Source organism: Myotis yumanensis, unplaced genomic scaffold, assembly GCF_028538775.1.
Source record: "Myotis yumanensis isolate MYYU_CA2020_CCGP unplaced genomic scaffold, mMyoYum1.0.hap1 SCAF_15, whole genome shotgun sequence".
NCBI classification, from domain to species: domain Eukaryota; kingdom Metazoa; phylum Chordata; class Mammalia; order Chiroptera; family Vespertilionidae; genus Myotis; species Myotis yumanensis.
This window is the reverse complement of record NW_027223766.1, coordinates 7,165,504-7,237,592: the sequence shown is the minus strand read 5'-3', so window position 1 is coordinate 7,237,592 and position 72,089 is coordinate 7,165,504. Positions and strand designations below refer to the sequence as shown.

The 72,089-nt window shown below is 41.6% G+C and overlaps 1 long non-coding RNA gene and 1 pseudogene across 2 annotated transcripts; both read left to right on the top strand.

Annotated features, from left to right (window-relative positions):
- The first annotated feature begins 29,120 nt into the window (after positions 1-29,120).
- LOC138992949 (uncharacterized) lies at positions 29,121-32,059 on the top strand. Of its 2 annotated transcripts, XR_011468206.1 has the most exons (3): positions 29,160-30,592; positions 30,713-30,884; positions 31,474-32,059. It is a non-coding gene; the product is annotated as an uncharacterized lncRNA (long non-coding RNA). The 2 variants fall into 2 exon arrangements; XR_011468205.1 differs by having other exon boundaries at positions 29,121-30,884.
- A 12,882-nt stretch (positions 32,060-44,941) lies between these two features.
- On the top strand, positions 44,942-45,684 carry LOC138992929 (tropomyosin alpha-3 chain pseudogene; annotated as a pseudogene).
- The last annotated feature ends 26,405 nt before the right edge of the window (positions 45,685-72,089 follow it).

Genomic DNA, 72,089 nt, shown 5'->3' with positions numbered 1-72,089 from the left:
GTTTTATATTAAACCTAGGCTAAGGTTGGACCTACAGGCGACGGCCTTGCTGTGCAATGTAATTAACAGGATTTCACTCACATTGTACAGTGGCTGCATTTGTGAGTGTCATATCCTCCCCAGAGGCAGATGGCATAGAAAACCAGAGTGCCACCGAGCAAACACCAACGCGGGTCCATAAGTATGGCATGGATATACACCATCTGCTTTCATGCCAAAGGGTTTTTGTTCTGGTGGAGCCGAGGTTAAGAGGCACACACCTCTTATGGACAGCAAACGCCAGATTCGGAAGCAGTGAATTTGGAAGGAGGGGAAACAATGATTTTTGTTACCTAGATCAAGAGGTGAGTAATGGGGACAAAGTAAACTTGTAGCCTGTAGGGCCATGGCACTTGAATTGCTTTTCTCTTTTTTTGAACATAGTTTTGGGCTCCACCAATAGAATTAGAGGCCGCAGCGTTTGCTCTTGGATGCACGGTTCAAACAGAAGGTCGACAGCCCCTGACAGATGAGCCAGGGCTGCAGTGCCTTCTCTCTAGGCTGGGCAGCTAGGCGGGTGGCAGGCCGTGTCCTGGAGGCTGGCTTCTTCTGTAGGAGACAACAGGGAGGAATTGGTGGGGAAGCAGAGGCCCGACAAGGCTCTCATAGCCTCACTGTTTCCCCAAGGACAAGTGCATCTCGACCTGGTGTATCTTCTTCAACGATCAATGGTAAAACACCATCAGGACACAGAACGTGTCCCTCCATTGTGCAATGCCTGGAGGGAAAATGGAGAAAGAGTTTTCTCAGGGAAAATGTTGCCACCGAAAACCCCTGTGCTCAGCCAGATGACTGGTCATGTGCTTTGCCCATACAGAAAGTTCCTTTCTCATATGCAAATTCTTAGGAAATACACTGCCCACACCACTCACTTCTGAAAAAAAGAAAAAAGTTTCACCAGTCGAACAAGAAATTAATTAAAATAGAGATCACAGAAGTGAGGAAGCTATGGTACAAAATGACAGCAGTAAACACTGAGACTATTTGAGCATTGTTTAATTCAAAACCATTTCTTAAAGAGAATATCTAGAGCGTGTATTAGTACCCTGTTTGAGCTAAGAATCTGAATTATCTTTGATTAGAACAAGGCGGTGGGGTGTTTGGTGGCAGGAAGAGAGGAAGTGAAGCAAGCTAAGTTCTCATCTCTCATAGGAGGAAGTCAATGGTAACACTTGGGCACTGATATAGAAAAATTTAAATGCACATATTACAGTATGTTTTTAAATGTTTACTTTCAAGTAATCAGTAAAAGCTAAATCACTACAAAAACGAAGCAAATAAAATGTCTATATAGAGAAAGACAAGTAAAAGGAAGCAGCACAATAAGCCAGTCAGAGAAAGACAAGTATCACATGACCTCACTCATATGTGGAGTCTAATGAACAAAATAAACTGATGAACAAAATAGATCCAGAGACATAGAAGCATGGAACAGACTGACAAATCTCAAAGGGAAGGGGGGAAGGGGGCAGGAATAGATTAACTAAAGAACTTATATGCATATATGCATAACCAATGAACACAGACAATAATGCCATGAAGACCTGGGGGGGGGGAGAGGGGGGGCAAGTGCAGGGTGGAGGGGTCAATGGGGAAAAAAGGGGACATATGTAATACTTTCAACAATAAAGGTAAATTTTAAGAAAGGGAACAACATAAAATAAACCGAGCATAAAACCCAGAGCATATGACTATTTCATATATAACCATACATTTTTAAAAAGGTTAAACTCACTGTTGGACCTTTTTATCTTCAACAAAGATATCTAGAGGCTAAACATTTCAGATTAAAATGTGGCCACTCCAAAATATCTAAGTAAACATCATACACAAAAGATAACCCAAAATAATATGGCAAAAATAATCAATAAAAGGAAGGATGGGCAAGCAACAACTAAAGGAGCAGGACCATGACTATCTACTGAAACATAATTCCAAAACAAAATAGAAGAAAAATAAAAATTCACTATTCATGCTGAATTGATAATAGAATCAAAAGTATGGTATTGACATATACAGAGCAGAAACTGCTAGGGAAAGGGGAAGTCAAGCAGTGCAACAGTTTTGGGACTGTTATTTCCACTTTCAATTTTTGACAAATGATTAGATATAAAACACGTGGGGCCATAGAATACTCTAAATAATAGATATAATTATTAGAACGATAACTGACATTTCTTCTTTTAAAAATATTTCATCTTTTTTGTTTCCCTTAAAACATTTATCAAATTGATGATATACTAGAACATACTAGAAATCCCAGTAAATTCCCCAATCAGGGAAACTTACAGTCATATTTTAGAATATCCCTTCAATAAATCTCAAAATTATGTAGACATAAATAAAATCAACAGCAGATTTCTTAACAATGGAAGCCAGAAGAAAGTGGAAGGGTACTTTCAAAATGCTCAGAAAAAAAAATCTTGCAATTTTTTTCTCTTTCTAGAATGAGAGTGAAATAACTGAGAACAAATAAAAACTGAACTTATGTCCAACAGATACTCACTAAAGGAACTTTAGAAAGAAGGAACGTTATCCTAGAAAGAGTATGAGATGCAATATTAAATGATGAACAAGATATCCATAGGCTAAACCTTTCAGTCAACATAAAAATATTAAATGTATAAAATAACAATGTCTACATTTTCAAACAAATAAACCAGACAGATACAAAATGCAGCACAATGACAGTATTAAAGATTGGATGGAGTTGGCCAGACTCAGTGTTATAACGTGATTTGTTGTTTGAAAAAAAGATTACATAGAGAAAATTTCAACTTTTAAGTTCAGTATCAAAAAGTTTGAAATAGCCATTGGAAAAAATAGGCAGTATACATTCTCAAGAATAAAGAAGAGAAATAAAATAAATTTAAAAAATAACCTGAAAGAAGCATAACAGGAAAGAAAAAGAGATCATAAAAGCAGAACACATAGCAACCAAAGGTAGGATGGTAGAAGGAGTTCGAAATAAGGTAATGATTACAGTAAATAGAAATGAATTGTTCCCACCAGTGAAAAAAAATATGTAGACTATATTTTTAAAAATCAGCTATATGCAATTTAGACCCAACAACTTGAGGATACATAAGGATAGCCAAAAGAAAAGCTACTCAGAAGATGTTAACCAAAAGAAACTGTTATTATTATATTAATATCAGCAAATTATATTTCAAGACAAAAGAGTTACAGTTACAAAGAACCACACCTGAGGATTCAGTACTCCGTCAGGTGACCATGCATCACCGGCCAGCTCCCTGTACCGTTGGCCGTTCATATGCCTTTACCAACTTTATCTTCTGTTCTCAGTTTTTCTCTTACTACTTGTAGAATGTTTCATATTTCAGTTATGAACCATTTGTAGTTCTGTGCCTTGCACATATATTGTCCCAGCATGTGCTTGTCTTTTCAGAGGTTTGTGCTGTTTATAGGGATTGGTTCATTTTTCTCTTTGAGCTAACCTTGAATGCGTTGCTGAGACTCTTGCCAAAAGGAACCCCAAATCATGGGATCTAACTTAGCCAGGGCAATTGGCAACATTGAGATGAACAGCCTCATCGCCCACAGTTGGTGGTGCTGTGTTTGGAAAACTCAAGGGGCTGCTGGGTCTCCCTGTTGTGACTCCAACGGTGACTACAAACCCCGAGTGCGAGGGTGGGTCCTGGTGCAATGAAGCCCTTTCAGAAAGATGATACCTCAGATCTTTAAACTCTCAAGCCACGACCCCGTTCACATTCGGAAAACCAGAGAACTTCTGTGGTGAATCTAAACGTCATCTCTCATTTCCCGAGTTCTATGGTAATCTTTCTGAACAATCAGATACAAAATTTAATTGTAGGGGTCACTGAAGGTAAATTCACAGCCTCATCAGGTCTCTTATATGAAAGTCAGGCATTGGTTAGAAAGGAGTGGGCCCTGATACCTGGAATCCTTTCTGAAGACGACCCTGTTACAATCTGTGAGTAACCAGACCAGAGAGAAGGAAATCTCTGCACAGGTGGGATAAATAACATGCACCAGGTCTTACAGGTAGGTCCTCTGTCTGTTCTGTTAACGTGGTCATCTTTATCATAATGCCAGCGTCACCGATCAATGAGAAGAGATGGGCTTAAACACAGCAAGAAAAATGAATATGCTTTTTCATTTGGATCAGAGGGAGGATTACCAATGAGGGCGATGATTGTGTGTCTCTATGGATAAAGAATGGCTGACTAGTGAGGAGTGAACATTCTGGCAGGAAACAGAACAAGACAGAATGCAGACACATAACTCACAAACCAGACAGCGAGAGAGAAGCTTCAGAATAAAAAGAAGCATTGACATTTGTGCGGGTGGCAAAGTGCAATCTGGGTGGCCACGGCTCTTGTCGGAAGGGCAGCGGCTGTCAGGCTCTGAGCGCATTTCATCTGTGGGCGCTAAAGAGCAACACGAAATGAGAGAGCCTATTTGGCTTCAGAAAAGTGATGGAATTGTTTCCAGGAAGAATGATTAAGAGTGGAATTTTAAAATAGGGAAACAGCTTCAGGTTCTTTGAGTTTATACTTAATAAAATCTGGACAGAGGAGGGTGAGGGGTGGTAGGAGAGGATGAAGGGGGATACATGGTGAAGGATGGAGGTTTGATTTGGGGTGGTGAACACACAATACAGGGTACAGATGATGTGGTGTAGAATTGTACCCCTGAAACCTATATAATTGTATTAACTAATGTCACCTCAATAAATTCAATGGAAAAATCTGGACAGAGCTTGCATTCAACATGAATAAACTGTAGAGAGCTCATCCAATCCACATGTAGATGTTTGACATTGTATTTATAAGGAAACTGAGGCCCAGGCGGCGAAGTGGCTTCCCAAGGTTCTCAAACTTGGAGGTAAAGCTGAGGCTAATGCCAACAATTTACAGATGTCAGATTATGTGCAAGTGATTGTACTCTGGATACTAGCGTTCACTCTTTTTTTAAAAAAATATATTTTTATTGATTTCAGAGAGGAAGGGAGAGGGAGAGTGAGATAGAAACATAAATAATGAGAGGGAATCATTGATTGGCTGCTCCTGCACACCCCCTCTTGGGATCGAGCCCACAACCTGGGCATGTGCTCTTGACTGGAATCGAACCTGGGACCCTCAGTCCACAGGCCCATGCTCTATCCACTGAGCAAAACTGGCTAGGGCCTAACGTTCTCTCTTTAATACAAATGGGAAATGCTTCAATTAGGAGACGGGTTTATGATCATTACTCTACTTTTCTGTTATTTAATTCAGCTCAATTCAAAACATGTATTGCATTAGGAAATACAAAATTGAAAGAGATACTGTCCCTGTGTCGAAGAACTTGTAAGTTATCAAGACAAACTGATATAGAAGAACATCCAATATGGCAATAATTTGTGTCCAATCTTTCCTGAGGAGGAACTATACCTGTGACACTTTAAAAATACAGGTCCCTGTGTCTCGGCCTTGAAGATTCAGGTTCTTAGGTGTAAAGCAGTGGTTCTCAACCTTGGCTGCACATTAGAATCACCTGGGAATCTTTTTAAAATCCTGATTTCTGGGCCTCATCCTCCGGAAATTCTGTTTCTTTGTTACTAATGTTGTGGCCCCACCCCATAATAAAGAAACAGAATTTCCGGAGGATGAGGCCCAGAAATCAGGATTTTAAAAAGAGTCCCAGGTGATTCTAATGTGCAGCCAAGGTTGAGAACCACTGGTGTAGAGGCTCCTTTAATTACTTAGTAAATATTCCAGGTGATTCTTATGATCAGGAATATTGGGGAGACACTAGCGCCCTATTTATAGATTTGTCTTCGGAGTGGAATCACTGAGGAAACTTCAAAAATTAGCAACTCTTCTGTCCCACCCAAGACTGTGATTTGATTGATTGTGCTGCTCTGTGCCCTAGGGATTGGATATTTAAAGATTCTCCCGGTGATTCCAATGGACAAATGAGTTGGGGAAATATTTCACTTTGTTATCGGGATGTGGCACACAAGGAAGGCGTCACAAAGCCAATGCCATCCAAGGACTCCCCTGCTCGGATCCATCAAAAACCTACCAGGTGATCACCCTTTGTGTCAAGTACCTCTTAGTCATTAAAATAAACCTACTAGGTTAATACCATTATTATCTGTGTTTCATAGACTAAAAAGTGGTTAACGTTTAGAGAACTTGCTCAAGCTCATAGAGTTTGACAGTGACTGAGCAGGTATTTAAAACTAGTTGTCTGAATCTGGAGCCTAAGCCTTTGTCACTTTGCCAGACTGACTTTCAGATGCAGCTTGATGGATGGAGGGGTTTGCAACTGACAGAAACAGGGACAGAAAGTATCCAAGGACAAGGAAGGCCCAATGTCCACACAAGGAAGAAGTACGATAAGTCAGGTTGGAAAGTTTGGCTCCAAGGAATGGAGGGCCTTGAAGTCATTGATGCTTGACTAAGCATCAGATGGTTGATGGGTTCATTTGTTCATTCATTCATTCACTCATTCATTCAACATATTGTTATTTTATGGGGAATGTCAACTCACCTGTTTATAGAAGGGAACATGAAGGGCTAACATTTTAGCATTTTCTAGCACAGTAGTCCTGAAAAGCTATGAGTATAAGCAGAACCATGATAAACAACTGCTTTGTCAAGTCTGTCAGTATCTCTGTTAGATATTTGGTTCAATTATCCAGCAGAGAAGAATAATGAGAAAATATATGAGCTATTTTTATAATGTTGGATATAAATTATTTTTAAATGGCACTAGTGAACTTAGTCAATACTATATTGACTTATTATTTACAAAGAATTGAGAAAAGTTAGGTTATTTTAAGGATGTATGTTAAATCCATAGTTTGTTTTTCAGTTAATTAAAAAATTAAATTGAACTTATCACTTCAACCTGAAAAGCGCAGTGAATGTAGTAATAGAAACGTCCTCAGCCCAGGCCACATGTGTCCATTACTTGGAATCCGTAATGGACTTCAATGCATGGACCAGTGAAACTGCATTTTATCCACCTGAGGCTTTGCAAACTCACAGTATAAGCCACCTTCCAAGATCAAGTCTCACTATTAATTTCAAGGGAGTTTCCACAAAGCAACAAAAATCTCTCAAGCAACTTCCATGCTGTCAAGGGTAACAGACCCAGTAATTGCATCTCTATGCAGCACAGAGATGAGACGGCTTCTGATCTAGTATTACACCAGTAAAAGCACTGCACGGGTCAGGAGGAGCAGTTAAATCAGATCAAGTACAGGACCTGCAAGAGCGCGTGTATGTACACGTACTTGCCTAATGAGGCTGAAATCTAATCCGTGGCGTCCACAGAGTCACTGTAAGAGGCTCCGGGCTAAAGTTAATGTGGAATGACATTTCTATATAAAAATGTTTATATATACATATGTATTTATATATTTTGTTAATTCTCACCTGAGGATATTTTTTCCTATTGAATTTTAGAGAGAGTGGAAGGGAGGAAGGGTGAGAGAGAGAGAGAGAGAGAGAGAGAGAAACGTAGATGTGAGAGATACACATCAATTGGTTGCCTCCACATTTGCCCCTACAGAGGCTAGGGATCTAACCTGAAACCCAGACACATGCATGCCCTTGACTGGGAATAGAACCCGTGACCCTTCGTTGCTCGATCTGATACTCTAACCACTGAGCACACCGGCCAGGGCAAAAGTGTTTTTAGTATATTTTGATACAAAGTAATGTAATAGGATCCTTCCAAGTTTCTTAAATGATAAAAAGATTCTCATTAATCTTTTTAATTTTCTTAATCAGATTATTCAACTCTTGGTAAAATGGAAAAGTTTTAAGAAATATGGGGAAAAAGCAATCATAACAGAGCTGAGGAAAATCATCAAACTTTAAAGAATATGGTACTATAAACTTAAGTTGAATTGAAGATGTCCTGTTTTCCTCCACCTTTTTAATGTGAATGTAATAATGCTTAAAATGGCTCTATTATACATTTTTCATTATCTAATTTAGTTGTATTAGGCTGCTAGAAGTAAAATAGATGCAATGTTGTCTACTTTTTCATAACAGAAAAAGGTATTTCAGTCAGATAGCTTGGAATTCTTCAGAGAACTCTCTAATACAAGGTCTTGACTTATCCTGGAAACATCACAACCAAACTGGAGATAGCTGAGGCAGTGGGGCTGTGCTGAAGATGAAGGAACTGGCTTGCAGAAAGTTTAAGCGGCTTTTCTGAAAGCACACAGTCATCTAAGTGGCCTGATGCCACTTTTTTTCCGGGGAGTGGAGGAATGATGAATTTATGTAACCTACAGAAAGAGACAATCTCTTAAGATAACTATATTCCTCTGTAAGGGCTGCCATAACAGTGCCACTAACTGGGTGGCTTAAGCAACAGAAATGAATTGCCTCACGGAAGGCCAAAGTCCAAAACCAGGTTGTGGCAGGCTGGTGCCTCCCGAGCCCTGGGAAAGAAGGATCTGTTTCAGGTCCCGCTCCTTGCCTTGCAGACGGCCATGTGCACGCTCACTCGGCGTTCTCCATGTCTTTGTGTCTTCTTCCCTCTGAGCATGTCTGTGCCCAAATTTCCCCTTTTAATAAAAACAGCAGTCATATTGGATCAGGGCCCACACGAATGACCTCACTATAACTTGACCTCTGTAAAAACCCTATCTCCACATAAGATCATATTCTGAGGTCCTTGGAGCTAAAACTGCAGCGTACAACTGTTGGTGGGACACAGTTCAACCCATGACAATGACCTTGACCTCATATCCAAGAACGTGACATGGCTGGTCTCCTAACTGCTAGGAAGACAAGTGCTGGGATTGAGAGTCAAGTATCTGCCAAGCCCACCTTTCTTTTAAGAGACCTGCTCCGCTACAGAAGTCAGTCCTCAGCAGTCACTTTAGAGCCTCATGAACCTTGACCTTTGTTAATTGTTCCACAGTGGGCACGTTACTCAGCGAAGGTACTCAGATTCACCTGGGAATTTCAAATTGGTGGACCAAGGGCAGCTGCTCTGTCTGGTTGGGTTGCTGGACTGGATGCACATGAACTCAGCAGCCCTGGGCAGCTCCTCCGTGTCTGGCCTTCGCCCGACCCAATCCATGTTGTTGTAGGTTCTCCTTAGGGTTCTAGGAGAACCTACTACACTTTCAATAAATTCTCCTCTCTCTTTCTCGTTACTTGTGTGTATGTCTTCTGAAAAAGTTTAACATCTATTTCTCTTCCTGGCAGCAACAACAAAAAACTTAGGTAAGAGAAGCACAGCTTGATAGATAACAATGTTATCAAACATTGTTTTTAACACACTTTTCTCTTTGAATCCGAACATATAGAAAAAATAGGCAGAGCTCATTCTCATGAACTCTGATCCACCAGAGTCCCCCCGGGATCCACCCCACAGCCATCCTGCCACCGAGGGATCTCTCTGCAACCGAGTCTTTTTATAAATTGTGGCTTAAAAACCATGGCAGCTCGGTGCCCCCTCATTCCTAAGTGTTTCTATTTTATTTTGGGTATGCTAAAAATATATTGATTTCATTCAAAAGTAACTGAGTTTAAGAAAATTAGTTTCTATCCCTAAAAAGAAGCCCGGGAGAGCCAATACGTTTTCAAATAGATGAGAACACGACCTGAGGTGAGCTGAGCAAAATTTCCCGCAAGGTCCTTAGGAGACAAGGGGCTTCATATTTCTGACTGTATCTCTTGTTTATTCAAATTTCCAGGGCCTATTTGTCATTTTCAGTAACACAGAGTTTGATAACTAAAGGAAAGTAGAGTCTAATTGCAAATAATTGGTCACTATTATAAAAGTGGCAGCTTTTAAAAATATGTGAATGCTGTTATTAATTCAGCAAGATGTGTTAATAATTATTAGTATCTTTCTTTTATTTTTGTGATGATCCTGAATTGCTCCATGGTCCTTCTTTTCAACAGGTGTCTTGATGGTTCATCTTTAATTGGTTATTCTTTTTGGACTTAAAAAAAAAAATCATGGGTAGAAACCAGAAGGCCTAAACTGCCTTTAAATTTCTTTTTAGTTTATTGGAGTGACATTGGTTAATAAAATTATATAGGTTTCAGATGTACAATTCTATATACATCATCTGTATATTGTATTATATGTTTACCACCCCAAGCAAGTCTCCTTCTTTCACCATTTATTACCCCCTTTTATCTTCCCCCAAGCCCCTTCTCTCTGATCTAAATAAACCTCCTGGTCCTTAGACTCTTTGTCTGTAAAATAAAAGGTCTAAGCTATAATATTTTATATTTCTACTGACTTTGCAAAGCAGACGCTGTAAGTCACCTTCTGGTTAGTGAAGCCACACTGCGCAACTCCAGGGCTGCTCACCACGCAGAGGACAGGGCAGCCCAGACCTGATGAGTCAATATTTTAATCAATTCTATCTTGTTCTCATTGCAATTAATTAGTAATATGGCCAGATCTCAGGCACATAAATCACGCACAAATTCCTTTGACACTTCAATATAAGATATGAAGCTTTCTCAATGGATCTTCAGATAGCATTTCCATTTTGAAAAACGACTTAGGAAGGAATCAAATTTTTATAAAGCATAACACATGAAGAAGAAAATCCTATATAATAAAGAGGTAATATACAAATTGACCGTCACACCCCCACAAGATGGCTGCCTATGACCAGGCCAGCAGGGGGGTTAGTGATGGATGATCAAATGACTGAACAGCAGGCTGGGTGGGGTGACCAGGCTGGTGGGGGGTCCATGAGGAGTGACCAGGATGGCAGGGGGGGCAATTGGGAGTGACCAGGATGGCGGAGGTGGGGGGCAGTGTGAGGTCACCAGGCTGGTAATGGGGGGCAGTTAGGGGCGACCAGGCTGGTGGGGGGGGGGGGTGCAGTTGGAGGCGACCAGGTCAGCGGGGGCAGGCATTTGGGGGCAATTAGGCTGGCAGGGGTGGCAGTGAGGAGCAACTAGGCTGGCAGAGGGGGGCAGTTGGGGGTGACCAGGCCGGCAGCAGGGGCAGTTGGGGGAAACCTAGCTGTCAGTGGGGGGCAGTTAGGGGCAACCAGGCAGGCAGGCAGGTGAGCAATTAGGAGCCAGCGGTCCAGGATTGTGATAGAGATGTCCAACTGGTGGATCAGGCCTAAACTGGCAGTCGGACATCCCCCAAGGGGTCCCGGATTGAAGAGGGTGCAGGCTGGGCTGAATCTCGTGCACCAGGCCTCTAGTGTTATAATAATACTCCATTTTTGAGGCTAGGAAATATTTGCTTCCCTCCCCCCGATGGTGAACAACAAAGAACAGAACTAAGTGAAACATGCTTTCTTCAGACCATTTTTGAGTGGTGTCTTCTTAGTTAAATCTTATATTAATGACCATCTTTCCTTGGTCAGTCTATAGCAGCCACCAGGTACTTTTAATCTTATGACTCTAGTTTAATTCTTCTTAGAGAATGTATCACAATCCTATGCTGTTATGCTATTCATGCGTTTATTATCTAAAAGAAGGTTCATGATTATGGGGACATTCCTACCTTGTTCATCATTGTATCCTCAATGTTTAGAATCCTGCCTGCTACGTAAAGTGTAGTTGATATTTGTTAAATACGTAAAAATCATCTCCTGTCTGTCTCAAGAGAGTAGTAGAGTGTAGTGATTAATGACGAGTTCAGGAGCCAACACTTCCAAATCTGAGGAGGATCAGCTACAGTGTTCGCAGGGGCCAATACAAAATTAAAATGCAGGAAACTCTGTTCAAAATTGATTAAGAATTTTGAGACAGGGAGAGTAGAGCATCAAATCTTCTACATATGATGTCCTTCAGAGCACTGCACAGGTTGCGTGCCCAGGAAGCTGACCCGAGTGACCTGGGGCAAGCTGCTTCGCCTTCCTGTGCCTTTTACTCAGATCTCTTCTATTTCCTCAGAAGGTTGTTGTGACAATTAAATGAACATAATGTATGTAAAACTCTTAGGACAGTGTTTGGGCATAATAAGTACTATCTGTTAGTTCTTGCTATAATAAATATATTACCAAATATTATATAATATTGTTATCTTTATTATTTTTCATTGTATTCCAAGAATATCTACTAAATAGCAAGGACTTAAATTATGTTGAATGAGAAGAGGAAAAATGGAAAATCTATGTTGTCAAATTGAGACCATGTACATGGATAAAAGGCAAACATGAAGCTTCAAAGACTTTTTTTCTAAAAAAAAAAAGTTACTTATCTTGACTGAATTGTTAGTAGATATCAATGTAATCTATATAATTTTTATAAAAACAGGAAAGGAATTTATTAAGGATGATTAAGTCCCTAATTTTGGAATAAAATTATATTTACTTTATACAATTAATTTCAGCATGCAAACATATATGAGCACATTGTTTACAATTGCCAGAATTATGATAAGGTTACGGTATTAATTTCTAATCACTTATTAGTAAAGAATTGATTATTATTGTGTCAGGTGAAATTAAGGAAAAGATCTGTCTTTATCTGGTCTCTTCTCATCATTTCTTTTATTATCTGGCCCTTCCCATGACCCAAACCTATGTTTTAGAGTAAGTATTTTATTGAATAAGAGGCCTTTATTTTTAAATTATAAACTACAGCAACATTCCATGATGAGAATTGTCACACAATTATCAAATATAAAATTTTGTCATATTTGTTTTAGATTTAAAAAAATATAGATTCAATAAATTTAGCTACAATAATCACTTCATTTTGAGTTTATACTATGTGCCAGGTGCTGTTCTAGTTACAAAAACTGCAACAGAACAAGTCCCTGCTCCCAGGAACTTGCACTGCAATTATCCACACCTTTATCAACGTGCCTTTAATTTGTCAGACTCTTGTTCTTTGCCAGCTGATGAGCTGGAAATTACACTCATCATTCACTCCACATTTCTCTGATTTTTGCTGGGTTAGACATTCTTCATATGTTCATGAATATTCTGTTATCCTGTTCTGTAAATTCCCTGTTCATATCCTTTGCTAATTTTTGTTTTACTTTTAATTTATAAGAGCTCTAGCTCTTTCTCCCTCACCCTCCTTTTCTTTTCTTCTGGATGTTCATTCTTAATCGGTTAGGTGTATTGCAATTAACGTACCTGAGTAGTTTGCTTCTCTTATTTGTTAAGTAGCTTAAACAATAAAGGAAGTTAATTTCCTTGTGCTGCATTATTTCCAGGGTGGTTTTCTAAGCAATGGTCCATTCAGTGGCTCAAATGATCAGAATCCAGGTGCTGTCCATACACCGCTGGTTTTCCTAAACCCATCATAAGCGAAGAGAATGGTCAACATTAACAACTGACTCTGGCCTTTTAGAATTGACTCCTGAGCTTGGAATGGCGACCCCTTCCTTGAAGTCAAGAGTCTGACAGCATCAGAGTTGTATCAGCACAGAAGATGGGAGTGGATGTCTGCTTTGCAGGCAATGCAAAGTGCATGCTACGCCTATGTCATTAGTTTACAGCGATTGTAAATGGGCTCTCTGGTCAACTGCACCTTTAAGCATTTATCACTGATTTATACTGATACCAGTGACTATTTTATTAAACAACCTTGCTGAATCCCCTCACTGGCTCAAATAGCATAACAGTAATTTGCTTGGAATTTTTTGAACACTGGCATGTTTTAAGGACAATTTTATATTTTCCTTTTAATTCTTCCATCACTTATTTCTTTTCCTTCTTTTATTGTATAGGCTAAGATACCTTCTACAATGTCTAATACCAGCAGAGATAGAATCTTTGTCTTATTTCTAATTTTAATAGTAATCACATTTTTTCCTAAATAGACTCATGTACTAGAACCAATCTCAAAGTGTGTGGACATTTCTAAGGGGCATACATAAGCTTAGTATATATCAGATGTTTAACAGCTGTGCAGAGGAGAAATCGGCTATATGGAGGGGCCTTGAGATCCTCATTGGAAGAAGTTTCCAAGTTGCTTGCCAGCTTCTTGGTAAGTATATGGTAACAACAACAATTCAATTTTATCTCAGAAATAGGATGCAGGGTTACACTCAAAGCTTTAGATATTCCCTTGATCCCTCGATAACAGTAAACAGGGATACATTTCTCAACAAGTTCATTTGTTTATTTTCTTCATTCAACTAACTTTTTTTTTAATTACTAACTCTGGGCCAAATTTTGGAAGCACATAATATAAAGCAATTTAGACCTTGTCCCTTTCTTTCAGTTTCCGTATTCTATGTCAGAGATAAATATGTACAAATATTAATAGTAAGTGCTACAGGGTGTTACATACAAAGTGCCAGGAAAGGAATGTTTAAAAACTCATCGACAGGTCAAATGGAAGGAAACCAGGCTGTGACGCTGTGGGTGGGTCCGTTGGTGAGAGGGGCCCTGAATCGGAGCAGCGGAGTCCGCAGTCACAGGCTTGGGCGGCGGGAAAATGGGCTTCAGTGAAGGCTGAAGAGGTGGGATCCCATCCAGCCCTGAGGGTCGAAGTCCAGCAACTCTTCTTCTGTCACTTCTGCTGTTTGGTTGCTGTGGTTGCTTTGCTACCTTCAGGTTTCCAGGGTGGTTGAGCTTCTGAGACAATGTGTGGGTGTGTTAGCAGACAGAAAAGAAAACAGATACTGTTTGTTCTCCTCTTTCTTCGGGGGGTTCCCAGAAGCTGGGGTTCTGTGACAAATTGTTTTTATTCACCCGGAGCCCCAATGCTCACTGATAGTCTTGCTGAGTAACTGGTGAAGCCCCCTTACTATCTTTCTAGAGCCTAAAACATTAAATCCGGTTTAAAAGGTTTTATTCTGTCTACCAATCTCAGCTTTGGACCCCGATGAACCAGCGATATTCTCTCATGTAACGATGGGTCCTATTCACAATTACCCACAACAGGGGGAAGCGTCAGGCTAAACCTTGTACTTATCATTGAAAACCAGCAAGGGCTGCTTTCTGCAGGTTTGTCATCTTGGGTAACCAAGACCATCTGGACCAAAAGAGCAAGCTCTACACAGATCAGGTAAAGGGCACACACAGACTGCATCCCAGAAATTGTCGTTAAAAGACTTTTAACAAGTCAGACATAATTGGTGCCACTCAAAGATCGTCACCGCCCTGTTACTTCTTCAAGAATGCCATTACAACCTGAGGATGCCAATAAACTAGGGTGAAATTAGCCTTGCCAACAGGAAAATGAATGTGCAGTGTTTCTGCACTCGGAACAGCTTTCTTACAGGAACGTGGTGTGTAAATCAAAATTCCATTTAGATGCGGAGAGACTCACTAGAGAGGAATGATCTTCTCACCTTTCCTCCAGTTTCCCTTGCTCTTAATTTCTTTCCTCCTGTTTAACCCCGCAAACCCGAGACGCTGAATGTTCTCATCTAGAATCTCACTGCATAGGTGGGGGGACATAAAGAGCTCTGCCCAGGTGGAAGCTCCAAAAAACACCGGTGGGGTCATTTTACAAATGGAACCACGCACAGGCAATGCCTCATGCTGGGTAATAGCACAGAACCTTTAAATCACAGAAATTAGAGGCAGGAGACGTCAGGTCACGCCTGCGGCAGCTTTATGTACTTAGTGTGAAATGACACAGCAGCCAAGCATTTCTAGCTGTCCCGGGGAGACTGACTCCCGGTAATGGTCTTCCCGCTGAGAAAATGCCGCTGGGAGCAGGCCAGCTTTCCTCTTGCCTAATTTCACATTGTTCTGCTTGGTTGCAGCCTTTAAAAGTGCAACCACACTTTCTGTTGCCCTTCTGTCTTTAAAACCTACAACCTTGGAACGGGGCATTATCATTTTCTTTCCTTGTAGTTATCTGAGCCAAGCTGTGCAAATTTCCTCTTAACACATTTCGTACCGCATAGAAATCTCTAAGACATACGCCAGGGACCACACGTTTTCGGGCAAACTGCACGTTATTTAAATCATCCTAACTACAGATCATAATGCACTTTCGGTGTTTTTTTTCAATAATTATAACATTTTTATTTATAAAAACAATTAAACAATTAAAGTTCCTAGTACTTTTTTAACGTATGGTACTGCGTAAAAACATTTTCCTCTATGAAGAGGGACCAAACAAAATTTACATAAGTATCTAGATTCGCTCCTTTTTCCATGGGCGGCACAAACTCTGCAGGCTCTCGCAGGAAATTTTTTCTTTCCACTCACTGGAATACACGTAGGTTCATGCTGCTTCATATCACCTGACAACCTTTTGGGTGGATCTTTACGAGGTGCTCTCCTTGCACCCCCAGGGGAAGGGCTGGACAGATTTGTCTCTGGTTCCGGAGAGCCTTCATTATTGTCATCTATTAACCAGTCTTTCACCACCAATAGCAGAAACTGTTTATACTTCATTTTTGCTTGTGGATTGAGGACGTTGTACACTCTAAATGAATTGAAAAGTCCACAGTTTATAAGGTACAGCACTACTTTTTTTGTCCATTTCATCGTTTTCCTTAAATGGAACAACACGAAAGGAAGTGTATCAGTTTCGTTGGTTTCCTTCCTTTTTCTGAGAGAGGGCATTTCTAAAAGCACCAGGAACTTGAAGACGAAGACCATTCGAATGACCAAAATACAATGTAACTGCAATGCTTTATGGGTTCGTGCAATTATATAGTTTTTCGTAGATTGACCTGCACGGTTTCCACCAATGAGATCGCTTCATTCGATGTGGACAAGACAGTGTGTTGACATTTAAGGTCCATAACAGATGGCATGCGAAACACGGGAAAGCTCGTGAGCGGTACAAAAGGTGTTAAAATACTGCCTCATACATTAGTGCCCACTGTTAAGTCCATTGCTTTTCTAAAAGCACACACACACACACACACACACACACACAGAACTCCCATTCACTCTATTTCAGGAACTATCCATACTAATAATGGACAAATATGTAAATTGACTGTACATTTGTGACACCCACAGCCAATCAGGAGTGAGTATGCAAATTAACCCGACAAAGATGGCGGGCCTATGGGCAGCACGCATGTGCACACACATCGACAGCGAGCGGCCGGGGGCGGGCAGGACACTTGTGTCGTCGCCATGGCGATGACGCAGGTGTTCTGCACCACCCCAGCTGCTCTGGGCCTCTGGGCAGCGTGGGAAGCCGGAAAGGCGGCTCCGGGCCAGAGCGAAGGCGGAAAGGTGACTTCAGGCCGGAGTGAAGATAGTGCCAGCAGCCAGGGGAAGGAAGGCCTATTCTTGCATGAATCTTCGTGCATCTGGCCTCTGGTCCTATGTAATAAAAGACTAATAAGCAAAGAGACTGAACAGCAGAAAGACCGGTTGCTATGACACACACTAACCACCAGGGGCAGACGCTCAAAGCAGAAGCTGCCCCCTGGTGGTCAGTGCATTCTCACAGGGGGAGTGCTGCTCATCCAGAAGCTGGGCTCATGGCTGGAGAGCTCAGCAGTGGTGGCGGGAGTCTCTCCTGCCTCCGCAGCAGCACTAAGGTTGTCCGACTGACAGCTGGCCTAAGCCATAGGTTGGACATCCCCTAAGGGCTCCCAGACTGCAAGAGGGCACAGGCCAGGCTGAGGGACTCCCCTCTCCCAGTGCATGAATTTTGTGCACTAGGCCTCTAGTGTTTCTTATCATTTCTGTGTGTGTGTGTGTGTGTGTGTGTGTGTGTTTATAGAATTATAGAAAATGAAAATGGTGCTCAAGCCAATCCCTAGACCTCACAATTCCACCAAGATTTGGAGAAATTTGCTGCCAGCTCCTAGCCCCATGATTTCAATTTCTCCAAGCCATCATAGGGGTAGAGTGTAGTGTCCCACCAGCCTTCCTGGGTTATCAGGCTGTCCAAATATATGGCTGAATAACACTGTCATTGAATACCCCTCTTTCTGGGCAAAACCTGCAGAGAGCTATGTGATTGAGTCCTGAATAACTTACTTCATCTACAGGTATTTTGAAAACGCCATGTATAGCATGATCTCCTGTGAGATCAAACTGCACATTTTACAGTTATAAAGCTCTCATGTCTCCTAGTTTGGAAATGGAAAGATAATCTTCACCCAAGATGTGTGGAGTGGGGGAAAAGTCTCAACTGAACCTTAAAGACCTGACGTCATTCCGCCCTTCAAAGTGCCGAGGCTCTTGTCATTATTTCTGCTTCTCCCACCACCAGCAGCACCCACACCACCAGGCTGGCCTCACGTGGTGCACAGCTCACTGTTTAACATCCCGACTCCACTGGATGTGTAGTTTTCCCCAAAATGCCTCAGGGCAAGGCTATGATGGTTCAACAAGACATAAGTAAAGGTTTGGGGCAGCCTAGGGAGACCCATAGGGAGAATCTGTCATGAAGTTGCTTGAGTTCTTGGAATTGAATCTGCTTGAGTTCTTGGAATTGTAGGTTTCGTTCCATGCTAGTTTTTGACCTGTCTCTATAACTGCAAAACGAGCTCAAAATGGTCCTGTCCTGTTTGATGAGATACTGAGTTGATTTTCAGAGATCACAGACCAAAACTGCAAGTCATGCAGCCCGGGCATGCGTGGAAGAGAAGTGACTTCAGCTGCACCCAAACCAAAGTCTCACCTCTGCCTCCGTGGAACCAAAGTATCAAACACAACCAGAACTTGAACACCAGAACCTTTTCAGAAGTGAATGGTCCACTTCCAGGAAGATCCAGTGCTGACGCCCTTTACCATAAATGGCCCAGCTCCAAGGTCCCCCATCAGCACCTGCTCCCCTAAATTCTTATAAACCCCTAACCGAGTGCAGCGAGTAAGAAGGATTTGAGGCACCCATCTTCTGGGTGGCCAACTTCTCTATCAATAAATGTGTCTTTACGCCAAACTCTGACTTTTCTTCCAGCACACCAACTGAGAGATCTTCTGTTTCACCCAGGTGTCCAAAGTGTAGGCATTCTGATGCCTCAAACTTAAGACATCCCAACAGAGGAGGATGAACTGCGGAGAACAGTTGCTTAACCTGCCCTGGGAGACTTGAATGAGGTGGGATCTGGATGCTGTGACCCATGCATGGTGGTTAAATCGTGACCTTAAGCTTTTATGATTTCTTCTCTGAGAGGATCAGGGTATTTTGGGGCCAAATAAAAAAACACACAGAAAAATTCCAACAAACTTGTCTCAGTTCTCACTTCTTCAAAAGAAGAGAGGGAGCAGGGGTTGCTGGAGCAGGGAAGGGACAGACGATCAGGGAGAAATGGCTGGTGGGTCTGGAGAGCGAAGGAGAGAGATAATTGTGTTGAGTGCTTACCACGAAAGCACATACTTGATGCACATTATCTCATTTACTCATTACTGCAAAGGTCTGTCTGACTCCCTGGCTCATAGCCTTCCGTACACATGAGGCTGCACTATTTTTCAAAGATATGAGATTAATGAGACAATAATGTTGGTAAAGTGTTTCAATTTCCTTTGAGAAAAAAAAAAGCCATAAAATTTTATTGTTATTGTTACTCTTATTATTGACGCTCAATGAGTGCTTTAGGGATGCCCCGATGTAACTAATATTACTCTCATTTATTTCCTTTAGTGAAATAAAGTCTAAAGACCAGAATGAGCATATTTATTGGGCTTTAGATTTAGCCAGTTATCTAGTTCAATTGCAAATTTTTGCAGATCTACGAACTCGAGGACTAACTCTACAGCCAAGGTCATGGCACTGTAATCCAGGGGGTCCTCCTTCGAATGCTGGGTTCTCCCAAAGAGTGGGAGAGGGGTGGATGAAGAGGGAAGGCCTGACACAGGGAGCCTTCTCAGTCTATAATTGTTAGGAAAAGAATGTAGCCGCAATTCCGCTACTTATTTGTGGCAGTAAAAATAGAATCAGTTCAGATAATTTGCTTCTCCAAGGGCAGACATATTTTTCTCTTTTCTGTGAAAGAGAGTTAATTGTGTTAATTATGAAACACAAAATTATGTGAAGGACAGAAAGCCATTGTAAAGGGACATGGAGTTATGCACATGTTCAAGCACAAACAAGAACCCTGGCATGACTTATTTTAATTTTTTCGTTTTTACACGTCTCTATATTGGGAAACAATTCTGCTTCCTTTCCAAAACTGCATTTATGCTCAATAATCAGCAGCTGGAACTGTAATTTGAGAATAAAAGAATGAGGATTTGGCCTGCATTTTTATGATGGCCATTATGTTTCATTCTCATTTGCCTAAATTGGACTTTATTACATTCAGATTTTCTTCAATGTGCTCTACATTTTTTATTTATTTAGTAGAATTCTGCCCTTTATTTAGTCCCATGTCCTTACTGGACCTTAAGCAGAAAAGATTGTCCGTATGATGATTTTCGTGTTTGTAGGGAAGAAAACCGAGTTCCTGAGAAATCAAGGGTCTCAGGCAAGGCCCCTCAATCAGTCAGCAGGGCCGGGGTTTAATCCAGGTCCCCTTCCAGCAGCATCCCCACAGCATTGACTTTACATTTGGATAGAGAACCCTTCGCATTTATTTTACCTTGAGTTTCTCTAATCCTTTTCCTAAATGAACAAAGCAAAAAGGAGAGAGACGCTCTCTGCTGGCCATCACCAGGACAGGGCAGGTGGAAAGCACCCCATGGCCTTGGCTGTTCTTTGTGGCCCTGTGTGGGCTCCTGATGTGGAAGAGCACATCTAAGCCTCGGCATAGCGTTGAGGCCGCTGACTGTGACGATTAGGTGGCCTGACTTATGTCTGGGGGTAACAAATCATTGATTAATGCAAAATGTGCAAGGGCAAATTATTTCTTCATTGTAATCCATAAGGCATTTTTCTACCCCCTCCCTCCAAAGTTCTTACTTTTCTTTCTCAAGTCTGCTCCAGGAAGTGTCCAGAACTGAGAACTGGAAGAAAAGAAGGAGGAGAGATACAAGAAGTGGCCAGGAGAAAGGGAAATGGCAAATGACTTCACACATGTATGGAAACCCTGTTGGTATCTCGGTCTACAAATAAATTCATTGTCTTGAACGCATGTTCGAGTCTCACTTCCTCACTAGAAAAAAAAATAATTGTCTCCATCATCCACTCCTCTCCATACTCCTCTCCACCTTCCCAGGAACCTTGTTGTGTGTTTCTTAAACCAATCAATTTCCTAAAGAACAGGAAAGGAAATCTTTTTGTTTCAGAGTTGAATAACTTGTATTTACATAGAGAACATTTTAGTTTTTCTAGCTAAATCTCTAATGCAGTATTGAATAAAGAGTAGCGGAGGAAATACCTGTTGAGTAGATGGATTAGATTTGGTGATTACTAGTAATTTTCTGTATATCTATGACTGGTCAAGCTTTGCAGAAGGACTTTGTGGAATCACAACAGTTCATGTGATTAAAGAACTTATTGTAATCTAATGGAAGAGAAATACAGGTAAATAAATAATAAAAGCTGATCAGTGTCATTAAGAGATAAGAACAAAGCTTGGTAGAATCATTAAAGGGAGCACAGGGCTTCCCTGGGGGAGGCAGGGGAGGCTTGCAGAGGGGTGAGCACTCAGGTGGCTGAGGATAACTGAAAGGATAACGGACACTCTGGGAGCAGAGGTGGGAAAAGCTTTCAGGCTGAGGAAGGACTGGATGTTACAGGAACTTGGCGTGTTTGTTGAACTTTAGAAGCTCAGTGGCAGGAGCACTGAGGAAAGTGGCAGGAGACAGTATAAGGTGGGACCAGAGTTTCAAATCTTGTACATCATACTGGAGAGTGTAGGTTTTATTCTGTAGGCAGCAGGTAACAAACAGAGGCTTTCAACCTGAAGAAAACGAAGATCAACCAAGATCATTTTTTTTTCTTTTGAATGAAAAAAAGCTAGAGATGATACACATCATGACCTTTTTTTTTTTTTTATTAAATTTTTATTGTTCAGATTACATTTGTTCCTCTCCCCCCCCCCCCCCATAGCTCCCCTCCTTCCAGTTCCCGCCCCACCCTCCACCCTCACTCCCCACCCACTGTCCTCATCCATAGGTGCACGATTTTTGTCCAGTCTCTTCCCGAATCTCCCATTCCCCTTTCCCCCCCAAGAATAGTCAGTCCATTCCCTTTCTATGTCCCTGATTCATTATAATCACCAGTTCATTCTGTACATCAGATTATTTATTCACTTGATTCTTAGATTCACTTGTTGATAGATGCATGTTTGTTGTTCACAATTTGTATCTTTACCTTTTTCTTCTTCCTCTTCTTAAAGGATACCTTTCAGTATTTCGTATAATACTGGTTTAGTGGTGATGAACTCCTTTAGCTTTTCCTTGTCTGTGAAGCTCTTTATCTGACCTTCAATTCTGAATGATAGCTTTGCTGGATAAAGTAATCTTGGTTGTAGGTTCTTGGTATTCAGCACTTTGAATATTTCTTGCCATTCCCTTCTGGCCTGCAAAGTTTCTGTTGAGAAATCAGCTGACAGTCGTATGGGTATTCCCTTGTAGGTAATTGAGTCTCTTTCTCTTGCTGCTTTTAAGATTCTCTCTTTGTCTTTTGCTCTTGGCATTTTAATGATGATGTGTCTTGGTGTGGTCCTCTTTGGATTCCTTTTGTTTGGGGTTCTCTGGGCTTCTTGAACCTGTAAGTCCATTTCTTTCACCAGGTGGGGGAAGTTTTCTGCCATTATTTCTTGAAATAGGTTTTCAATATCTTGCTGTCTCTCATCTTCTGGCACCCCTATTATTCTGATGTTGGTACACTTGAAACTGTCCCAGAGGCTCCTTACACTATCTTCACACTTTCGGATTCTTTTTTCATTTTGCTTTTCCAGTTGGGTGTTTTTTGCCAAATCTTTGGTTTGATTCTTGTGCTCCTCTGGTCTGCTATTGGGTATAATATTCTTTATTTCAGTCCGTGTATGCTTACTTTCTAATTTCTTTATCGTAGCATCGAGGGTCTCATTAGTTTTCGTGAGGCTCTGCTCAAGTTTATAGCAAGCCCTCAAAATTGCGTATTTTAGCTCCATATCCTCCATTTCTGTCATGTTTTTTTTGTCTCCGCATCTTTTATGCTTTCTTGGTGCACCCCCTTGTGGTCTTTGTGCGCAGTCTTGTTCTAGCCAAGCCTTAATTGTTGTAGTTAACACTAGAGGGATTTGACCACCAGGCCGACTGGCTGTAGGAATCAGCTGTGTGGAAAACTTCAGTCCTCTGGAGAGGCGCTAGTCCAGCCTTTGCCTGAGGTGATCGGCAAATGGCTCTGAGCAGGGCTTGGGTGGGGTGGGCTCAACAGGGCGGGGGGAGGGAGCAGCTACGGCTGCTCTCAGTCCGTCTCCAGGGGCTCTGCCTCTCTGTCCCCACAACTGCTGCAAACCTCGGAGGGACCATAGCCAGACAGTCCCGCTTCTCCCGTCTGAGTCTGGGTCCCTAGAGACTCGCCCGGATCTGTAGCCCAGAGTCTGAGACTCACTCCTGATTGAAAACGACAACCGCGCCCTCAGCCACCAGCCCGCTTTGCGCGCGCACCGCCGCACCACCGTACCTTTAAATTTTCCACACTGCGCCTCCTCTAAGCCTCGTAATGCTGTTGTTTTTCCTTCTAGTTGAAGAGTCTCTCCTCAGCCAGCCTTCCTGTGGTTCTGGGTGATGTCCGTTCCGTCTTTTAGTTGTATTTTTGAAGTGGTTGTTCGAGGCAGCAAACTCCGGTGTTTACCTATGCCGCCATCTTGGTTTCCCTCCCACATCATGACCTTGACAGAGAACCTAGTTGGGGAGATGTGATGAGGACCCTCAGTGGCAGCAGAGATGGGGACAGAGGCCCTGGAAGAACACACATAGATTGATGACCGGGGGGAGTTGACAGAAGGACTGAGGTTCCCATCAATTAATTTGAGAACACAGATGCAGGTCAGGTTTTCATTTATTCAACATACCTTTCACTGACCATCTTCCACATTCTGGGAGCTGCTTAGGATGACTGAGAAGTAGTTCCTACCATCAAGAATCTCAGTGTTCCGTGGGAAGGGTGTAGGATTAAATAGTAAATATGTTGTGGTAAATGACTAATGATAGCCAAATTTTAGAGTGATTACTATGTGTTAGACCAGGGTGGGCAACCCCTGGCATGCGTGCCAAACATGGCACACCGGTAAACTTTGCTGGCACTCGAAACCCTCTTATAATCTTCCATTTACAATTTTTTTTCTTAATATCGACTTTTTTATTTTTCTGATAAATTCAGTGTAGGTGCATCTTAGATAAATAAATAATTTTACATAACATGTATACATTAAAAAATAAATGTATTTTTCATCATCATATACTGTGTTTTTGTCACTCGAATGAATTTTATTATTCCTTCAAGGTTCTTCACATACGTACACCTTAAGAGATATCAAGTAGGCGTAACATGTTCTCAAAAAATTAGGGTTGGCACGCAGAAGAATTTTGAGTCAGAGATTTTGCTGGTTTTGGCACGCACTCACAAAAAGGTTGCCCACCCCTGTGTTAGACACTTGTCTTAGTCCCCTCGGGCTACTATAACAGAGTAACACAGACCGGGGAGCTCAAACACCAGAAATTTATTTCACACAGTTCTTGAGGCTGGGAGGTCCAAGGACAGGGTACTGGCAGATCCCATGTCTAGTGAGGATGATGGGGAACATTAAAATACATTTTTTGAAGGGGACTAGCAATATGACTCTGTACCTAGTTAATCAGTAACCTAATGCACATTCTTGTTAGCCTATAATCAAGTCACTGCCCCTTCCTTAATTATCTGGTCTCGCAAGACCTGTTTACCTAAATATTCACATTTTACAGAGGCCATAAACCATGAACCATACACAATCCCCAGAGGGGGTTATCAGTGCTGGCACCAGGCCAGGTCTTTAGGTGTGGTCTCATGGCCCCTGTCCCAACACACGGGGCTTTTTGCAAAGCCTGCGAAAGGTCCGGAAGTCTGATCCTTATTTGGGGGACAAAGAAACCAAAGGGTAAAGAGAAAGCTTCCTCCATATGGGTTTGCTCAGGATTGGGAAACAGGCTCCCCTGGGTCATGGTACTAATTCATCAGGAAATAAAGGGTTTTTTCCTGTATCTCCGGGTACTCCTGTGTATTTTTCAGCCGCCTGGTAAATTCTTACAAGGACATGCTTCTTGGTTTGCAGACAGCCGTCTTCTCATTGTGTCCTCACATGGTGGAGAGCAGATAGAGAGGAAGTGAACCCTGTAATGTCTTTTCTTAAGGCCGATAATCCAATTCATAAGGGCTCCACCATCGTGACCTCCCAAAGGCCCACCTCCTAATACAATCACACCGAGGATTTAAGATTCCAACCTATGAATCTAGGAGGACACAAACATTCAATTCATGGAAACACTTTTCCAAATATTTTACATGAATAACCTGTTTATCCTATCTAATAAAACACAAAAAGGGTAATTAACCCTACCTCCGCTACGCTTCCCATTGGCTAATCAGGGTGATATGCAAATTAACTGCCAAGAAAGATGGCGGTTAACCACCAACAAAGATGGTGGTTAATTTGCATATGGTGCAATGATGGGAGGTTAAAGGGGAAAGACAGAAGAACGGTGATCGGCAACCCAGGTGGCAGGCAAGAGCTGGGGGGTGGGCAAAGGCCGCCTCTGCCCACCCCCCAGCCGGTGATCGCCATCGGAAAGCTGGGCAGCAGGCCAGGCAACAACCCCTGACCAGTGTGCCGGCTGCCTGCCACTGGTGATCTGAGGGAGAGAGAGCTGGGGCGCAGGCCAGGTGGCACCCAGGCACCCCAGCACCTGACATGTAAAGGTCGGGGATGAAATGACTTTTCCCAACCACATCTGCAAATATCCTGGGGAAGGTATCACTGAAGAGTTCACAACTCTCTTACTTGGCAAGGAAGAAAAAAGTTGGCAACAGAAACAATCCCTTACATCAAAGTTAAGGTTCTTCTGGGTAAAAAAGAATATTTCCAACGTAAAGGAGGGAGCAGGCAAAAATAATAGGTTCTCATGACTTCCACTGAAGATTGAGCATATGACAGAGTCAAAACGAACATACAAATTAAAACAGAAAGTGGCCATTCAAATGACCCAAATCAACTGTCACTGTTTTTCCCAATAGCAGCAATGCTTATGTGATAATATAGTTTAACAAACAGACAAAACAAGTCACATGATAAGAGAGGTTCGGCTTCTAAAGTAAATTGAATATGTTCTTTTAAAATTCTAATGTCCTTCCCTCTGACTATAATTCTTAATTTTCCAATCAGAAAATTACCCCAGGTGATCCAGTAACATGTAGAACTCCAGTAACCTAACTTATTTAAAAAAAACAAACATCCCAACCATTTTTAAAATATTTAAATTGATATTTTAGGGTTAAAATTATAGAAGATATTTAGATCCAAATATATTTTCTGAATAGAAAATATTTCAGTTTTTGATTTAAAAAAATAAACATTAAAAAAAATACATAAGTGATACTTTCCCCCAAGGAACTCTAAATTAGTACCTTTCCCTCTAACTTTCTTCAAATTAAGAGAATCTATGGAGTTCCCTATACTGTACAAGTTTTAATGAAAGAAAATAAGACTTTCTAAGAGCATCAAATACATGTTTTCTTATTTACAAACATATACACTCTCCCCTCTCTCTCTCTCTTTAAAATATATTCTTACTGATTCAGAGAGGAAGGGAGAGGGAGAGAGATAGAAACATCAATGATGAGAGAGAACCATTGATAAGCTGCCTCCTACACACCCCGTACTGGGGATCAGGCCAAAAGCTGGGCATGTGGCTTGACCTGGAATCAAACTGTGACTTCCTGGTTCATAGGTTGATGCTAAACCACTGAGTCACACCTGCCGGGCTCAATTCTTATTTATAAATTCATTCCAAGGACATATACAGCTTGAAAAGCTTTGGAAGCAGTTTCAAAAAACAAACAAACTAGCTTTTAAGTAACAAGAAAACAGTTATAGAAGAAAGTTTAAATTAAAAGAAAAAAATTGTTTTAATTTATTCAAGAGTGGGAACATCCTCCATGAAAATGTGTACCTTGACTGTGGATGGCTGGGTGGCCTTATCACACCTTAGGAATTCAAATGCTTTTTACAAAGACAAGAAAGAGAGTTTCATCTCATTTCTCTCCCAGGGTAGATGTCTGTCAACAGAAGGTGGACATCAATAGAAGGAGGGGCTTGAACAATCAATCCAGAAAGTCAGCAATTTATGAATAATCCAGAACCCAGTATTTATCTCCTCTGCCACACACCCTCCCTCCCAGCCAGTGAGCAAGATAATTACTCTCAAGTCAAGCTAAGTGCCCCCCAGTCACAGTGGCCAATGCTGACATACAAAGCATACAAATATTTCTCACTCTGGCATAAAAGTGACAACTTTCTTGGAAGAAAAGCAGATACTGTAAATTTCTCAAAGTCTTCCTGAAACATTTTTTAAAGTAATTTTTACTTCTTTAGAAAAAATGCATACATGGAAAACCATCTGTAATAAAAGGCCCATTCTATAAAATTTTACCTGGTCCTATTCATATCTGCAATCATAATCATATTTACAGACAAATATATCTATACTAATAAAACAGTAATATGCTAATTAGACTGGGAGACCTTCCAGGAGACCTTCCAGATGTTCTTCTGGACAAAGCCATGGTGGCGGGGCCTAGGTAGAGGCGGTTAGAGGCCAAGAGGGGAGGGCAGTTGTGGGTGATCAGGCTGGTGGAGGGAGGGGCTGTTGGGGGTAATCAGACCAGCAGGGGGGCCAGTTGTGGGTAAGCAGGTCAACAGTGGGGGTCAGTTGGAGGTGATCAGGACAGTGGGGGGGGCGCAGTTTGGAGTGAGCAGGCCAGCAGGGGGACAGTTGGGGATGAGCAGGCCAGTGGGGAGGGAAGGTAGGGACAAGCAGGCCAGTGGGGGGGGGGGGGGAGTTTGGGGTGATCAGGCTGGTGGGGGGGGGGCATTTGGGGACAAGCAGGCTGGCAGGGGGGGCCGCAGTTGGGGGCGAGCAGGCTGGCAGGCAGAGTGGTTAGAGGCAATCAGGCAGGCAGGCAGGCAGGTGAGCGGTTAGGAGCCAGCAGTCCCGGATTACGAGAGGGATGTCCAACTGCTGGTTTAGGCCCGATCCCTGTAAACTGGCAGGACATTTTTTGAGGGGTCCCAAATTGGAGAAGGTGCAGGCCAGGCTGAGGAACACACCCTCCCCTGTGCACAAATTTCGTGCACCGGGCCACTAGTATTTTTATAACAATCTTAAGAAGAGAGTGCTATTATAATCCCCACTTTACATGTGAGAAAGTGAAACAGGCTAGGCAGTTGTCCAGAGTCACAGAACCAGTAGTGAAGAGAGTGACATTTTAACAGGTGTGCGGCCACAGTCCATGCTTTTAAAACTAGATACACTTCCTCTCTGATGGAGATGTATGCTGGCATTCTGCATGTGGAGGCAGGCGTGTTACAAATTTTGTTCTAGATGCTAATTTGGAGTAGCACAATATTAAAGTTTATTTTCCCAGGAGACTATTAGAAATTTTGGTTTAGAGGCTGGAAAACAGGTGAGAACTAAAAACATAATTATAATTTGTATGTAAGGAAGGCAATAGGAGTGTATCTCCAAGGGAGATTATTTGGCCCAAGATTAGATGATCCTAGTCTGGGATCCCTAACACACAGTCAGTTTACAAAGGACAATCCAAGAAATGAAAGAGCAGGAATGTCACAGGGTTACTAGACAGAGGAGAGAGTGGGATACAGATATCAGGACAGAGTTTCTAGAAAGAGGGAGTGAGGGTGAACAATTGTCTGATCACCTGGCATTAACAGACCGTCACTGTCTTTGGTCTGTAAACTACCTTCTACAACCAGAAATCATCAATCACTCTTAGAATGACCTTTTATTTTCAACCTTTTACAATGTAACTATCTTCACAACAATAAAAATTGTTCTAAAAAAACCAACAATAATCTCCCAATGGCTAAATTCCATCACCTATTTTCAGCCCTACCTAACTTCTCTGAGCATTTGTAATGGATAATTTTTCATTGACTAAAGAAGCTTCTAGAACAAAGAAAGCTATAGTCTGTTAATGCCAGGTCATCAGACAGCATTTGGGAAATCATATTTTTTGGGGGGGGGGGGGCGGGGGGACAGAACAGACCATGCAGCTACCATTCTTACAAGGGGACAAGTTAGCCCACAGATTTGGGATGGTCAATCAGAGTTTATTAGTTTTACTTCTCCTCCATCACATAGCAACTTAGTAATGTATCCACAATACATTTTTACTCATTAATGCATCCATTTATCCAATAAACAGAGTAAAGCACTTGTTAGTGCTATGCATGCACACTGTATGTACGTGCAGGTGTTGGTATGTGTTCAGGGGATGGAAGAGGAAATGGTGTTGGGAGGGAAGGCTGACATGGGAAGCCTGCCAGGCTTAGGGATCAGCATTATAAAGCCAGAGAGACCAAAAGGACACACACAGCCTGTTCTTTAAGCGGTGTCAGTACAGTGGGGCTAGGGAGTTGGTGGGGCATAATGTTATTACTGGCAGAAGCCAAAATCAAGACTCGATGATAGGGACTAGTTTGAATCAGATTTTATTTCAGAAACTTTTAAAAACTATGTATGTCCTACATTTTAATATTAGTACTGGTAATACTGGCATGTCACATGCTTCCCTTCCTGAAAATATGCATCATCATCATATTGAAGCACAATTTCTGTACTGGAACATGCTGTGTTCCCCTGGGCAGGATGTCCCGGATTCTTTGTCCACTGGAGTCAAAGAATGAATCCACGGACAGGAGGTGGTCTAGCAAAGGTGGAAATTTATTGAAGAACAAGTACAGACTCCCACGTGGGGAAGGGAAAGATTCTCACGGCACAGACTCCCACCCACGTGGGGAAGGGGGAAGAATCTCACTGACTTCCTTTTCCCCGTGGTTTATAAAGGCTACAGATCTTTGTGCCTTGATATCCCCTGTGATTGATCACTATTCCCTTGGACTGGTTACTATAGTAACTTCTGAGCTCAAAGGTCCAACCTCACATGGGACATGTGATCTCTCCCCCTCCTTCTTTATTGTTTCCTATTCCCTTTGGGCTTTCTTCTTCTCCTTCTGGATGAAGGGCTTCCTTCCTCTTATTTTGTAAATACAGACATTTTTCTGTTCCCAGCTCTCTCATTCTATGGAAATGTACCTGTTGCAGCTTTTCAGCTTCCGTATTCTATGGAAATACAACTTCTGCTGCTCTGCAGCCCTGTGCTTTTTCCATGGTCCTCTTAACTTCTAAAATTTCCTAAACCTATCTTTTCCACCCTGAAAAATTCCTTTTTCAATATTTATGAATGTGGGATGCATATGCTATTCAAAAATAATTTTATTAGCAAGTGTTTGTGTGCTCACACTGATGTTTCCATATTTTATATCTTTTATTCTTTCTTAACGGTGACAGTTGCACACGGTGCATGCAGATCGCGTTGTCTCGCCTGCAAAGCTCCGGTGGCGCTGGTTGGAGGCAGAGCAGATTCCTCCTGGATCTGACTGCCTGGGCCACCTGGGAAGCCGGGTGAAGCGGCTAAGGCAGTGAACACAGCGCTCAACCTGCCACAGCAATCCTCTGTCAGGGAGGAGAATCGAAAAAAATACAGGGGAAAAGTCAAAGAAGGAGAGGTGGAATGTGTGGGAAGTGAGTGAGGGAAGAGGAGGGAGAGGAGGCAGGGCCCGGGCAGGAAGTGGAGGCTCCAGGGAAGGCCTGTGTGAATAAACATGGGAGCGTGTTTTGTTTTTGCTTTTCTTATTGTGGCAGGTGATACGTGAAGAGCGACTGTCCTGGATTACAGCTCGAGACACCAAGCAGCATGCTGCTTCTTTTCCTGTGACATCCCTTGCGTCCTGAAGACAGAAAACAGGGCTGTTCATTTCACTGTGGGACCTTCAGCAGGAGCCAGTAGAAAACACAGGGAATGCTCAGCTTCCAGGTCAGATGTGTGTGTATGTGTAGGGGGGCGGGCGTGTGGCGGGGCGCTGAGATGCGAGAAGGACCCCGAGAAATATGGAGGAGGAAGGAAACCGGCTTGCATTGATGGGGGTCATTCTAGAAGCTGCGGACCCAGCTCCCCACCCCATTGAAGAGGGGAGAAAGGTGTTTCAGTTGTACCCCAAGCTTCACGAGAGCCCCCGGGCAGGGCACGCGCCTCTGATTTCCCCCTGGACGGCCACGCACCTCCTCCAGAGCCCAGGGCGCCCTTTCTTTTGTTGTCTACTTGTGACATCCGCTTCCTTCCATTCTGGTCAAATATAAACGATCAAACCCGCCTCTGAGAAGCTTTCCATCCAGCGTTAAAAAAAATCACCCCCCCGCCTGTGCCCGTCAGCACACTCTCCGATTCCCTGTGCTCAGTAGTTGTTCCTCTTTGGTTCCCAGAGATGACGGGGCCTGGGGGCTGAAAAGGAGCTCGCTCCCCTCTCAGGCCAGGAGGGAAGGGCAGGCCTGGGTCAGTTCCTAAGGCAGCCATGCCCCAGGCGCCGAAGGCCTTGCCGACATTCTTCGTATTTAATCCCAACCAGACCAGCGCGATTTCCAGCTGGACGCCACTTGGCTAATTTGGGGGAGGCTCCACGGTGTCTGGGCAGCGCCTGCCGCCCGCAGCGCCTGGAACGCTTTGTTGACCGAGGGAATCAATGAATCAGCAAACAGCTTTTGGACAAAGGAGGACCTGATGCAGGTGAAGCGAGAGGATTCGAGGACTGTGACACGGGAGGCATGTCATGGTTGAAAGCAGGTCTGCTGAGGCCTTGGGACCTTTGACCATTGGTGCAGCCTCTATCCCGCTGGGCAGGGCTGGGCCTGGGGGCAGGAGGCGGCAGAGACCTGCCGCTGCGCAGAGAACAGCGACCACAGTCAAAGACAGCTGCACCACCAAGGCTGTCAGCAGAAGCGAGGTTTCAGTGCTGTGAAGGCCTTCAAGGGAATTGCACTCATTCCTGTAGAAATTCACAACGAGAGGAGGGAGCACACCCCGGAGCCTGCTGACCTGCCTGAATGCTGGGCGAGGCCGGGCTTATGATGGAAGCAGGCATTGTTCTCTCCATCGCAGCAAAAAGTACTTAATTGTATTTTAGACACATACAATAAAGACGCAGAAAGACTTAATTATGTCAGAATATTTTATTCTAGGATTTCCAGGTGGATGGACAGCAACTTTGCTTACAAATAGTATCCTTAGAAGGTGAAATCTAGCTCACATTACTAGAGGCATTTGAAATTCTCAAAGTTGAATGTTTTAAGAAGGGATTTATTTTAAACATATAAAAACAGATGGAAATTTCAGTTGATTATCAACAAAGTGGATCTTGGTAAACAGCTGTAGTAATCAAGAGATATAAGCTACTTAGGTACTGAAATGCCAAAAATTTTGAGGGGGGGCAGTTTTGCATCTTCCTGCAAGCTCATCTGCACCTTGAATAGCTGGTGGGTAGGCGGGTGAGGGATGTGGGGGTGATTGACAGTCCAGTTCCAGATAGGCAGCTGTGCGACTTCAGGTCAGGGCTCAGGCACAGCATCTTGGGCAAGTTACTTTCTGCCCCTGTGCCTCAGTTTACTCATTTGTGTAAAGGTGACAGTAGAACTGTGTAGGTTTGCTGTGATGGTTCAATAAATTAGGATGCAAAGCACTTAGAATAGTGCCTGCCACAGGAAACCAGCTGTTATTGAGAAGGCTAACCCCTATTTTGTAAAACTACTGTTTGGAATTCTTTGCTATTTTTTAGATGGCCTCTTAAAAAAATAACTTTGTTTTCTAGCCTGCTTGAATAATGAGGAAGATAAACTTAGCTGGCTGACCTTGTAGGCCAGAGACTAGACACGCCCATACTCTCAATGCCATGCCAGGTGCATTTTTTAATTGGATAGAACTGTGTCGTTTCCAAGGCCACCAGCAAGATAACCACTAAGCACACATCGGGCTGGCTCTTTAATAAAAAGGGAAGTTCTGCTTGTAGCTTTGCTTAGGATTTGAATTCATTTTCTCTGAGCCCACCGCGGTGAATAAAGAGTGACTCCAAACTTTCTGAGCGTTGCTTGATTTATTCCGGTTCTCTGTTACAATATGTCGAGTTGTTGTTTGTGATGTGGGGAATCAAGACAAAAAAAAATAAGGAATGCTGTTCTCATGACAGTCCAAATCTCAGTGTCTGCTTTTACCAGGCCTGGTTTGTTTAAGTATTATGAAGTGGGGTAATTCTCCAGATGAGCCACCATGAAAGGCAGCAGGCACACAGAAATGACCAGGAAATGGGCCTCGTCCTGAATGACAAGCCGTACAGACTCAACGACCTGCAATAACCCGTCACTAGGGTAGATGGGTTTGCAGTTGTTTATGAAACCTCCATGAAATTGTATCTGCTGACATGAAAACAGCATCCCATTAATTTTGATGGTATTCTAATCTCTTTCCTCTCAGATGCATAGCAGCCAGGACAAGGAAAGAGCCTGCAGGTAGCAACAGCCATCAGCCTTGTTCCCTATTTGAGTCACATCTCCAGCATGAGGGGCACTTAGCCAGGGCTCTGAAAAATGACTTGGAAAGTACCTATGAGACAGCCCTATCCTGAAATCAGCAGTTTTGTCATTTCAGAGCAAAATGTCCTTGTTTCTGCAGACTTCCAGCAAAGCAGGTTAATAAGCAGATCCTATATTCTATGCAGTGCCACTGATTTGCACTTTCAACTTGGAAGGACTGGTGTGTGTCATGCATTCCCATTTGGGCGTTCTAGAATTCCTTGTTTTATGTTGGTAAGAAGGGCTTGACCTGGTAATAACACCACCGATTGTCTCAACAGTGTTGAGTCAGCTGGCTTCTGGGTGACGGCTCCGAGAATCTGTCTAGTGGCTTTCTCTTACTTGAGAGTACGCAAGTTGGCATTTGGTGCCTTAAGTCCAAGTCCTAGCGCAGTGATGGCGAACCTATGACACGCGTGTCAGAGGTGACACGCGAACTCATTTTTTTGGTTGATTTTTCTTTGTTAAATGGCATTTAAATATAGAAAATAAATATCAAAAATATAAGTCTTTGTTTTACTATGGTTGCAAATATCAAAAAATTTCTATATGTGACACAGCACCAGAGTTAAGTTAGGGTTTTTCAAAATGCTGACACGCCGAGCTCAAAAGGTTCGCCATCACTGTCCTAGCGTTTCAGTGGTATGGCATGTTCTGTGACAGGCCAGATCTTGAGAACATTTGGAAGTTGGGCCTGCATTGCTGACCAGGAACTTGTTTCTCACAAATCAAACCAGCTACCTTGCCCATAGCATAATTCAGATACCGTATGTTAAATCTACTTTTGCCTAAATGTTATTTTCTACTCTCCAAAACATCAAAATTGGTTTTGATCCTCTATGACATTGTGATTTTATGCATTATGCATTTCTGTGAATTTTAAATTTGGTTCCTTTGTAGAATAAGGATATAAGCAACACTGAAGCAAAATAAGGCTAAAGACACGCTAAATTCTCCTTCACCCTCAAAAATAACATAATCACACCGCAGGTCTCCATTAATAACCTCTCAGCAGAACAGAGAGAGGCCACACATTTCATGTTCAGCTACCGCTGGGAATGTGCTAAAAGCTTTTTCTCGGACTGGCTGTCATTTCTACAACTTGCAGACATGCCATGCTTCAGAAAGGCATTTTCATTTGGATAATAACTGAGAGCTTGTCACATGCTAAGTCACTGGAACTGTTCGGCAGGGAAGAAAATAGCATGCCCTCCCCAAGCCTCTTCTAGCTTCTTCCCATGTCCCACCATCAAAGCACACTGTTTTGTATCACACAAAGGAAGTTTTGAGTGGTTCAGGTCTCCTGTGAGAACTTATTTTGTGCTGTTTTAGTCCCATCATTAGAGGCTTCTTCTTCCTTAATAGTGGCTTCTTACTAGATCTATCATTCTGTCTCTCTCTGAGAAAGCAGAAATTATTGCATTAATATTTATTTTGCAAAGGAAAATAAGATATGAAGAAGAGACTATGCCAGCATTGCATGTGGATAATGTGCAGAATTCTAGGTATGTGTCCTCAGCTCCCACATAGGTTTGATATTTCTCATCTTACAAATTCTGGGGAACACAGGCTTAAAAACTAGATACCTCCTCTTTCTTCCTGGAGGTAAAGATTAAACAAGGGCCCTGGAAATCCTCTGGTAGCAATGAGCACATCGAACACCTAGATCTTGGTTCCTAATATCATTCTTCAGTAAAAGGATCATAGCTCAATAAGAAATGACTGATTCTAGGGTTTGGGCAGGGGATAAGATGAGTTTATTGCTAGAACTCCCAAAGACCGAAGTTGAAATTATTTAAACAAAATAAACAAAATAATGTTAGATTATAACCCAGAGTATAAAATAAACTTCCACAAATCCATATGTGATTAAAAGAATAATAAATAAAGGAGACTCAGCAAATCTCTTGGGCAGAAGGATTCCAAATAATTTACACAGATACTCCACCCTTGGTAAAGTGGGATATAATTCTCCATTCCTGAAATGTGGATTTGGTATAATGAGTGTTGAGAGGGGAAAAAGTGGAAAGTGTAACTATACAATATCGAAACGTGACAAACACTACTGCAGCCGCATGGTCAAGGTTAATATCAACAGTGATGTGTCATGTTGATAGTATATACCCAATACATGATGTGATAATGACAATACTTCACCTCTGTGTTCCTCCCCTAAGCTCACTACTCCAGTCCTACCCTGAGAAATACATTAGACTAATTCCAACTGAAAGTCATTCTACAAGCTGCCTGATTGGCACTTCTCAAAATTCAAGGTCATCAAAGACAAGGGAAGTATGAGGAGCTATTAGATCCCACAGGAGCCTAAGGAGACATGGCAACTAAATGTGATGGGATATCCTGGAAAAGGAAAAAGATATTAGTTAAAACTAAGAAAATCTAAATAAAGTGTGACCTTTAGTTGATAATTTTATATTAACATTAGCTCATTAATTGTGACAAATGTACCACACTAATGTTAGATATAAATTTTAGGAAAAACTGGGTCTAAAATCTTCATAAGCAAATTTAAAATCCAAAATATCTAGGAAAATATTTTTTAAGATTTACAGCAATTTTATTTGGTGCGAAAACATTACCTGTTTTTGTCTTCTTTTATCCCATTCTAGTGTAAATGTTTATATGGTTTAATTTGTATATATTATCGTCTGATTTCAGTATCCTGCTCTAAAAACACTTCTAATGGGGTTAAAAAATATATGGTCTATGTACCATATTGTCTTTCTAGAATCCAAAACATTTGGGATTCCAAAATTCATTCTTTCCCCAAGGGTTTTGGTCCATAACTGTGGACCTCTGGGGTGTATCCCATTGGGTTTTGTGAGAATTATGGGATTCACATGACAAGCTTAACCCAGTCACAGTCACCTAATATACATCCAATAATAATTTATAATTATTCTCATAATTACAGTTCCCTGAGTCCAACAAATATTCTCTCTGCATCCTGAAATCCCCGGAGGTCTCAGCTACTTGAATGGCTTGGAGGAGATCTGGTTCTCCAAACCAAGACACATATGTTTTCAATTCGGATCCCTGCCTTGACCACTGAGAGACATTGGCCTACCCCTTGCATTTCCATTTTTGCTTTATTGAGGGGATCTGTTCAAGACTGTGACCGATTGCTTGCACTGTGCAGAGCTGAAAGATGTCCCAACGCTGTGGTTTAATTTCTGTCTCACAGACTGCTTTTCCCGCAGACTTCAGTGTGCTCTGACGCATCCTAAATCTGCGGTGAAAAGTATGTCAGCGTGCTTTCTCTGCTCCTGTTTGTAAGTGATAGAATCGTGCTCTCGCATCTCTCCTTTCCCACAAGAGCTCCGGCGAACAGAAAGCGGCACGCATCCATCTGTGGGTCATCACCTGTCCTGGTGGCGATCCAGGTGGCACCGGATTTATTTTCCTTGAGAGATAACCAGACATGGGAGGACGAATACACTGCTGTCACCCTTTGAAACCCAATTCAGATGCTTCCTCTTCTTCCTGTTCGGAAGCCGGTGGCAGGAGGGCCTGATAGTGACCCGACATCCACAGTTATTGTTCAGGTGCCAATCGCGAGCTGACCAGGAATAGTTTCCACATGTTTTTGGCTAGACATGGCAGCCCTGGAGTGTGATTCTTCCTGCTCCCACAACAAAATTCCTTTATTATGACTCTCCTTTCTTCTTTCCTTTGTGTCCATTGCCTTTTCAGTATTTCAACGGATCTCGCCATCTCGCCCTTGTTATTAAGCCACATTTTGACTTTAGGGTTTCCTCCATTTGGGACGTGCCATTGCTGTGGGATAGGAACCCACAAGCAGGAAAAAGCCCAGATGTTCTCTTCTGAGACACGAAGTCCTCAGAGGCATCAGTGTTGTTGGTGAGCTTGTTTCTGAAAACCACTTCATTAGAGAAGGTCTGATTTCCATATGGGAACCTCTGTGCTTCAGACCATTGTCAAACAATTTCCAAAAGTTTTCTATTGAGACATAATTGACACATTACATTAGTTCCAGGAGTACAACATAATGATTTGATATTTGTATCTATTGCAAAATGATCACCAAAATAAGTCCAGTTACCATGTTTTACTACATCATTTCAAAAATTAATTTTTTCACGTGATGAGAACTTTTAAGACTTATTCTCTTAGCAACTTTCAAATCCAAGACACAGTATTAACAGGAGTAAGGGACAAAATACTGTAGTTACCACACTGTACATCACAGCCTATGCCTTATTTTATAACTGGAAGTTTGTACTTTTTAACCCATTTCGCCCACCCCAACCCTCCACCTCTGGCAACCACGAATACATTCTCTGCATCTATGAGCTTGGTTTTTTGCTTGTTTGTTTCGCTTCCTGATTGTATTGGCTGCAGATGTGCATTATAGTGATACAGAGGTTACTCGCCTCAGAGACCCGTATCATGGCCACACCTGCGATGGTTTCAGCTGTGTGTAGCTGCATGTCTCAGCTGTGTGTAGCTGCAGGGATGGTCTCAGCTGTGTGTAGCTGCAGGTTTCAGCTGTGTGTAGCTGCAGGGATGGTCTCAGCTGTGTGTGGCTGCAGGTCTCAGCTGTGTGTAGCTGCAGGGACAGTTTCAGCTGTGTGTAGCTGCAGGTCTTAGCTGTGTGTAGCTTGAGGGATGGTCTCAGCTGTGTGTAGCTGCAGGTCTCAGCTGTGTGTAGCTGCAGGAATGGTTTAGCTGTGTGTAGCTGCAGGGATGGTCTCAGCTGTGTGTAGCTGCAGGTCTTAGCTGTGTGTAGCTTGAGGGATGGTCTCAGCTGTGTGTAGCTGCAGGTCTTAGCTGTGTGTGGCTGCAGGTCTAAGCTGTGTGTAGCTGCAGGGATGGTTTAGCTATGTGTAGCTGCAGGGATGGTCTCAGCTGTGTGTAGCTGCAGGTCTTAGCTGTGTGTAGCTTGAGGGATGGTCTCAGCTGTGTGTAGCTGCAGGGATAGTTTCAGCTGTGTGTAGCTGCAGAGATGGTTTCAGCTGTGTGTAGCTGCAGGTCTCAGCTGTGTGTAGCTACAGGTCTCAGCTGTGTGTAGCTGCAGGGATGGTCTCAGCTGGGTGTAGCTGCAGGTCTCAGCTACTTGCTATTTAAACAGAGGAAGGAGCAAGTACAAGGCCTGATGGGAGTTCAATGCCCTGAACTCTCCTCCACTCCACGCCTTGTGAGCCCCCCTCCACTTGAGAGCTAGGAGCCTGACATTTGTAGAACTTGAACCTAAGGCTGTTACCTTCCTATGTTATTTATATTTGGTATGAATATGGGAATCTGAACATAAGCTTCAAAGAGTAGGAAGAAAATGTAGGAGGACACAGGTCCGAGGCAGGGAGAGGTGCCATTAGCAGGAGTGGGGGACAAAATACCGATTGCACATTTAAGACTCCATGTGAGTTGAATCTCCTCTTGAAATTACCTCTGCTACCCAGCAAATTTTGCCCCTCCACATTTCCAGTTTTAAAACAACAACACAATGTGTGTGGGCCATCCCGCAAGTTCTGTTTCTAAAAGCACAGATGACCTCCTTTAAAGGAGAAAAAAAGACCATTCCACTTGAAAAGCATTCAAACCCATCCCAGTAGTTACACTGGAGTCTAAGCATCCAGCGTGCGGCCGGTAACTGTCCTTAGTGCGGGGACAGCTGGGGCTTCTTCAGTGAGCCGTTCAGATTCCGTGTTTTCCTTCTGCCCCTCATTGGGTGCACAGAGGATCTTCGTCCTTTCTGCCTCCCTCCGCCTTTAATCATCTCTGCAAACAAGATGACAGGTGACAGGAAGATTTCTCTAAAAGAAAGAGTTGTCACGACTACAAACACATCAATAATAAAATTAACAAGTTAGTCAATTACCCAGGTAATTCATGTCAAGGTGAACCTTAACGTTTGAAATGATTAGGAAAATGGCCATCACTCTTCATTTTCCAAGAATTGGTAAACTCTTTCACATAGTATAAAACTTTAATGCTCTTTATTTAAATGTAATATTTTCTGTAAAAAATCTTAGTTCTGGATTTAGAAAAAAAATACACAGGAAGCTATATAATCAATTAAATTTAGTGATTAAAAAACGTTGAAATGTTGCTGTGATAGACAGGTTGCTTAGTAGGAAGAAAAAAATTGGCTGATGTTAAGAGAGAGGTCCTGTGAGCATCTTTTTGGAAGCCCAGCATCTATTCAATTGATTTATTTTCTTAATTTTAGACCTACCAAAGGGTAACTTTTTTTTTTTAAAGGGAGCATTCTAAAGAGCTCTTAAAGATCCACATCTCTGCCTATTTGTCTTAGGAACATTATTTCAAAAGCCGAATGCCTTATAATGTAATTGCACCCCAGTTTTTAGAAATTCTGTTAATTTTTAGACGGGATTCAGAATGGTCTACAAAAAGCAATTTTCAGTTTTAATTACTGCGAGAAGTGTGGAGCCAAGATTAGCCCCCTTTGCTGCCACCTATTGTTCTACCAAAGAAATGACTCACTTGTAAGACTTGCTTTTTGCATAAATTACTCATCAAAATGGTTATTTCCAAAATTAAGATCAGATTATATTCATGACACTTTTTCTTCAGGGACTCTTTTTGTCTCTAACAGTTGGGGAACAGGTTTCCGAGTGCTCATGCATGAGATTTATACTTTCCTCCTGGCACATGCTGCCGACATTTGAGAAGGTTGAAGAGACAAAAACAAAGGAGGCCTCTGATTCCTAAACAAGCTCACATTACCCCAAAAGGCTTGGAAGCTCATTTTTGTCAAATAAAAGCATTTAGCTTGATGACAGCACTCTTAGCCCAGAAGTCAAATTTAAAGTGAAGATTCCCCGACCGTACGGTTGCTGTGTGCTGGGCAGACAGTTAAAACCTGGAAATATAGCCATGACTGTATCATGGTCCCAGCCTTTGGACATGTCAGAATTTAAAAGAGAAGACAAATGACATTGAGAGAAGGAAGTGCCTTGTTCGTGTTGAGAGAGAATGGATTGGTGAGGAATCAGGAAATCAAGATAGGAAGCTATGATCGTAATCCTGCTATGAGGTAACATCAGTGAGAAGGAAAGTTGGTGATAGGAATGGAGAAGATATAATGAAAGAGATAATCTAAAGATTGAGACTCAATGACTGAAACAGGTGGAAGAGAAAAGATCATTTCAAGTTCAGGATGAGGGAGGTTGGAAGGGGGTGTTGGTTGGCAGGAAAAAATGGTTCTATCCCTGTATTTCACTTACCAGGAGACTCATACAATTACTGCAACTATCTGAAATGTACCCCCCTCCACACACACACCAAATCACAATAATAAACCAATGAATAGAAGTCACATGACCAACAACCGAGTTGCTCCAAAATAGATACAATGATAGGATCTCAAATTAAGCTCCTATATTCTATCCATATTAGATTATTTTTGTCTCTGGCTAAGATGTTATTAACTTTCATTTTAGAAATTAGTTTCACTTAGTTAAAAAATTAATGCATGGTAGTTGAGAAGCAAGAAACTGGGACAAGGAACAAGGTGGGGAATAATTTCCAGAGGAAGCTCTAAGAGTCATAGTGACTGTCCAACTTTCTAAATAGTTTAGGCTTCAAATTTCCACCAATTCCCTGATTTAATATCACCCCCTTGTCTTTCTCAGAATCTTTTGCTGTTCACCTTAAACCAGCCGTGGGCAAACTACGGCCTGCGGGCCGGATCCAGCCCGTTTGAAATGAATAAAACTAAAAAAAGAAGACCGTACCCTCTTATGTAATGGTGTTTACTTTGAATTTATATTAGTTCACACAAACACTCCATCCATGCTTTTGTTCCGGCCCTCCTGTCCAGTTTAAGAACCCATTGTGGCCCTCGAGTCAAAAAGTTTGCCCACCCCTGCCTTAGACTGATGCTCGAGCCAGGAGAGTCAGTTTGGGAATGCCCTGGGTGAGTTGGTGAGGGCTCTCCTGGGGAGGGAACTTCTGAGTCAGAAGACTGGCCTAGTGTATTAACAACAACAACAAAAGTAATAATAATGCACACACTTCTATGGCACTAAGCAGGTGCCCAGCACCGTTCTAAGTGCTTTGCATATATTAGGTTAGTGAATCCTCCCCATTACCTCTGAGTTCAATGCAATCCCTACCCCTGCTGCACAGATAAGGAATGGAGCACAGAGGTCACACAGAGAGTGAGGGGTGGGGCTAGGATGTAAATCCAGAAAGTCCGCATCCCAGCCTGTGCTTTTACCCACTACCCAGGGCACACACTGTACCTTAGTGTCAACAACCGGCAAAGGACCTTCCCAAAGGAAGTATGCTTGTTTCAAAGTATTCAAAGCTTGCAAGCTGTAGACATGCAAAGCTAATGGTAGTATATCCAGGCTGGTATTTGGTGTTTCAAGACATCCTTTCATTCGAACAGTCTACGCATGGGTTATTTTCTCCCCGTTGACTTTATAGGTAGACAGATTAATTCAATGAACTGATGGACCATACATCCATAAACTGGTACTGTGTGTTGTTCTTGTCAAATGACTCGTCTCATTATTTTTAGGATTAATAAGCCATTTTATTGAGCATCCTCTGGTTCACAATTTCTGATTAACCTGTTACATTGCTCTAGATGGATTTCTCACATACATTCTAAATATTTAATTACTCTTCACATATATAGAGTAACACATAATAGGAATATGATAGGAATAAAAAGAATAAAATTTGAAACAACATAGTACACGGTATAAATAAATTCATTTTTCTTTTAGATTTTTTTCTACTAAATTACCTAAATTACACAACTAGGAATGGCTCATCTTAAAAATGAAACAAAATATTTTAAAATGACAATCTCTCTAATCTTCCATTTCTACTCATCTGAGGTATCTAACATTAATATCCTGGCCTATGAAAGACACAGAGAGAAGAGTGACAAGTAAAAATACAGAAACAATAACACAAACCTAAAATCAATCCAAGCTAACACACACACACACACACACACACACACACACACACATCTTCCAACATTTGTCCAAACATTTTTGATATATCCACTCAACTAAAATTGTGTATGTGAAGTAATCAGAGGGGTATGGGCAAGAAATGCACACATAGACACACACACACGCACACACACACACACACACACACATACTCCTCTTGGGTGTCACTTGTATATAGCTTGCATATCAGGAATATCCCTATAGATGGCGTAGTGATAAAAAGGCCATCACAAGTCCTATGTGTAGCATGACTATTCACCAGGAATAAGCAAGCTGTTAGTCTGAGATATGCTTGTATATATTTGTATTTGTTTAAGCAAAGATACAGGTCTGAAGGGCACACGTTGGGCTGTTAGCAATGTTACCAGAGGGGCATCAGTGGCGAAAAGGATCAAAGAAAAGGGATGGGGCAAAAATTAGCTTGTTCTTTGTATATTTTGTACTATATTGTTTTGTTTGCCTCCGTATGATTTTTTACTTTTTTTAAAAAAAAATATATATTTTATTGATTTTTTACAGAGAGGAATGGAGAGGGATAGAGAGTTAGAAACATCGATGAGAGAGAAAGATCGACCAGCTGCCTCCTGCACACCCCCTACTGGGAATGTGCCTGCAACCACGGTACATGCCCTTGACCGGAATCGAACCTGGGACCCTTGAGTCCGCAGGCCGACACTCTATCCACTGAGCCAAACCGGTTAGGGCTGATTTTTTACTTTTTAAAATTAAAAATATATATATAATGTAAGGAATGTTTAAAAGAGGAAAAGATTCAACAGCAACAAACACAGAGCCTAATAGGTATTTCCACACCTTTATTCTTGTTCCCAGAAACATCGAAACACATGTAGGATTTATTTTATATGAAAACGGAATCATATTATATACTTTAAATTACTGTTTGATTTTTCCATTGAGCAATACACAGCACATTCTTTTCCACAGTCACATAACATTTCATAGTTCTCTCATCAGCAGGCATTTTACTAGGATTATAGCACCAAGGCCAGTGCTGAGCGTGTACATTTTACGTCTACGGGATAAATCTCAGGGGCACAAGTCATAGTACTTTAGTTTTAAGAAATGTTGCTGCATTAATTCCCAAAGACTAGCAACTTGCTTTCTACCAACATTGGATGTTACACTTAGTTTGTTTATTTGTTTTTAACTGTAGACGAGTTTAATGTTTAAAAAATGGAATCTCACTGCAGTTATAATGTGCATATTTCTGACCACTTGTGTAATTAAACATTTTTTAGTTGCTCATTTTCCATTTTAATTCCTGTCTTGTAAATAGTTTGTTAAATTCAGTTACTCTATTGAGTTACCTATCTTTTCTTTTATAAGACTGGTAAGAAATTACGTAAAATACACTTCCTCCCAGTTGCAATTTTTTCTAAGTCATTCGTATTTTACTTTCTGTCATTGTCTGACATGTGAGATATTTTTGTTTTGGGGGCCAGGTTTGTTTTTTGATTATTTCAAGGATTCTGGAGTCTCTGACTTCTTGAGATTTCTCATGCTAAGTTCATATAACAACTATAAATATATATCTCTCAGCCCAGCCTGCACCCTCTCCATTTCAGGACCCCTTGGGGGATGTCTGACTGCCAGTTTAGGCCTGATCCTAGTTTAGGACATCCCTCTCTCAATCTGGGACCACCGACTCCTAACCACTAACCTGCCTGCCTGCCTGGTCTCCCCTAACTGCCCTCCCCTGCTGGCCTGGTCACTTTAACTGTCCTCCCCTGCTGGCCCAGTCACCCCTAACCACCTCTGCCTCGGCCCCCCCCCACCATGGCTTTGTCCGGAAGGATGTCCAGTCTAATTAGCATATTACCCTTTTATTAGTATAAATAGGTTCCCATGGATTCTATGGTAATATTTTAGTTTAAAACACCATTTAACTTATTTATTCATTTGTAAATAAGAATAATTCAGTTTACTTTTGTGAATTTATAGTATTAGGTATTTAAGTTTATTGTGTTGAAGCTTTGTCTAGGAAGTCTAACAAATTTGAATTAACAATAATTAAAGATTTTTCTCTTCCATAATTGAATGGAATGGTTACAATATTTCACCATTTGTAGTATTTACTATTGATTACTTAAACTTTAACATGTTAAATAATTTTATTTTTTAATTAGAATTTTTGTTAGGAAAGAGCTTACTTTTGTCATATACTTTCTCAGCATCTATTGCTATAATCATGGATTTTACCCTCTTTAATTTAATGGTGCAGTGAACTATGCTGACAGATTTTCTACTGTTGAATCACATCAATAGTTTTAATAGAAAGCTTACTTATGAATCATTTAATATGCTACTGGATTTGATTTACTTGGAGTTTTGCATTAGTATTAGTGAAATTGGCCTACAGTTTTGGTTTTTGAATTATCATTGTCAAATTGTGGTATCAAAATTTTCTCAACTGAGAAGCTTTGCAGTGTGGAGCGGAGGAGGCAGGAAACTGGATGGGAGCAGGAGCTGGGTGGATACCATGGCTGGGATCACCACCATTGAGGCGGTGAAATGCAAGATCCAGGTTCCGCAGCCACAGGCCGATGATGCTGGAAAGAGGACCGAGCGCCTCCAGCGGGAAGTGGAGGGAGAAAGGCGGGCTCGGGAACAGGCTGGGGCTGAGGTGGCTTCCTGGAACCGTAGGATCCAGCTGGTTGAAGAGGAGCTGGACCGTGCTCAGGAGCGCCTGGCCACTGCCCTGCAAAGGCTGGAGGAAGCTGAGAAAGCTGCCGATGAGAATGAGAGAGGTATGAAGGTTATTGAAAACTGAGCTTTAAAAGATGAAGAAAAGCTGAAACTCCAGGAAATACAACTCAAAGAAGCTCAGCACATTGCAGAAGGGGCAGATAGAAAGTATGAAGAGGTGGCTCCTAAGTTGGTGATTATTGAGGGAGACTGGGAACCCAGAGGAACGAGCTGAGCCTGCAGAGTCCCGTTGCCGAGAGATGGATGAGCAGATGAGACTGACGGACCAGAGCCTGACCTGTCTGAGTGCTGCTGAAGAAAAGTACTCTCAAAAGGAAGACCAGTATGAGGAAGAGATAAAGATTCTTACGGATAAACTCAAGGAGGCAGGGACCCGTGCTGATTTTGCTGAGAGATCGGTAGCCAAGCTGGAAAAGACAACTGATGATTTGGAAGATAACCTGAAATGCACCAAAGAGAAGCACCTCTGTACACAAAGGAGGCTGGACCTGACTGCTGGACCTGAATGACATGTAGAGCCAGCCAGCCCCGCCCCGCCGCTGCTCCTGCCTCGGACATCGACTCGCCTGAGGCCAGCCTGCGTGAAGCTCACCTTTAAACTGAGGGCTGGCCTTTAACTGGAAGGCTGCTTTCTCCTTTCACCAGCCCCCACCCCACTTCCCCACCCGTGTCTTTTTCACCAAATTGTCCCCGCCTCCCCTCAGAGATTTTGATTGGGCTAGAGAGGCTGAGCACCTTTGGGAACAACATTTAAGGCAGTGGTTCTCAACCTGTGGGTCGCGACCCCTTTGGCCATCGAACGACCCTTTCACAGGGGTCGCCTAAGACCATCCTGCATATCAGATATTTACATTACGGTTCATAACAGTAGCAACATTACAGTTACGAAGTAGCAACGAAAATAATTTTATGGTTGGGTCACAACATGAGGAACTGTATTTAAAGGGCCAGAAGGTTGAGAACCACTGATAAGGGAATGTGAGCACAATGCAAAGTGTCTTTAAAAGCATGTTGTGATGTACACATTTTGTAATTACTTTTTTTGTTGTTGATGTACTCCGTGGCTCAGGGAATGTCCTGGGTCTGTCTGTACATCTCACTTCCTCTCACCCTTAAATTCCGGTCTGTGAAACTTACTTTTTGTTGTGATTTAACTTTCTCCCAATCCTCAAGAACCCTAAAAAGCGAATTAGCACACTTCTTTCTTTTTTAAGTTTTTTAAAAAAAATTTAACTTGTTAATAAGGAGGAATCAGATTCATTAGTTCCAGAAGCCTTTTAGGAGCGCCCATTCTCTCTCCTTGAGGACCCTCGGACTTTCTGCCTGAAGGCTGTTCATCTCTGCCTTAGTTCTTCCAATGGAAGCAAGTAACTTTTGATTTCCCAGCTTGATTTTTCCTCCGTAAATAAAGGAGTACCTTCGAGAAATTTTTCTTCTTGTTGTGCTGTTGCTTATGGTAGATGTTTTTTCCCTTTGTGCCATGGGGCTGTTTCTTCTCTGCATCTCACTGCAGGCGCCATCCATGGTTGCCTCTCTGCTGAGGTGGTCAGGGCCTGCGGCGCCCCTGGGTGCCTGACTAGGGGCTCTTCCACTCACTAGCACATAACCCCTGTCCAGCTCCCTGCCATCATGGGGGTGCTATTCAAAGACCCACTGACAGGGAGAGGTCATACACATCCCTGGGTGCCCTGGAGAACTCTGCCCGCAAGCCACTGTGGAATTCTAGAGAGAGGATGAGAGAGAAAGGAAACCAGTGAATAAAAGGTTTGAAGATGTGGATTCTACTTGGAAAACAGGTAACCTGCCATGTTTAGTAAAATATTTAACTACTAGAGGCCCAGTGCACGAAATTCGTGCACAGGAGGGATGTCCCTCAGCCCGGCCTGTGCCCTCTCACAGTCTGGGAACCCCACAATTGATCACCCTAAAGGGGTAGGCCCTGTCCACCTGGCTGGGGCTCCTCCATGGATCATCCCAAAGAGGGAGGCCCTGCCCACCTGCCACTGCACTGCCGCTGGTAGCCTGGGCCTCCCTCTTTAGGGCGATTGTGGAGCCCCCGATTGATTAATCACCTGCTGGCTGGTGGCCTGGGCCTCCCTCTGCAGGGTGATCATGGGGCTATGTCTGGGCCCCTGACCAATCACATCGCACCTGCCTTGGCTGGCCTGGTGCCAGTGGGTTTCATAGCGTGGTCATCCAGAAGGTTGTCCAGAAGGACGACCGGAAGGTCGTTCAGCTGTCCAGTCTAATTAGCATATTATGCTTTTATTATTAGATAAAAGTTGTTGAGAGCTCCAAGTTGTATAAATTTCAAAATTTATAAAACATGTGAAAATATCGTTTTATTCTGTGTTAAGCAATTCAATCCTCAACAAGTAAAAATTTGTTTCCTGGAGTGCAGAATAAGTTTGGAAGATTATTTTTTAAAAAGGTTAGAAGCTGACCTCTGGAGCAATTTGTAAGAACATTAATAATTTCGGTTATTTGCTAGGTGTGGTCATGAGACCTCCCTCAGATGCAGCACATTCAGCCACTATTTGTGGTCCCTGCATAAGTTATTTAACTTCAACATAACGTCATATTTTCAGTTTAAAATATACACAATATTAACAGGATATTTGATGATTAAATGAACTGACTCAGCCTACATATAGGCTCTTGCCAAGCAGCCTCAAGTATTTTTTTGCCTGAGCTACACTAAAAATCACAAGATCTCATGATCCTTTGTTTTTATTTTATTTATTTAATTTAATTTTATTTTTCCCAACACCATTTATCCCCTTTATGTCTTCTTCCACCTCCCCCTGCCCCCCACCATCACCACACTGTGGCTCATGTTCATGGTCCTTTGAAGTTTTGTTTTGTGAATGAAAACCTAGGATACCAAACCTGTGGCCTCATTTTGAATTTCCAGGCTGCCTGTGTGTGGCATGTGTATGCACACACATGCATAAAGCCGCCCATGTGAAAATGTGATACTAAGTATTGGATTTTATCAGTAAAAATTACCATGAAGTCAATACTGAGCCAAGAAAACATCATGAAAACCCTACAGAGTGAAACTCAGATTTAGGAAAATCCGATTCAAGCTTGTTGTGTGGGAGACTAGAGAGGGGTAGAAGGTAGGGTCAGGTTTAAAGAAATTCTAGAAGGATACCTGTAATGCTAGAAGGTTTTCCATCAGATAATCCTTCTTTTTCTGAAATTCTCTTTTTATTGGCAGTTGCTCTCTGCCTTTGGGTGATTTATTGGAACTCCTTAAATTCCCTACCAGCTGTTACAGCTGATAGACTAATAGGCCTTTGGAAGGTTAACCCATGTCCCATTACATTTATTGCTTTTGGGTCCAATTAGAACACCTCAGTCTGGCCTAGAGGTTGGCATAGATGGTGACAATCATGCAGCTAAAAAGGAGGGTGTGTATGTGTGTGTGTGTGTGTATGTATGTGTGTGTAGCAATGAGTGAGTAGAGGTGTGTGTGTGTGTGTGTGTGTGTGTATGTGTATAGGAATGATTGTGTGGAGGCGTGTGTGTGTGTGTGTTTGTAGGAATGAGTGAGTGGAGGTGTTTGTGTGTGTTTGTAGGAATGAGTGAGTGGAGGTGTTTGTGTGTGTGTGTAGGAATGAGTGAGTGAAGGTGTGTGTGTATGAGTGTGTAGGTTTAAGTGAGTGGAGGTGTGTGTGTGTGTGTGTGTGTGTGTATAAGAATAAGTGAGGTAAAAAGTTTAGTCCCTTGTTCAACTTCTTGCTAGAGATTTAGAAAACAATATACTTTAGCCATGATGACCATTAAGGCAAATATTTTGATTTTTTACAGACAAAAAGGTGGTAATGGTGCCTTTTCCTTGCTCACCTCTGCATTGCTGTCTTTCTGCTGAGAGGCGGAGGCCTCCATTCGCGGTCCTTGCCTTTTCCTTTCCGTGGTAAAGAGATGCTGCTGTAGACTGCAGCGCAGTCCCAGCCCCATGCTGTACTTTCTGCTCAGCAGGGCCACCAGGAAACATGCCTCCCGGTCATTTCCTGCTAATGATATGCTGTGGCACACTCCGAGGGGTCCGGCCTGGCCGCTGACCTTCTCAGTTACCACGGGTCAGTTTTCTCCTCCATGCATTGCTGCCTTTGGGAAAAAGGACTGTTTGTTTTGTGAGAATCAATATTTTTAAACATCAATTCCATTAACACCTTCCCATTATTATACTCACCAGCACAAGTCAATGTATTGCATTGAACCATTTCGAATCTAGGGGCTTTGTGCACCTGCCTCCCCCGCCCCCCCCCCCCCCTCACACACACACACACACACACACACACACACACACACGACACACCACACACTGCCCCCATGCCCTCTTATTCCCAAGAAATCAGGTCTTTGTCTGTTGTCTGACTTAATTTTATTCTGAAAGAAACCCAAGTAATTGCATCAGGATATTTCTCAGTGGGCCTGCATTTATGTCTCTAAATATTGCATGCTTGCTGCCATCTTTCTACAGGTTGCTGCACATCTCTGCTGAAAACAAAGAGAGATTTGGTGTTTAATCGAATACTCCTTTGTTATTTTATTATATGTAATCATTCTCTACCTTGGAAATGTTTCAGTTCATGTACACCACAATTAATCAGCAAGGATGTGTTAAAAGCCCTCTTTCAGCTCTTCTAATGAAATGTGAGATATGATAAATATTTCTTGGTAATGAATAAGTGTTGTGTTATGTTGATTCTGATTTATACTGAAGTCGCTACTGACAGCCTCTTCCTTTATAATTTCCCTTATCTCATCCTTTGATTCTGTCAGCACAGCCTCATGACAATCAGTTGAAAAGTGAAGTTCTTTTTATCTGTTAATTACTTTGTTTACACAGGACTGAAATACCAGTTTAACTACCTGTTTTGTCACAGTCACATGATGTAAATTTTAGCAAGAATTTAATTTGGAGGCAGTAGTGGTAACAAGAAAGTTAACTCTTCTGATTGAGATAAAACATTTTCAAAATAAATATGTAGATCTGGTTTGCTAGAATGATTGAAAAGGAGACTGATGGCTTTTCTTACAAAACATGCGAACATCTTTCTTGCGGTGGAGGCAGTGAGGGTGTCTGCTTTCCATCTGAAGCTGATTTCACTCCCTGCTCGGTCGTGGTCATGCAGCTGTGTGACTTGTCTGATTCTCAAAAAAACTGTCTTATTTTTCACTTCTATGATCAATTTAAAAAAAATCGATTTCATCAGATCCATCTTATTATTGGACATATTAACTTGGTCCATCTTCTAGGGCTAACCATGTGAAGGATTTTGTGTCTAGGAAGGAGCACTGGCTATGAAATATATTTTAGAGTGAAGGTGCTCCAGGGAGTAGAGCCATCCGGAAGCAATGTCTGCATCTCACCTGAGCTACCTGGACATGCCACATGGGGAAGGCCTCTCCTTCTCCTGGCTGATGCGGCTGGACCTGAACTGAACTTTCCACAAGATCGGAGAACAGATTGTAATTCCACTGATGCCAAGTGCTTTCATTGCTGGACAGAAGGCTTTCCAAGCCATCTCCACAGGCAATGAGTCCCAGACTGACTGGAGCGCGATTGTCCGCTCATCTGCCGTTTACCAGGTAAGGAGGAAGGACAACAAAGAGGCTGAGGCTCCTCCATTGAAGGACACACCATGTGTCCATCAGTGCCTGGGCCCAACCCCCCTCTCTGTGGGTTGATGGAAGGAATGGGCAGCTGAGGCCTTCATTTGCAGGCTGTGGCTTATAAATTTCCCTAATAAAGCTCATTATTTAGACATAGTGGCTTCACCTTCTTGCCCAATGGTAGGTCTCAGTCTATTTCCGTACTCTGCCCTCTTCCCTCTGCTTTAGCTCGTGTGCTGATGAGGACATTTGTGATGCTGAAGAGGAAGAGCAGCCCCAGGCCTTGCAGGAGGCCTCGAGACCAGGATCCAAGCGGCTCCATTTTTCTGTCCTGTGGACTGACAAGGCCAGCATTTTTCATTTTTTCTCTCCATCTTTCTACTCCAAATGCTCCTCTTTCTTCATAGGGACAGTTGACACAAAGTACTTTTAAAAAATGATATGCAATAGTATTGCATAGAGATGTAATAGGCACATTTTTCCTATACCCCGCATTATCATCAGTTAAAAATCCTGGAAGTTATGTATACAAAATAAACAGAAAATGATTAAAGGTGGAGAGAGAAAGGTAGACCAACTGGAAACCACAGTAGCTGGGGAATGGCATGTGGTGAGTAACTGGGAATTGATTTCAGACAGAGGAAGGGAGAGGCAGAGAGTGATAGAAACCTCAGCGATGAGAATCATTGATCAGCTGCCTCCTGCACGCCCCCTACTGGACATGGAGCCCTTAACTCGGGCATGTGACCTCCTCATTCATAGGTCGGTTGATGCACAACCACTGAGCCACACCGGCTGGGTTGTTACTTTAATTTCTTAAAGAATTTCCACCAAATCTCTACATATCAATGTATTTAAGCCAAGAGACTTAATCAAGTTAATTATCAATAGTAGAATTACTACAGCAACATTGCCTGTGATATGTCAGGTATTACATCATTAGGTATTTGTGCAAACTACTTTACACATTACATACTCATTTAAATGTATCATATTTTGTAAAAACATTGAAAATGTTTAGAAAATATGGTTAAGTATAACAAAATAGGATACAAGGTGGAGTAAATACAATTATAGGTGTGTATGAATGAAGTAGGTGCCTGAAGAGGCAGGATTTAAGGCTGTGAATAACCTTAGTGGCTAATCTTTATGGTTTTATCTACTCACACTAATGATTTTCTTTGTTCATGGATTTGTAAGCCATTCTGGCACCCATTGCTCTGGGGCAGGCTGAAGCAGGACCTTTTGTGGCCTGAAAAGTCGGCAATACCACTTGGTACAAGGAGCTGTTCCTGTGGGAAGCGAACAGTTTCCAGAGGGACCTCTTGGGAGGAGAGAATGTTTCTGACAGATTGAGGTGGTCTCGATCAGGTCCTCTGGGAAGAAAGGACATCTAAGACTCTAAAGAGGAACTCTCCTTCAGGGAAGAATCTATCAGGGCTGGTGAGCAGAGCTGAACAGAAGGACCACCGTGACCCCAGGCGGGCTTGTTCTGCCCCAGCAGAAAAGAGGGAATAGGACCCTGGGTGGATGGAGCCCCTGGCAGGTCTGTGAATGTTGACCACAGTGGCTGGGTTCTTAGAGCCTCATGGTTTGGCACCAGGGTATTCTTGATAAAGAATGTAGTTACCCTCTGAGCCCAAAGCTCTCTCTTACTGCACTGACAGTTCTAGGTAAGAGGGAGCACTTGACCTGTGATAGTTCTCAAAAGAGCAGCATCACGCGGAACACATGGGACTGTAGATGCACAGTTAATCATGTGAGTTTTGAGGACAATTAGCCCTCTAGGAAGTATCTCCCTTGAAAGTAGCCTTCCATGTCCACTCTTTCCCTTCCCACTCAGTCATTGGTGTTGGCAAAACATGTCACGTGGTGCAGTCACTGAAAAAGAAATCTCCGCACAGGACAAAGGAGAAGGCTGCAGGAACATTCACCATATGCTTGATCAGACCTGTTAGAGGACATTCCTTTTTTTTGTCCTAGTTTCAAGTTTTTATTAAATTTTTATTTATTATTTAACTATTATATTAATATCAGTTTTAGAATAAACTGATGTAAGAAATTTGAAACGTGTTTTTTATCTTTTTGTCCTTATGGCCTAGTTAGTCATTTATTTAGCTATGCTTAACATCTTGGATTACATTATTCCATCTTCGACACGTAGTTAACTTACATAGAATGTTCCTTGAGATTTTGCTTGTAGCACATACTAAAATGAATTTGGTTAAAGTGATACATGACTTTTTCTTCATCTGAAATACCACTAACTTGACACATCTTTTCATGTTTACACACAAGTTATATGAATTATCAAACAATGACTTGGTATCTTCTGTGTTGCCCATCCTGCTCTAAACGGTGGAAGGCTGCCCATTGGACACATCAATGAGCCTCCTCATCTATGGCTTTCACTAAACTCCCCTGGACCCATGGCAGCTTCAGGCAGGAGATGGGAAAGGTGGAAGGAAAGTGATTTGGGGTATTGTTAACCCTGGTTTTGTTCACCAGACAATTTGTTGAAAAACAGTTCTTTCTTTGGGTTCTAATAACTGCTGCTTCCCGAGGACCTGATCTGAACTTTTATTGGACCTGGGGTTCTAGACAAGTCCTTGGTGTGTTCACTCAATCCTCCCCCCACCCTCCCAATGATTATGTACACAAGGTAATTTATAAGACGACTAGAGGCTCAGTGCACAAATTCGTGCACCAGTGAGGTTCCTCGGCCTGACATGTGAGATTGGCTGAAACCAGCTCTCCAACATTTCCCAAGGGGTCCTGGATTGCAAGAGGGTTCAGGCCAGGCCGAGGGACCCCACCGGTGCATGATCAGGAATGGGGAGAGACACAGGAGGTTGGTCAGCCAGAGAGGAACTGTGGGAGGGCTCCAGGGCATGTCCTGCCCATCTTGTTCAGTCCCTATCGGCTGGACCCCAACAGCAGGCTAACCTACCAGTCGGAGCGTCTGCCCCTGGTGGTCAATGCACATCATAGTGAGCGGTTGAGTGGTCTTAGCATATCATTAGCATATTATGCTTTGATTGGTTGAATGGCCAACTGGTCAACCAGACACTTAGAATATTAGGCTTTTATTATATAGGTTAGGATGCTCAAGTTTCCAATGAAGCCATATGTTTTGGGACCTCTGATAAAGTAACTGGCAGCAGGTAAGGCTCTAGGAAGGTAAGAGTCTAGGAAGCAGACCTCAAAGGCAGATTCTGCACTGGTGTTATCATGTATTTGAGGTGTGTGTTTTCTTGCTGGGAGGTGGGATGAGGTCACTTATGTCATGTGCTATCACCACAAATATTCAAATTACCCCTGGTGGAAGCTGGAGGTAATGAATATGGATGATAAGAGATCCAATGACTGAGTCTAATTTAGTTGTTAGAGAAACCACAGTGGTTATTACATTTGTGTATATATTTGTCTTATACAAGACAAAGTGGAACTACAGGCTGTGAAATTCCAGTTCAGAATATGATTGGAGAATGATAGCTCCTGATGACAACTTAGAGCAAATTCCTCATCTCCTGCAGTGCCAGGGCAGATAAGCTGAGGACCAATATCAGGACTAGATTGTAAAGGTCACTATTGCAGTGGCTATGAGATGCTCCATTTAGTAGGTCTCAAGGCATGAAAAAGGGCACTGCTGGGGAAGGGATGGGATTCCAAGAAATAGGATGGCAAGGTTGTGGTGGAGATGACAAGGCTGAGGACTTGAATCCCCAGATTTCCTGAAATCACCCTCGTCTGCCATCTCTTAGCTCTACAACTGTAATCAACACATTGTGTTATTTATTTTGTTCTTATTGTAGTTGTTTTTTTTAACATTTGTTTTGATGGGTGATAACAATAGCGTGTCCCTTAGCTGAGATTCTAAGAATGGCTCCGTGCATATGTATGAACCTGGTACCCATCATTGACAGTTGTATGGAGCAGTGATGAACAGTGTGATTTTCAGTGACAATGGGATAATTACTGTCTTGTATTCCTGAATAGCCCTTGATCACCACTGCTGCTGGTTCTGTCATTGAGTTTGGCATCATATGGTTCCCAGTGGACTAACAATACAGGCAAACCTCAATACAGCAGACTAATTTGAGTAAGGGGGTGCCTGTTAAGGCCAAAAGTTCGTTATATAATAAAGTAGATTTCCTGACTGCATATGTTAAGAAATTGACAAATTAGTTAGCTTAACTGTTTTTACTTATTTAGACTTGTTTATGTAATTAAAAATAAGTATGTATGAAAAGTTAAATTTCACAGAAAAGTTTTCTATACGTATTACTGTAATTTAATTTTAAGTTTATATGAATAGGTCTAGTGAATGCATGCATTCACCAGTAACCACCAGTAAACAAATGCACGGGTGGTTTAACACAAATAGGAACATTGTCCAGACTGGCATTAAAACTGCTGCAAAAAGTCACTCATGTGACAACAAAACCAATTACAGTGCATGAGATATAGTGTGATCACATGTTAATCATTCCCAAACATTGTTTATGGGCGGTGACTCTTGGATTAAAATATGTAGAGTATAGTTGTAGATATGTAATACTTATTTATGTCAGTGATGTTACTAGTGTTATTTCCAACATATGGCCTAGTCACTAAAATATGTTAAAAATAACCGTGAATTAATAACAAAAAATAACATGTTACTTTAATAATAAGCAAATCTTGGTTAAAAGCATTTTAAAAGTAACAGAAGTGTTAATTTTCACATATGACATACAGACCAGAAATTTCTGTTTGTTAAATCTGAAGTCTGTTAAATCAAGGTCCACAAAATTGAGGGTTTACTGTATTCTCTTCATCCTGTAATCTGAATCAATTTTGCTGAATTAACTCAGCCACTTATCCCATGTATCAACTCATGGATCTTGGATATATAGGTGTTCCCCTAAAATGTACACACACACCTTTAATAATTATAAAGACATTATTTATTAAAATGAATTTCATTTTCAAAATTGAGCTATCAGCTATTTGAGTGTATACATTTTTCAGGACCCTGAAAAGCAGTAATTGCTACAATGGATAAGGAACCAAGATCTGTCTAGGCAAGCAGAAAATTTGAATTAGGGAGACATACTGTACAAAACAGAAAAATTTATCAAAGAACAAAGCTGCTGAACATAGCTGTATTTGTATTAGTATACAATAGACTATCAATGAAATTGTATGTGATATCAAAATATTAGGTGCCAGGCCAGTGTGTCTCAGTGGTTTCGCATCAACCTATGAAGTAGGGGGTCATGGCTCGATTCCTGATCAGGGCACATGCCCGGGTTATGGGTTCAATCCCCAGTGGGGGGCGTGCAGGAGGCAGCCCATCAATGACTCTCTCTCATCATTGATGTTTCTATCTCTCTCTCCCTCTCCCTTCCTCTCTGAAATCAATAAAAAATATTTTTTAAAAATTAGGTTATACACTCAAACATTTCTCTAAATCAAAGAGAGTCCTTATATTTGGAATAGGACCATTCAACTACAGGCATCAAAAATGTGTCCACAGACTCAAGTGGATTGATAATGATCAGTGGCAGTCTGGTGGGACCCCTAGAAACAAGTGTGTTCCTGGGGAGACCTCCCACCCTCCCTCTTGCAACATTTACAACTTCATCTCCATGATCTGATTGTGCGCCGTCTGTCATTATCTCATGAGGACCTTGTCTCTTGTTCTTCTCTGTCTCCACAAGAACCTTGCAGTCCCAGGCCAGGCCTCATTCCCTGGACTTCAATCCCCAAATTACTTACAAGAAAGTCTCCCTAAATATGTATGTAAAAAGGTGCCTTGTCTGGGTCAGGAGATGGAGCCAGCTCCTCCAGTCCTTTTGCACAATGCTCCCTGGAAGGCAAGGTTCTGGCAGAATTCTCTATGTCCTTAACCCCTCATGGGAATATTTCATGTTACTTAGTGAATAGGGAAGGGAAAGGGTGCAATAGTAGAAGAGAGTGGACTGTTTGGCCAAGGAAAGGCTTGTGGATTTTATTTAGAATGAAAGTCCAGTTATTTGATGTGATTTACATTACAAAAGTCACTCTGGCTGCTGTGTGAAAAATGAATAAAGAGGGATAGGAGGGGGAAAAAGGCTGGTGGAATGTCCAGGTCAAAGATGACTGTACTTTGGACAAACAAATTAGCAGCGGGCATGGGGGGAAAGTGAATGGATTCTGGATATATATATTTTTAAATTTTAATTAAAAATTTGTTCTTTATTAATTAAGGTATTATGTGTCCTTATCCCTCCATTGCCCCCCCCCGCTTCCCTCACCACTCTGGTGTCTGTCCATTGGTTTTAGATGGTATAGTGGTCATAATTTGCTGATTGTTTTATTATTGGGGTAAGAGAAAAAAATAATGAAGGGCAATTGCTATGGGTTGACTCCTGGATGAATAGAGAAATGATCTATGGAGATGGGGAAGATCCGGGAAAGAGCAGGTCTGGTGCAGCGGGCACAACTGTGAAGAGTTTTGGCTCTTCTGAGGTTAAGACACCTATTTGATAACCAAGTATGGTATGGACTTCAGGTGACAGTTTAGAACTAGAGATAGAAATACTTTTACTGCCTCTTGTGTTTCACTGTTGAGAATGAGAATAGTTAGCCCTGGCCAGTGGTTAGACATCGGCCTTCGGACTGAAGGGCTCAGTTCCAGTCAAGGGCATGTACGTCAGTGGCAAGCCCGTGGGGGAGGCAACCAATTGATGTGTCTCTCTCACATCGATGTTTCTCTTTTTCTCTCTCTTCCCTTCCCCTCTCCCCTGCACTCTCTCTCTCTCTCTCTCTCTCTCTCTCTCTCTCTCTCTCAAAAAAAAAAAAAAGAATAGTTATGAAATTTGTAGAAAAAAATAGCTTTTGAACATTTATTTTCTTTTTTACTATGCTACTGAGTAGGAGCATAACATTACTTCTAGATTTCTGGCTTATAGACTTTTCTTCAACAAACAAATATGTTGGTTTAATCACAAGTGCAAAATGAATGGCACGTACAAGTATAAATCTGTTTCAAAAAACAAATATCAGAGGATTAAGGAAGTCAAGGTATGTGAAAGATCTAAATTTCTGGCTCTTAAGTAAAGTACAGTATTATTTAAATTATTGAACTAAATTCTGACTCTCACTGTTAGTAACATATTGAATATGTAATTTTTACTGAAGATTCTTCAGTACTTAAAAATAGTGTTTTTAAATAATTTTAAAAAACATTTTGTAAGAAAGTGTCCTGATAATTTTCTTCTCTTGTATTAAATAATTCTGGTTTAAAAAAGTATTGATCTTTAATGACTCCACACTTTGTCCCATTACCATTTAAAAAATACTCAATAACTAAGGTGTTAAAATATATTATTATATCATTTTTAAATGTGAATATTTCAAACATATAAACTCATAGATATTATAAAATAGATACTTACATACCTACTACTTGAGTTCAAAAATTGTAAACTCATATTTGTTTCAGAACATTTTCATCCCAAGAAGTAAGAGTGTACAGGGATAGCTTGTTTATAGGTATATATGATGCATATAGGTGTATTTTTAACATGGATATTTAATTCTCCCAATACAGTGTATGGCTGCTGCATGCCAAGTTTCAGTATTCTCTGCTTCTTCTCAGTCAATTTGTCTACTCCTGTGACAATATCATATTCTTTAGGCCCGACCAGGTATCTCAGTTGGTTAGAGCAGGTTAAAACTCTGATCAGGGCACATACAAGAATCAACCAATCCTATATAATAAAATGCTAATATGCAAATCGACCAAACAGTGGAACGACCAGCAGAACAACTGGTCACTATGATGCACACTGATCACCAGGTGGCAGACACTCAATACAGGAGCTGCCCCCGGTAGAGAGGGCAGCTCTTGTGTTGAGCATCTACCACCCCCCACCCAGAGGGAGGTGACCAGCTGCCACCAGCCAAGATGGGTGCTGGCAGGGGTCCCCCAATCGCCCACCCACCGATCACCCCACAGATGGCCCTGATCACTGGCCAGGCCTAGGGACCCTACCCTATATATTGGGAATAGTCTCTTAGATTTAAAAATTAAAACCTGGCAAGGCTACTCTAAAACTGACAAAAACAGGATGATTCAGTGATGACATGCATGGACTCTGGCTTGCATATTTTGTGGCCAGCCCTGATTCTGACACTTATAACTGTGTGACAAAGCCAATTACTTAACTTCTCTCTGCTTCAGTTTTTCCACCCTTAAGATGAAGAAAATGGTACTACTGCCTCAGAAGGATCATGTTATGTACTACTTTTTATAATCAGGGCAAAAAAATGTAGCTGCCCATACAACAGCAAGATGCCTTTCACTGGTATGAAAAGTATGGTCACTGATGCATGTAGCGTCCAGGGTTGTGAAAGGGATGTCCAACTGCTGGTTTAGGCCCAACATCCCCTGAGAGATCTTGGATTGTGAGAGGATGCAGGCCAGGCACAAATTTCGTGCACCGGGCCTCTAGAGAACACATACATGAGTGGAAAACTAATTTCTCTTTCTCTCTCCTTTCTTTCTTTCTCTAAATAAAAATAATCATATTATTTAAATTGATGTAGCATTATGTTAATTCTGGGGCCAATATTCCTTCATTCTTTTCTTCTTCAAAATATCTTGTCTGTTCTTGGTCTTTAATTGTTCCACATGGACTTAAGAATCAGCTTAAGTTCCCTGCTGAACTGTGTTGTATTTTTATTTAACTTGAATTTTATTAGAAAATAACTTGGGAACAATTGCCACTTTTTTTGGGTAATACACTTCTCATCCATTAACACAATATTATCACTCCATGTATTCTGTTTTTTAAAATGTCTTTATGGATCTTTCACATTTCTGTTGGATTTCCTTAAATATGATATATTCTGTTATTATGATAGTTGCTTTATTATGTATTTATTACATTTTAGCTGTTTCCACAGGTATATAAAACCCTGCAGACTTCTGTGTGTTGGCTTTGAGTTCAGCAATGTTGCTAGATGCTCTTAATTTAACAGTTCATTTGCAAAATCACTTGGATCTTCTATGGACACAATCACATGATCTACAAATAATGAAAATGTTGCCTCTCTCCTTCCAGACCTTCTCTAATATACTGTATTTTCTTATATTCGTATATTCACCACAACTCATATTAGGAAATTTCAAAATTTATAGTGGTTGGAATGAGATTACTAAAGCAAGGTGGAGGAAAGAGAAGAGGAAAGAACCAAAGACAAAGCTTTGGGGAAGGCTTATATTTAGCGAGTCCAACAGTGAGTCAGGAATGATCAGAACATAAAATAAATCTGGGTATGACAGAGTCACAGAACTGAAGGGAGACTTTGAAGGAAAAGCAGTTGTAAGCAGAGTCTAAGTGGCAAAGAGGCAATTTTTTTTTTCTTTCTGAGGAAGGTCCACTGGATTTTGTAATCCTTGCTGATCATTGGGAAAGCATTTTCAAAAGAATGGCTATGGCGACATTAGCTTCCAATAAGTAAAGTATTGAAAATTAGTCACGAGTTAAAGTTGGGGGAGAAAACATTCTTTCAAGTTGTTCCAGGGAAAAAGGAAAAGATGACAATGAGATAGCAGCTTAAAAAGAAAGAAATGAAATGAGGGTGATATGGGTGAGGAGGAATTTTCTGGTTTTAAAGAAAAAGGAAGATGGGATTCATTGTAGGCAGAAAGGAAGTAGCCATTGGGTATAGGAAGATTCAAGTTCCAAAAGATCAAGTTCCAAAAGAAGATGAATAGGAAACAAAAACACAGGACAAGGAATGAAGCCTGACAAAAGCAGAAAAGCTTCTCCCCAAAATACTCGTGAGAAAGGAGAGTCGGAGAGTAAAGATAAAGAGACGGTAAGAGGGATCAAGGAAGCACATTTGAAAGACTTGGGAACGATTACCAGGGGTTAACATAGCTGAGAGCACCTACGCCCAGGACTCATGTTCTCCAACCTACTCTCATGGCCTTGTGTTCAAGGGAGGCTACACGTAAAGGCCAGGTACTAAACAAAAGCCCACTGTCCTTAGCATCTCACTAGGAGCTGGTGATCATGAGATGACCCTGGTAGGACCAGCAACAGAGGCCCACCATACTTTACAGCAGCGGTTCTCAACCTGTGGGTCGCGACCCCTTTGGGGGTCGAATGACCCTTTCACAGGGGTCGCCTAAAACCATCGAAAAACACATATAGAATTACATATTGTTTTTGTGATTAATCACTACGCCTTAATTATGTTCAATTTGTAACAATGAAAATACATCCTGCATATCAGATATTTACATTATGATTCATTACAGTTATGAAATAACAACGAAAATAATTTTATGGTTGGGGGTCACCACAACATGGGGAACTGTATTAAAGGGTCGCAGCATTAGGAAGGTTGAGAACCACTGCTTTAGAGCAAGGTTTACAAATCCAAATGTGCTTGGCATGGAACAAGCACATTAACAGTGCATTTTCCATATTAAAACATTCAAGTTCAGCCCTGGTAGGTTTAGCTCAGTGGATAGAGCATCGGCCTGCAGACTGAATGGTCCCAGGTTTTATTCCAGTCAAGGCCACATGCCCAGTTTGCAGGCTCGATCCCCAGTAGGGGGTGTGCAGGAGGCAGCCAATCGATTCTCTCTCATCATTGATGTTTCTATCTCTCTCTCCCTCTCCCTTCCTCTCTGAAATCAATAAAAAGACAAAACACAAAGAACATTTGAGTTCAACCATCCTAAAATATGTGACTAAAAAGCAACATAAACAGCAGAAACAAAATACACCACTACCAACAAATATTTGGCCTGGATTTAATCCCTAAGTGGCCAATTTGTAGCCCCTTTTTTTGCAGGGAAAGGTGATTGTGGCTCATCCTTGAGGCCTTAACAGCAGCATTCACAGCTAAAAACTATTTCCTCAATTGAGGCTGACCCTGCACATTTTAGATGAAAATTATACATTTTTATAAAAATATAATTTTAATTAGTATAACTGTCATTGAATGTTTCTTATAACAAAACATGAAAATATTATTATTGTGAACATCAGTTTTTGTTTCAAAAATTATAGGTTTTTACTTTTTAACCAGATTATAGCATTTTTGTTATTTTGTTACTGGTGCTAATAGTGGTGGTAGAGTATGCTTCCATGTGTCTTTACTTTAAAAAGTACTTTTTTGCTTTGTTTATTTTGGTGATCTGGCACAGAGATGTCACAGCTGGAATGAGAGGCCCTGGGTGCAAAATTAAAATGGTATTCAGATGGTGGTGTAGCAAGGAATAATGGCACCTATCCTTTCATTAGTTTTGTTTATTTTTAAAAACATTCAATATCTCTTCTTTATTTTTTTGTTATTTTTAAAAACATTTAATAGGCTTTATTTTTTAAAAATAGCTTTAGGTTCACAGCAAAAGATTAACTGACTATATTTATATTGGTCTATTTCTGGATCATCTATTCAAATTCCTTTGAGCATTTTGGACAATATCACACTGTCTTGATTACAATAGTTTTATAGTAAGTATTGAACTTGGGTACCGTCAGTCCCATGACTGTTTCTTCAATACTGAGTTAGCTATTCTTGGTCTCTTGTCTCTCTGTATGAACTTTAGAATCAATTTATTAATATCCACAAAAATAAACGCTGGCATTTCGATTGGGATCATGTTGAATCTATAAGCCAAGGTGGGAAAAACTGACACGGCAATTTTGAGTCCTATAAATGAACATGGAGTATTTTTCCATCTATTTAGTTCTTTGATTTCTTTCATCATTTACATCATTTCTGCATATAGAAATACATAGTTTTCATCTATATTTATGAGATATAGAGGTCTGTAGTTTTTCTTCTTATGATGTCTGGTTTGGATCCTAGGGTAATGCCAGCCTCATGAGTGAGGAAGGATTCCCTTTGTCTTTATCAGCTGGAGATTGTAGAGAATTGGTACAATTTCTTCCTTAATTGTCTGGTAAAACTTACCAGTTAAATTATTTGGGCCTGTGCTTTCTATTTTAGAAGGTTATTGATTATTGATTCTATCTATTTAATAAATATAGACCTATTCAAATTGTCCATTTCTTTTTTTGTGAGTTTTAGCAGCTTGTGTTTTTTTAAGAAATTGGTCTATTTCTTCTAGCTTATCAAGTTTGTTGGCACAGTGTTACTTTTTTATCCCTTAAATGTCCCTGGGATCTGTATACCTTCTTTTTAAATTTTAATTATTGTTGAAAGTATTACCGATATCCCTTTTTTCCCTCATTGACCCAGTTATGCCCAGATTCCAAGATCCCCAAAGACCAGACTAGGAGCCAGTTTGATGCAAAAGCACAAGGTCCTTTTATTGAGCTAGCCAGCCCGACTCCACTTCAGGCCAGGCCAGCGACCCGGAGCAGAGTGCCCCCACGTGGGAAAAACCGGCTTTAATAGGGGGGTGGCGCAAGGGGATTGTGGGCCCTGCCGATTGGCCAGGCGTAAGCCGGGTCTTGTTACACAGGATGTGGTCCATTGGTTAGTTTAAAATCCCGGGCGTGGCCAGCAGAGGCCTGGGCTTCCAGGAAGAAGGCCGCACGTGGCCCCAACATGGAGGATACAGGCAAGATGGAGGGCATAGCCCTCGCCCTTTCATTCCCCCCTTTGTCTTGGAACTTCCTACTCAATCATGAGTCAGACTGCATTTCTATTCCATCGTTGCTAGGGGCCCGTACTGGGCATATCTTAATAAATGGTCTGGTGGAAGGGAAAGAAACCATTTTAGCTTTAACAACTTCTATTGAAATAGGATTTTTCTTCTTAACATTTCTCCATGGCTATTAAAAAGCCAAATCAAGATTAATTTATCTACTGTCCTGATGTTTGCATAAACACAACAAGAATGGTAATTGACTACCTTTGCTGGAATTTCATGGTTGAATTTTAATGTGCCCTGTAGGGCCAGGAAGCCAAGCCATCCAGCTGCCATCAGACCCGCCTGCAGTATCTGCTGAGTTAGGTGAGTCCCTCACCTGCAGCAACTCCACCTGAGCCCACGCTCTAGGCTTTAAGCCCATCTCAGTAGCCCTTCTACTTGTTGTGGCCCAGAGTGTGTGGGGGTTCCGCAGGAACGCAGAGGCATCCCTACTGCTCCCCTTCTACTCTTACCAACCGCCAATGATGGTAGGGCATGGGCCTGACGCTCCAGCGCCAGCCATCTTCAGGGCTTCCAAGCAGGATACCAGGCTTTCTTCGTGGCATTTTTACTGGCTTCAAGTCTTTAGAGCTCAGACAGGGCTCTTTAAAACATGATACTCCAGTCAAAGTTTTCCGTTAACCGGTCTTATTGAATCTATGCAAAGAAATGTATTGCCATGACTTATTTAGCGTTGCTAAATTTCGGAGGAATTACACAAGAAGAAAAATATACTGATCTACTCTAAGATTTTCTGACTTTTCTTGCCAATTCCTTTTGATAAAACAGTAATTGTTGGCATTAAATTTTCTTTCTATGCATAACCATGCCTCAGACCTTCTATTTTAAACAGGTCTTTTCCAGCTTACTACCCCTGACATGGGCATGGTCACAAAGGCCTGCAAGACAGTATTACAGGCTGCCAACTGTTAGCTGTCTCTCAACAGAGACCAAAACCTGATGGGCACTGTTCCTGCCCATTTGGGAACCTGTCCTCTTGGCAGCTAGCTATTCTTTACTTTTGGGGGTCACCCCACATAGTTTCCTTCCAGGACAGCCAGCACACATTCAAACCTGCAAGAGAATTAAAGGTTAATATAAAATATTAATACAATGAAACATGATATTGGCATCATGGCTGCTTCAGGCAGCCACATCCTATTAAAGTCTATTTTTGGCCTTCCTATAAATTGTCCCTGTCTCTTTGGAGCCATGTCCATGAAGATGCAGGCATCATCTAAGTCTATTGTGGGGGCTCCTGGCGACAGGAGTGATCGCGAGTCATGTTACCAGCATCAGGCAGGTGGAGCACGCCGTAGCTTGAGCTTGAGCGGGTTGCGTTGATCTCGATCGACGCTCCATTTGGTGATGAAGTCTTTTTGGATCGCGGATGGGTCCGCTGACCAGACGTGGGTGTGATGGACCCAGGTCACACGTGCAGGGCTGCCAGGGCCTCATCAGGCTCGGGACTTTCTGGCGGAAGGCTGAGGCTTTGGGGCTGGCTCCCGGTCGGCATAGCACACAGATGGGCACCAGACTGCAGATGAGCGTGAGCACCAGCAGGAGCACCAGGGTCCCCAACTTCACCTCCAGGCCCACAGGCAGTGGGGGAGCTGAGGCTACTGCCTCTGGGCGCCACACCAGAAGCTCTGGTTCTCCCCAGGGCCCCATGGTGGCCGGCTGCTCCAGTGACTTTCAGACCTCGCGAGGGTCTCACTTCATGGTCCCTACCAGGTTCCATGGTTTGTTTCTACCAGTTCCCTTTGTGGCAGAGCAGTAACCAGGCCTCTTTCAAGGGAGTGCGCTAGGAGGGGGTATCAGCCCCTCCTTTGCTAGCTGCAATAGGTATCAAACCCTTTCAGTACATTAGACCAGCTTCATTCCTGCCTATCTTTATAGATTCCAAGGTCCATTGTCTTCCTTAATCAGTACTGGCCTGTATTATCTAATTCAGCACAGGCAGGGGGAAGGGCCCATTAAATCTTTGCCTTGAGGAACTGTGAGCTCCATCCTTAAATGTTCCAATCAGACTAGAAAATCCACAAATACCTTTTAAGTTTACCCTAGAATTCCAAAATCCCAACCCAGCACAGAATATCACGTAGCAAATCAAAGTTCCCAGCAAACAAACAGAGATGCTTACAAATATCAAATAAACATTTACATTTACACCTTTTCAGTGAACAAGTATTTTTACAGTCTTGGGATCTAGGATTTTTGATCTATGTCTCATTCAGATAGAAACGGTTTTTATTACAAATAAACAAACAAATCCAAAATCAAGAAAATCAAGGCCAGAAGTACCCTCTGATGTTTTAGGGGTACCAAGGAAGGAGAAGTTAGGCAATGTCCAGCCCTTCTCACAATTCACCAGTGACCAGTTCCAGCTCACTGGTTTATCACTTATTTAACATTTTATTTTATTTTTCCATCACACCAAAGCCATACTTTCCAGTTAGAACTCTTGGCCTTAATTTTTAGGTGTCATGTAAATAATGAACATTTCTCAGATTAGTAATACATTCAAAATTTTTAAGAGACACAGAAATTTCATTAGTTATACATATTTAAGCAATAAGGACAGATCAATTTACAGAGACCAGTTTCTACCTGAAATAATCGTACTTTAGAAATTGGATTACTGCTATCAGTTCCTTTTAAAGACTTTGCTATAACCTTTAATTGTCTTTAGTTTAAGGAAAGCAGGGTTTTCTAGATTTAAGAGATTAGCTTAAAAATAAATCCGCGAAGCAAATACACTTCCTGCCCCATTCACATTTCTGCAGCAAAACTCCGCCTTAAAGCTCCACCCCTGACTAAATCAGAGGGAGGGGCCTTTGCTGTTTCAAGATGGCGGCCCCCAGGGGAGCGGCAAACCATGCGGCCAACATGGCGGCTGCCAAGTCATGCAGCTCAACATTGTGGCTGTCTAAACTGTTTTCTGACAGAAAAGATGATTTCTTTATTCTCACAATAAATAAGGGAAGAGCAAACCAAAATCCTTAAAAGATAGATGGCTAACATTATATTGTAGACAAACAGAAATTTCATTAACTGTTTATACCTTTTATACCAATGGGTAACATATTTTGACAACAACAAGTTATATATTAGATATTAATTTCTTCCGATTCAATTTGCACTTTAAATCTTCAGAGCCCACAAGTCAAATATTAGCAGTTCTTTGACTAATTATACTTTTATATTTTTAAGAATAAACTTCAGAATCCAATAGTTAACTTTAAACCATGCTTTTTTCTCTGCCTGGGGAAACTGAGAATCGAATTCTGTTCTTTAGATTCTTCATGAGGCAAATTAGAGTAAACTACTTTTTACTACCAATGGGCTCTGGAAAACCACATTTGAGCCCTGCAAACAGATTCTGGTCTACCTGGTTTTTTCAGATGTAAATTGACCACATTCTTTAAGATTTTGCTGCAGGCAGGAGGAGAGGATCTCCTTCCTCCATCAAGAAAAGCTTTCTTAATTAACAAAGGACCATCTTTTTTTTTCCCATGGAAAAACTGTTATCATGGAAATGCCAATCCTGCTGCTAGAATTTAGCTAGCATCTTTTTCTGCATATTTGCAAGGAGCTTCCAGCTTAAAATTCTATCCAAAATTGGATGGTGAGCACATTAGTTCTAAGCCAGCTTTTCTTCTCACACGTGCACAGAAATTTCAGACGCATTTACCTGGGGAGGGGGTGACCTGTTTTCACAGGTCCTTACTCAGATGCCCACCTGACTGAAATCCTGTAGCCACACAAAGGAGGAGAGAAGGCAGGCCCCATCCCTCCACACTCACATACTTTCACCAGGCATTCATTCAGAGTTTAAACAATCCATTCAATTTCTAACAACTTCCCAATTCCTGAGGGAGCTCTACAGCCTCCCACAATTTTCTTGAACTGATCAATCACAATACCCAAAGGAGCAGTCTGAGTCCATTCCATAACATCCGACCAGTAAGTTCACAGAAAGAAACATACAAACACAGAAAACTAAATGGGCCCGAAAATACAGCCTTCCAACTCCATGGAAGCGAAACCAAAACAATCTTCCAACTCCATGGAAGCTAAAACCAAAAACGATGGCTGCTCGCCACCCAGTGGCTGCGCACCAACCAGCGGGTGCGACCCGCCCATCTCAGATTGGGGTTTCTACAGACCTTCCGACTCCGTGGAAGCAAAATTACACCCCTACAGATGGAGGGCCGGGGCGTCCCCCGACTCCTCCCGCCCTTGACCCTCGTGCGTCCACGATCAATGTGGGCGAATACAGATTTCAGAAGTGAGCTCACACAGCACAGAAACAAACAGATACAAACATAAACGACACATACCGCGGTCAGCCAAGTCCTCCGAGCTGGGGGTCCCTGAATGGGGTTTGAGGATCCCGGACGAGCCCCCAAATGTTATGCCCAGATTCCAAGATCCCCAAAGACCAGACTAGGAGCCAGTTCGATGCAAAAGCAGAAGGTCCTTTTATTGAGCTAGCCAGCCCGACTCCATTTCAGGCCAGGCCAGCAACCCAGAGCAGAGTGCCCCCGCGTGGGAAAAACCGGCTTTAATCCCCTTGTGGGCCCTGCCAATTGGCCAGGCGTAAGCTGGGTCTTGTTACACAGGATGTGGTCCATTGGTTAGTTTAAAATCCCGGGCGTGGCCAGCAGAGGCCTGGGCTTCCAGGAAGAAGGCCGCACGTGGCCCCAACATGGAGGATACAGGCAAGATGGAGGGCATAGCCCTCGCCCTTTCAGACCCCTTCCACTTCACACCTGTCCCCCCTCCCCAGGGCCTTCACCACACTACTGTCTGTGTCCATGGGCTATGCATATACGCATATAAATTCTTTGGTTAATCTCTCCCCATCTCCCCACCCCACGCCCCGCACCCCTGCCTTCCCTCTGAGATTCATCAGTCTGTTACATGCTTCTATGTCTCTGGATCTATTTTGTTCATAAGTTTATCTTGTTCACTGGATTCCACATATGAGTGAGATCATGTGATACTTGTCTTTCTCTGACTGGCTTATTTCCCTTAGCATACTTTATTTTCTTCTCTTTCATTTCTGATACCAGACATTTGTGTACTCTCTCTTTTTTTCTTAGGCTAGCTAGCGGCTTATTGATTTCATTGAGCTTTTTAAAGCATCAGCTTTTGGTTTAATTGATTTTCTATTCTATTTTATTATTTTTGCTCTAATCTGTATTATTTCTTTTCTTATTATTTCTTTTTTTTTTTTTTTTTTGCTTACTTTAGATTTAATTCACTCTTTTTAAGTTGGAAACTTCCATTACTGATTTTAGATCACTTTCCTTTTTGATTCTTGCAATCAGTACTATAAATTTCCTCTCAGCACTGTTTCACTGCATTCCACAAATTTTGATGACTTTTATTTTCATTTTCATTTAGTTAAACATATCTTTAAATTTGCTTTAGAGTTCTATATTTTCACTATGTGGTATCTAGAAATGTATTGTTTAACCACCAAGGACTAGAGATTTTCCAGTTATCATTATGTTATTTATTTCTAGTTTAATTCTTTTGTTGTTTGAGAGCAGTTATTGTATGCTTTCTAATATTTTAAATTTGTCAAGGTTAGTTTTATTCCCCATAATGTTGTCTGTCGTGGTGACTGTTTAAAGTGAGCAGATAAGAATGTGAATATTGCTCTTAGTAGATGAATTATTCTGTAGATGTCAATTAAATCAATTCGACTGATAGTGCTACTGAGTTGAAGAATGTCCCTACTGATTTTTCTGCTTGCTGGATATGTTCATATCTGATAGAGGGTCTTTACTTTTAAAAACAATAAAATTAATTCTGCTTTTTTACTTTATAAATGGGAAGGGATGACATGCTCATTTTCATAATATTTAGCTAATGTTGATGAACAACTAGAGGTACCATTCATGAGCAAAAACAGAAAAAGAGTTCCTTGGCCTTGAGGACATATGTATGGTTCAATATGCATGTGCTATTAAATCTGGAGTTAGAATCACATCTGTCAACTTGAAGTCTGAGATTCTTTGAATTATAGGCTCTCATGAAATCATGTGACTAATGCTAGTCTCAAACTCTATGGGATACTGGCCAGACAGGAAAATTTCTCAATAAATCCTTTTTAGAAACTGGATCTCTTTAGGAAGAACTATATCTTTCCTAAGGCATTGTTCTTCCATCCCCTCTCAGACCCACTCTATGGTCTGTTCAGCATGGAAGTTTCTGGAATGTCAGTTCTTTAGATTTTAATGTGGCACAAGACAGTGAAATGTTTAAGTTCTCCTCCCTTCTTCTAAAAGCTGTCAGAAGTAATGTGACCTGTTAACTATGACAAAAAACCTTTCTTCAACTTGTATTTGCCCTTCTTTTTTGGAATGAGACACTTACTGTGTTCCATAGTTGAATGCTGTCTGCTACCCAGGAAGCAAACATGTTTTCTACATACTTTATTTAAAGGGCAGTCTTCTCTTTCAGGTAAATGCAAGCTCCTTCTGTTTTCCTCCTCCTCTTTGGCATTAGGAGTTCAGACTGTGGAGATTGCCTACTGCCTGGCTAGGGGGAAAGGTGTATTTGGGCCCTAAAGGTATTCGTTGCTGTATCTTTGAAGACCCAAGCTTTTCATCCTAGAAGAAAAGGGAACCAGTGAGATGGGGCTACGCATATACTGTTATAACTACGTAGCCTAACAGGCCTCCAGAAAACGGAGACAAGTCTACACACTAAAGCAGAGGGCTTCGTGTGTAAGAGAAGGATTTGGAAGAAGGTCGCTGCCAGTGAATCAATAAGCTGTGGCATTAGCTATGGAAAGTGGAATTCCTCAGTCTCAGAAGCATCACACTTGTTTTGGAAAAACCAACCATAAGTGAGGGATTAGGCAATAAACAAGTCAGTAAAGGATTAGTTTTAAAGATGTTTTCCATTTGTCAGTCTTGTCAACAGTACTAATTTAATGCTGTGTTTTTATGTTATTTTACTTATTTTGACAAAAGTAAAATCCTTTAAGATTTTCCAGTTGCTCTGGTGGATGGTGGAATTAGCCAGGCAGCGTAGCAAAGATCTGGAAACCATGCCATTCGTGCAGAACAATAAACTTCTTCAGACAGAACTGTGGAAGGAAACACGGAAATGTCAAAATCACCTTCCTGTGACCCATCCTCAAAGACAAATAGAACTCAGTTTCTCTCCAAAGCCATTTAAAACCATTACACCCAAATCCATTTTTAATTAATTTATAGTCTCTGACAATACTACCCTTTGAAGATAACAAGCGCCCAAAATTTAGCCATACACTCTATGAAGTAGAATGTGCTTTGATTGGGCAATATCTTTTGTTCCTCAGGTTTCAAAGTGAAGTCTTTAAAAAAAAAAGTATATATATATAAAATTGATTTTAGAGAGGAAGAGAGAGAGATAAGAACATCAATGATGAGAGAGAATCATTAATTGGTTGCCTCCTGCATGCCCTCTATTAAGGATTGAGCCACAACCCAGGCATGTGCCCTTGACTGGAATCTAATCTGGGACCCTTTAGTCCTCAGGCCAAAGCTCTATCCACTGAGCCAAACCAGCTAGGGCTCAAAGTGGAATCTTAATTACTCAAGAGTTTGGTAAGGGAGTCTGTGTTCACTTCCCACACGTCACTCAGAGTGTTTAGACTCAAATGGTTTCCCCTTCTTATTCTCTGCCTTTCAAGACATCCAGTGGTGTAGGAAAACAGGAACACTGCCATTATTGAGTAAAATGTAAAATAATTCACCTTTTTTAGGGGAGAGGGTTTATCATCATCTACCAACAGGTAACATGTACACCATATCCATTGACCCAGAGATTCCAGCTCTAAGCATTTATCTTACATAAATGCTCACACATGTGGCCAAGGGATACACAGTTCAACTAAATTAGAAATAAAATGCATAGTTGAAATTTCTTCTTATAAATGGAAACTGTGAAGTCCAGTATAATTTCAGGAAATAAAAACAGACATACTGGTTTGGTTAATTTTTGTATGATATGAAGAAATATCATTTATGATGAAAACCTTTGTTTAAAAAGGGAAATATGTAATACTTTCAATAATAAAGAGTTTAAAAATAGAAATTCTTAATATGAACATTTAAAAAGGAAATATTTGTAGATAGGGTTAAGTTAATTCTGTTTTGGTCAAAATTATTTTCTTAAATCTGACTGCCCAGTTTTTTGTTTTGTTTTTCATTTTATTTTTTAATTACAGTTGGCATTCAATATTATTTTATATAAGGTTTAAGTGTACAGTATAGTGGTTAGAATGGTAGAAAAGAAAAAGTTGTTGGGAAAAAAATCTAAAAACATGTGCCCTGGTTTTGTGACTGAATGGTTGGTCTCAAGGAGCCTGGAAAGGGAAAGACAGAGAAAAGGTAGTCCATATTATATAGAGAAATACAGTTTTATATTATGAATTATCTCACATCAGAAGGTGATACTAATGGACTCTCATAGTTGCTGACTCAACTGAGGAGAAATTGCTTTGAAAATGAAAGTTGAGTGCTATATAGTCTTAAGTTTGAAATGAGGAAGAGTTAGTGACAAGCTGCTCTAAGTTTCAAGTACAAAATCAATATGTACAGAGTTGTCCAAAAACAATTCTAGAAGAGTTTCA